Here is a 72,089-nt window from a genome sequence, read left to right as displayed (position 1 = left end):
ATAATCCTTTGGTGGTCCCCATGCTCGTATATATGCTTGGGAATCTAAATTTAGATCGATGTTCCCTCCTGTTTCAGTGATAAGGAATATTGCAAACTGCTAGCGATGAGAATTCTTGAATTTAGACCATCACTATTTGTTGAGTAATTACCCACGCCAACGTGCTTATGCAACCAGACCACTTATCTATCAATATGACCAGGAACAGACTTAGACTTGTAAGCTCTGAAACGTTTATCAAGCTGATGCAGAAGGAATTCGAGATTGTGGTGGTCTTGACAGCAGGAGACATAAAATATGGTCAGGTCCGCACCATATTAGCTTTCAGACACAGCTACTCTTTCTCTATCACTTAATTTTCTCTTATTCAGTCTAAATGTTTTCTCCAGGGCATTCTTAACGAATGCATCGATAAGAAATTGATTAACACGTGCATCTGAAAAGAGATTGATTAGTAAATGCACTATTATTATATGTGCAACTAGTCAGATAATATTGCATACTATTAGTAGTTTTCTGAAAGCAATTGTCATTGGCATGGCTGGATCTAAGTGCTCATTGGATGTTTTCGTGGGCTAAAGTTTATTGGAGAGGATCGAATTCCCATTATTGTCCTGAAGCACACTGTGGGGATCCATCTTTTTTGCAGAAAAGTTTCCATGATCATGCTGAGGAGTGATGATCTCATAAGCTTGAGCTAAAAGTTGTTGATACCAGATATTCAGAACTGGAGTTTGACTCCATCTGCTTAGAGTATGGCCAAGCATTTGTGAAACCTGCAAGAGTTAAAAAGGAAAAGAAGAAACTGAACCCTTATGATTATAATGGACAAATGGAATAGCTTTGTGAGAGATTACAGACAGTAGTAAAGGCTATTTTTTTTTTTTTTTAATAAGAGATGAGGATGCTGGTGTGGAGCACCTGGCTGCAGATGGAAGAGAGAGAAGAATCTGAGCCATTTAGATCACAAGGCCTGTTCAAACACGAAGGTGGTGCCAACTATTGTGAGCACTGAGCTCTGGTTTCAGACAGAAGGGAAGGGCCCCCACTCAAGGGACCTTTCATTCTAGTAAAGCATTTTCCAGAACTGATTGAACATGGCAGCTTTTCTATCAACTTGACATTGAATTATTCGAAGACCATTCTGCTCTAATCCAGAGGATATGTCCCATTTTAAGAACCATCTTTCTCTAGTCCCCCCCTCCTTTACTTAGTTGTATTTATATCTCTCTAATGGTGGAAAATAACTTGGTACAAGGATTGAAGGTTGTCTTTAGCTACATGTCACCATATCCTTTAAGAGGCTAAGAAAATCATATGGCTCTGCTTCAATCAAAATCATTGAAGCTCAGTAAATAATGAAACTTTATTTGTAATCAAAACTCAGGCAACTAAGGACTTTGTGCTTGTGTTAACATGATGAAGAGAAAGAGAAAGTAAAATCTCTTACAGTTCTTTGGCTTGGCCCGCAAATGTCTAGGAAAAGGTATGAGAGTGGTGAAGATGTTAAAGGATGGGGAGGGAGAAAAGTAAGTGCAAGCCATGACATAGACGTTGTTCTCTAGAAAATCCAGGTGTAGCGGTATGGAGAATCCAAAGTCATCCAAGCACTACCACGCATTTCAGTTTCAGAAAAGGAAAAGAACCTTTGCTTTATGATCCTAAGAAAAAAAAAGGGGGGGAAATTGCCAATTGCCAACCTCGTGTATTTCTCTTTCTATCTCCTTAAATCTTCTATGATACACTTTTAGGCTCACACGCATATCTCTGTAGCCTTCACCATATTACAGACAAAATATTGAAAGAAAGAGCCTTTCAGGTTAAGTGTTTCTCTGTAGTTTGTTTTTTGCATGCCAAAAATCCTGCTCAAAAGCTAGTTGGTTTTAAACAACGAAGAAAGGGAGGTATGGTGCGAACAATCCCTTAGAAACCAACTATATTGTCCCAGGATCTATTTATCCATGCTTTCCTCTTGCGATGCTCTTGCTCCTTGTGTTATGGTGCTTCCAAACAGCAGACACTTTCATGCCTCAGTATTTCGAGGTGGTGAACAATATTTATGAAATTTAACATATCTTTTCTGGTTTGAACTTTTGAAGTTGCAGCATATAATGCTCAGATATATTAATACAAATGCACTGTTTTTCTTGTCTAACAGAGACTAATTGAGCTCCGTTTGATCTCCAAGAAGCTTCATGTATCAATTCAGACTAAAATATGTGCCTGTGTGAGATCCCTGTGTGCCTGGCTCCCTGCATGCCATTTGCATAGCTCATCAGAACGTCGGTGGCCTTGGTGGATGGCGTGCAAGGATTCATGCATGCTGTGAGTTATTTACCAGAGAAGGGAACACTGTTACATTAATTGTACGTAGGAGTTCATGTCTGGTAAGATATGTATACATACGGTCGACCATATGTCGCTAGGATTTTTTTACCATCCCATAACGAAGTTTTTCTGTCTCAGTGAAGTGGTCTATGATTGAAGCCTCGTTAGGATGTCATGTTTAGAAAGCTTAACTGTGCCGTGCATTGAGGGAAACTAGGAAGCTGTAGACTTTTGGGTATGGTGTGCATCCTTTTTGACGGACAGAAACAAGAACTCATGTTCATGATGGAAAAGAGTCCAGCCTAAACTTAATAGTTTCACTTTCATACTGCCAGGTCACCAGCTTGATTTTGACACAACCCTAATCATCCACAGCAAGATAAATTTCCCTCTGTTCAACAGATTCAAATAATGGTCATCCACAATTCAATCATTAATTTAAAAGCTTTCATTAATTTGCAGTTCATGACATGTTGGGGGGTTTGACCTACCATGAAGCTTGCTCTTGTCTGCTATCTAGTAGTTTTTGTTTTTCAGGCAGATCTTGATGCTCTGACCAGACCCTCTCTATTTTGTCCCTCCTCCAAAGCATGAGGAGACAACAAAAAAAACATCTTCGCATGAAGAAAGCTGTTGGATTTGATAGAATTCAACAGAATACTGCCGTGCTTTTTTTACATTTATGCTGCAGCACACGAGATAAAGCGGTTTAAGGAAGCTCTTAGTATTCGTAGTTTCCTGCTGATTCATGCCCATTTCATACTCCTCTCTTTTATTTTACGATGGATCAATCAACCAATCTACACTAAACCTAAACCGCAATACACATGTATTTCACACAATAACAAGCTCAAACAAATATAAACCAACGACTACTCTACAGCATCTTTCAGTAAATTCAACATCGTGTTGAAGGGATTGTTCCTGTGGAACCACAAAAACCTTTCGTTTGACCACACAACACCCGCGTGATCCAATCAATTAATTAGAAATGAAAATTTTCTTTTCCTTTTTTTCCGGGGTTTATAGAACAAGAATTACCAAATAAAAAATACTGGAAATTTTGGTCTGTGTCCTCTGGTATGAGTGCTTCTGTCGTAGTCTAATATCCATCAGATGAGAAAGAAGCCCTGGTTGTGAAATTTGAATATCTTTGATATCATTTTCGTTGGTCAACATTTTAACTGTGGTAGACATTCGTGGGCGGAGCTTGGCAGTTTCTTGCAGCAAAGGTTTCCTGGCGATCATTGTTCCATATCCTCGGATTTTTTATTTAGAGTAAATGGTAAACTGCCTTGCATATTACTGTTAGCTGAGATATGAACTGAGTTACGTAATTCAAATGCCCAAGAATTTTTTTTACTTCTTTCCCTGTTCTAGGCTATTCTTATCCAGAACAACTTGCTCAGTAGAGTCCCGGTCTTTCAAAGTATTTGCTCAATTTTAGTATTCCCTCATATCGGACTCAACTGCCCTTCCTACTTCTCTTTATGAATCATCTCGGGCTTTGTATTGAGCTCTTAAGCTTCTTTTTTCTTTAATAATATGATTAGTCAATTTATTTTTCTCCTTTTCAACTTCAAGTCTTATTTTGTTGTGATCTTTCTCTTTTTTTTAAAGAAGCTATTAATTTCTTGTCAGTACGTTTTCTACCTTCAAAGGTCTTTTTCAAAGTCACAAACTTTTTTTCCAGCATCGCGTGTTTGTTCATCAGGTCATCATACTTGATCATTCTTTCTTTCTACTATTCCTGGATTCCATGCACAATTTCCTTAGTTTGCTTATCCATCTTTTGGTGGTTCTTTCCTTACTCCAAATCCTGTATTAATTCAGCTATCCGCTCAACCTTTTCTCTCAACTATTGGTTTAGAAAGGCCTTCATCTTTTTCTCTTTTAAAAGTTGGTTTTCTAAGAAATTTTGTTGACTCTTCCTGTTACTAAATTTTAAGCTTATCTAACTCATCTTACAAATCTTCTTTGTTATTTACCCTTTTTCTCTTGGGTTATGTGATGAAGGATCTTTTTGACTGATATTTGACTTTGCATTCTAATGTTTCTGAGCACCCTAGATAATTCATCATTTCTCCACACTAAGTAATTAGGGCTGGTTGAGGATTCTTTTTGTTGTTCCTCTCTTTAGAATAAAACAAGTTGCCCCCAATCACATATGATAGTGTGATTGGCATCTTTGAACAAATTGTTATACTTGGCTAATCCCTAGCTATCAACGAGGGTGAGTAACTGATGTAACTAGTCAAACCAATTAGTGAGACCCATGCTTTATCACCACAACTCATAAGATAAGATGAATTGCTTACCCAAAGGGCTTTCCACCTGAAATTACTCTAATAAAGTGCTTGATAATTTTTTACCCATCATTTCTAATTTAAGTTGTTTCATTCCTCACTCAAAATCATCATGAGGGGTTTCAAGTTGAACCACCAAAAAATTATTGAAAACTTTTCTTAATGTCTCTAAATGACTGACTATCCATATATAATATAGAACACAACATCACGTTGCTCCCTTTCCATGCAATTTACAATGGTTTAGGGATAAAAGAGTTTCAACCAATAAAGCCGAGGTGGGGTTATTCTTTGTCATTCATATTCAACTAAGACGTTGACAGCTTCAATACTGATGACCCCAACAACTTCTGAAGGAAACAAAACTAACTCGAAGATGGAAAAAGCAACTACTTAGTATATCTCTTCTCCTAGCTTTCCCTTATCTTTATCTGCCTTTATTTTATTCTCCATTAACTTCCACTTAAATTCTCCATTAAACATCTTGTACTGATCAACTTGGTCTAGATGCAATAATTTTACAACAATGGTAGTTGTGTTCTCGATTCTTTGTCTGAAATATACTTGGTGAGGGTCATTTAGGAAGTTAAGAATCTGGGCACACTTTTTGATGGTAGAGGTCATGTCAATATCTCTAAAAGTGACATATCTATAACTCGGATTCCAGAAATGCATTAAGGCCTTACTTGTAGAAATCTAAACTGAGATCCTTATTAGGTGGGCAATTCTCCTATACTTTCTCTTAAACAAAGTCTCATCTACATATCCTAAGACTGCCATAAGCTTCTTTATATTATCCATGTAGTAATGTATTTTGGTCATGTATAGTAATTCCCCGACCTTGATCCTTAGGCAAAATCCCCTTCAACTAGATGCATCATCTTAAATCTTTCCCCATACTCGAAAAAAGTCATGGAAGTCATGGTCTTAGCTAACAAATAACCCTGTAAAGTGTAGGATTTTAATCAAGTTTGACCAATTACAAAACGGATTATTAAGGAGTCCATACCTTAAAGGTAGGTTCTAGGTTATTACATGAGGGGTAAGCTCACTACCTGGTCTTAAAAAAGTCTATGATATGCCCAATGATCACCTTTCATGAAGGCGGTGTAGGGGTTTACAAGGAATAGTTAAGGCATAGTGTAACCATTATTATTGAGTAAATGCTCGGCTCATAATTAGATTTCTTATGAATCTGAACTCCGACTGAAAGTTATGAAACAGATCGCTACTCTCCACTTAACCTAGAATTGAGTTTATTCAAAAAATAAAAATGCATGAAGGCATTAATTCATACCCGATGTACTTATGCATGAGTAGTATATAAACATGCATGCTAAAGCAATAAAAATAAATATGAAAAAATTAAATTAAACAAACCAACAAAAATAAATAGACAAACAATCAAAGCTCAGTCTAACTAATTTTTTCTTTACTATGTGAGATTCATGAAATACTTTGTTTAAATTCACTGTCATTGGGTTGTATCTCTTTTTTTATTGCTACGTTATAAAATCCTTCATGTTGTTTATTCTTTATTGTTCACTATCATTAGTAAGTTTATGAATGTTCTCTAATATTGTGTTTGTAATGTTTGTATGAGGTCTTAAAAAATTGCATTCTATGTTTCAGGGTAGGTCTCTTTGAGTTAGTTAAGTTTAAACCTCAACCATAACATCTAGTTTTAGACATACATGTGCCAATGTTCACACTTATAAGTTATACTATAAATGTTAGGACTTTCTACCAATTAAAGTATTGAACTTTAAATATCTTAAACCTCTTATAGTTGGAATTGCTATATATCTAGTTTGAGCATGTTATCATTTGACATTTCCCCTCTATATGTTGTTTTCTTACAATATCCATACTATTACCCCATTCATATTGTTTAGACTTATGATGAATTATAAATGGATTCTTATGTGTGTTTGTAACTATTATGTTTTGTATATATTTGAAAGTTGCAATATAGGTTTTAGGTTAGCTTCTCTTTAAGTTAATTAATTCTAAAACCCAGTTAAAACGAGTATTTTAAAAGACCTATCTATTCCTTAAGTTGTCTATTTTTTAATATTTTTTTACATTGTGGTTGAAACGTTGTAATCTTGCATCTTGGTTTTGTTATATTCTTGACCATTTTAACACAATCATTGTCAACTGTAATTTGATATTTTCTTTTATATGGATGCGAATCTTTTCAAACAATATGTGTTTTGGCATTCCTTTTTGTTTTCTAGTGAAAAATCAAGACTCATTCATATATATATATAATATTCATATTGGCTTTGTAGCTTGTTTACAAAGCCTATTAAGGGTTTAACCCATTTTAAAAGATCATAATTCCAAGCTTTTCACTTACACTTTCTTTATTAAATCATGCTTGCTTAACTTTTAAAGAAAGTTTTTACATTCTAAACTTGTCACTAACATTTCCTTTTTAAATCATGTTTTTTTTTAACTCTTTTTCATTTTTTGTTTGATATTTACCTTCAATGTTCAATGTAAATAAACTTAGAGCAAGTTGTCATCTTGAATGTTGATGGGGAATAACACCTTTCTCTTGTATCTCAGTTTTCAAAGACCAAACATCTTCTTTAAAATGCATAAAGCCTTTAAGAGTGTGTTTGGTATTGCGGTAGCTATTGTGGTTGTGGTTTGAAAAAAGTTATTTTATAAAAAGTACTTTTAATTGAGGTTGGTTTGAAAAAATAGGTGTTTGGTTAAAACTGTGGTTAAAATTTAGGTTGAACAAAAAGTAGTTTAATGTATTTGGTTAAGAATGCTTTTGAAATTAAGGTTATAAAATAATTTTTAAAAATATATATTAATATTGATGGTTTTTAATTTAAATGTTGTAGATTTAACTATTGCTATTAGTTCATGAAATAAATAATAGTTTATATAAAATATTTTTTTTTATTATTCCATTAAACCATCTACAATTCCATTACGTACAAAATTCATCTGACAAGAACTACAATTTTCATAATTTTTTGAGCGTGCAATAAAATTAGATAAAATATTATCAGGAATAAAATTGATTTGATATTACAATGCGAGTGAATTTAATTCACTCTACACTAGTTTTTCAGGAGAAAAAATATTGTTTACATGACAATGTGAGTAAATTTAATTCATTCTAAACTAGTTTTTTTTTTTAAAAAAAATATATACAAAAAATAAACACACTAAAAAAAAACATGTTCACGTGAACAGTGCAACCAATGCAAGTGAATTGCATTGTGCATGTGAACAGTGCAATTCACTTGTATTGTGCACGTAAATGCTAAAATTCAAAAAGCAGCCAAGAGCTGCTTCGCCAAAATCGCGTGCAAAACGTGAATTATCATGGGCCCCTCCAAAATTAAATTGTGTTTTTTACGTAACCAAACATAATGTTTGCTATGGTTGCTTCAAACGTAGAAGCAACCACGCAAACAAACGGCCTCTAAGTCAAGTGTCCATTAATGGTTTTTTGGTGTAAATAAACTTTCATCGGTCATTTCATTTTTTTTAACCAATTGAGAGAATTAAGTAAGTATATCCAATTCTATTAATATCAATAAATGGCTTCTAAGTGTTCATTTATCATTATTAGTCGTTACACTTTAGTGTCAATTGATAATATTAAGTTAGTCTTTCCTAAGTGAGTTGCATTCTCATGCAAATTAATGATCATGTGATAATAGTATAGAATCTTGGATTCTAAACTAGTTGTCCACTAACATTGATTATGCATAGAAGAATCTTCTCTAATTAGTATGTATGGCTATTGATTGGGGGTAATACTATAAAAAAATGAATAATAAAGTGTGATTGTTAAATCAATAACACATTTCGAGATAAATGAATTCTCATAGGTTGGTATCCTTAACTTTGAGTTTAGTAAAGGACATTTAATACATCTAGATCTTGTGTTCCAAGTAAATGAATTGGTAATAATCACTACTTTGGCATCCGAGTCTGGAGTATAAAATATCATTCAACAAAAAATGAGTGATATTCTATTATAGGATAAATGAGCTTTATATGTCATTGTACATGGACTTTGAGTGGATAAATATATGTTTAGCACCATACTTTCTAGGTTTTGGGCTGGGTCGATTAAGCCCTATATAGACCGATTTTGTTATTCAATGATGTTACATGAAAAGAACGTATCTGGTTACATGTTTTGATCTAAAGTAACTAGTGTCTTAGAGATGTCAATTCACTAATTATTGTTAGATTGAATGAACCTTCACCGATCATCATTATAGTAGTAATCGGGAGTGGTAAATGACCTAGACTTTAGAAATGATAGGTTTTGTCCCAATCAACTACCTTTTAGTCTAATCCCTTATATAATATCCATTTTTAATCATAGGTGATAATATATTTTCTTTAGCATAACTAGCCATTTGCCCAAAATTATAAAAGATTAGTTAGGGTTCCTAGTACTATAATACTAGGTGGTGACTCTTTTACATCTTATTCCCTCTTCAAACCTCCCCCCCTCTCTTTGTACAGAAGCTTAGAAAAAAAAATGTTTGTCATGATGTCGGGTGTAACAATAAGAATTTCAAGCCTCTATAAAATAGTTTCTATAATGTATTGAATAGTTTTAAGACTATACCTAAACGTCAATAAAGGTTTTAATGATTAGAAATTTGTTATGATATGTATCCAAGGCATATATAAAGAATGCAAGACACATTTTAAAATTTAGGTATAATTTTTATATCGCATTTGTAAAACTAATAACTCCATTATAATTTTTAAGAGGAATGTTTGTACCTTTGTTTCTAGTGATGCCAAGAGAGGTTCTTTAGTGAATGTCATCCAACTAGATGAGCGACACAGTAGAAGAATAAATGGGTGATTAAAAAGCCAACACTTTAGGAAGTGAATCCACCATCATATTTTTTTTCATCATAGCTAAAGTCTACACTTTATTGGATCGATGTGGTGGTTAACCAAGTTATTAAAGTCTAATGAGTGAGGATGCTACCGCTCTAAGAGGACAAGATAAATTTCAAGTACAATTACTACCATAGATATATGGGGCACTCGATGAAAGATTGTTATCACCTACAATTTTTATTTTATGACAAGCTCAATAATAGTAAGGGAATCCCTTATCATACCAAATAAACATTGTAATGGCTAAGTGAATGTTATAATTTTTTATGACCTAGTTGAGTCGGGAAAGAAGAGTTTGGCATGTAATTCTACTAGGTTGCTCTTAGTCACACCATACTTTATAGGAAAAAGAAAAAAAGATATTAATACCCATATTGCTTTGTCTTTGTTATAAACTTTAAATTTTCACAACTTTGTCAATGCTTTAGGCTTTAACCAAAAAACAAACAATTATAACAAGCATTTTCAAGATATATAAAGGAAAATATAGCAAGTGTTTTGCTAGTAACTATCTATTGGAATAAGTGGCAAGGAACTGTGAGAATGGCATGCTTTTTACCAATATGATTAATGTGTCAATAATATGGTGGATAGTAAGGTAAATGATTTTCCCATTTATAGGATCTTTATTGATAATGATTTATTTTTTAATCTTATATCACCATATCACATTATGAGATACATGATTATAGGTGTACAAATCAGGTTATATAACAAATAGATATATTCTAATGGTCACAAACAAATGATGAACAAAGAGGGGTATGTATGTTAGAATAACCTATCATTATTATTGACATTCTACTCGTTAATTAGGAAACATATATAATTGTAAGGGGATCAATCCACACAATATTGGCATCCTACTTGCTAGTTAGGAATCAGAATATTATATGCACATAGGTTAACTACTCTCTGTTAGCATGGAGTAACTAACTACCATTTGTCAGTTTGAAGTTTCTAACATCTAAATGGGGTAACAAGAATCATGAGCTCAAATGAATAAATAACAGGAATATAATGTTCATGGTTTATAATCAACATTCACAATGCAAGCATGGTCACATTTGAACAAATATAAAGGATATATAGACCATGTTTGAATCAAACAAGCATATGATGAATATTTAAGAAGAAAACATAATAATAATAATAACAACAACTAATCAAGCTTATATAATCAACAATAGCAATAATAGTCATCATTTCATACCAATATATAATGCATAATAGAAATTATCCCATTTATTTAGAAAAACATAAGCAAATCGAACAAAAAACTCGAAACCGAGACAAACAAATCATTGGGGTTTGACCATAGCAATATCAGCAGAACCTAAATGAATAAATAGGAGATACTCAAAACAAAAACAAAAAAAATTAAAGAAGAAGTCTAACATTAAAGATACTAAAATAGAAATGAAAATGCTACAACCCTTTGAACTGGTTGACCAAACTAAACCAACCAATTGATAGTTACAACACAGACCAATCGGTTGATCATCTTCTTAATAGGTTAACCACCATAAGTCAACCCAATCGGTCGACCATCTTTGCTTCTGATCAATCGTCTAAAACAAAATATACTTACCTCATTAGTGTTTATCTAACTGGTTGACCAACCATAACCTAAATGGTTGACTACATCTTCTATCCAATAACCAGTTGGCCAGTTCACTTATATCAGTCGATTGTTTAAACAAGAATCCTAGAAAATCCTAACCTATAGTCTGTTTCGATTCTGCCTAATCTCAAAAACACATTCATCAACATCAAAATAGTTATATCCCAACCCCAAATAATCCAAATACATATTATAAAACATTTTAACAAGTTTTTCCATAATTGATTCCATTAAAAACATCAAAATCATTCTTACCTCAAATTCATTCATTGAACCTTATCATGGCAAAATTACTATTCATAATATGAAAATTGAAAAGTTAGGAATGATCTTACCTTGCTACCAGTCCTATAAACAATCCCAAATAAAAAAGGCTCCACACCCAAGCTTAAGAAATTGCCTAGAGAAAACTCCAAAAATCACACTACTTGTTTAAATATTGTTTCTCTTTTACTATACTAGATAACTTTTAATATTCTTTTATTATTTCAGAAAACAATTTCCTTTAAATACTTGGGTTATGGGTTGTTTTGGCCTCACTAATGGTCTTGAGGCCTTTTAGGCCCCTAGGCCACAACCTTATAATAATGGCTATGTTGGTTACCAACCTATACGAAAGAATATTGTACGATAATACAAATGCGATGTGAATATAAGATGTCGTGGTGGACAAACTGTGTTTTGTTTATAGATTGCTGAGAAAGCCCAAATTGTAGTCAGAAAGGGGTTGTCATGGATAATCCAAAAGTAGTAAAAAAGATAGCTATTATGAAAGCTCACATGTAAGAATTTTTAGTCTATAATTACAACACCTAGTGTGCATGTTTAGAAGAATTGAAAAAAAAATGGAATATTGGAAGGATTTTGAATTACTAAGATCTCATAAACATATAGAGACAATGGTGGATATGACATCCCAAAGAATATAGGGTAATTGGCTATTAAGGCAACCTAATATGTGGGAAGGAAAAATGATGTGTTAGCAACCAATTTAGCTAGAGGATGGATTTTAGAATCGTATAAGAGTATATGTGTAGAGCATTTAGTAACCTTAGAAAAGGAGTAAACATATAAAGATACAATTAGTCTTGCGTGTATACAATGTGGTTGAAGAAGGAATGGTTAGCGTAGTTTTTGTATGGACCAAAACGGTGTAAATGCATGCTATGTGATCAATATGTACGGTTGAATGCTAAACTTGTGGCCAATGTTGTTTAGGAATAATATAAAGATACACTTTATGGCATCAATTGATGCTTTAAGACTAGATAATGTGATAAAGAAATCTCTAAATGAGTTTTAAGGAAATAAACCTTTTTTGTGATCTTGTGTATATATAGTCCTTATACAGGGATAAATATATAGTAGTCAAATTGTATTATAAATGGGAAAAAAGGATAGAAGACTTGTATAAAGAGTAAGGAATGATTGAAGACTTGGAATAAGGTGATAAAGAAAGACTATTTGGCTTGATCTAGAAATCTAAGGCTAGTATAAGTTTTGATACTTCATGTGTGCATATCATGAAATGAATGTAATCCTTCAATATTGTTTGTAAAAAATTTATAAATCACTATCTTATGAGTTTTACTATAGAGATTTTATATGAATGTTATATTTTTGCATAGGTTTTAATATATTCTTATCAATTGATTCTCGAGTCTATTATATTCCAAATACTACAACAAGATATTATATATGATAATAGTAATAGTTAGAGATGTATTTTGGTATATTGTAATTAAATGAATTTGGAATGTATGTAAAATATGCATATGTTAGATTTTTAACTAGGTAAATTGGTTTTAAAAGTATGATGATGTGTAATTGCTGAGTATGGTTATGGACAGGAACAGGAACATGTATGTGATATGCTTTAAGTAACGGTGGTTTGACTGTATGGCTTGAGACCTAACCTTTGAGAATAATTGCTACGTTGTGAGATATGAAAATTATATAAATTGCTATGCATATATCTTAAGAAAATAATAATTGTTTAATGATAGAATTTGAATATATTAAATTAAATGAAATAAATCTTGAAATAATATAAATGGTTACTAAACATAGGAATGTATGTTCATGGAAAAAAAAAAGAGAGTAAGAAGAAGAGTTTTTCTTGTTTTTTCTTTGAGTACAAGGTATCATTTGATGTTGCAAAGTATCAAGATATTATATAAAAATTTATGGGTTTTATCTAAAAGCCTTTATGATGTTTGATTATTATAGAATTTTAATTCTATAAAAAACAAATCCTTTAATATTTTTTAATAAAATTTTAACTAAATTCAATAATTGAATTGAAAGCTATATATACTTAAGTTCTTGTACATGTCAAGTAGCTCTTATTTCTTGTCTAGATTATATTAATTAAAAATTAACTTTTTTTTACACTCGACTTCGTAATTGATGCCACCATATAAAAAATTCTCAAAACTTAAATCATCCCATTAAATGTTTTTTTTTTATCCTTTTAGTTTTGTCAACATATACAATAGATTTTTTTTTTTTTTAATTTTAATTTAAAAAACGTGCTCGGAAATGTTTAAAGGTTTGTTTGCCCGCTTACCTGAAAGGTCCAAAGCCCGAAAGCAGTCTCAAGTCAAGATGTTAGCTCAGTAAGCCGGACGGGGTCTCGCCAGAACTGAACAGAAACTGCCGTGCTAGACATTGCCCGGTACATTATTTGAAGTGGCCCACCCACGCACTCAATATTAGGAATGCAATCATGAGCACATGTATGTGCAAACAAAAATTCAAGTATTGCCTTTTTCTTTTTAATGCTCCACATTTTCGTGAATGTTCTTGCAGGAATTGAGATTAACACCTTGAATACGAAAAAGGGCCCGTTTTATCTCTGCCGCCGAGCACTGATGGAAGTTGTCCTCGAAAAACAGGAGAACCGTTAAATAATTATTTTTTATTTAATAAATAATAACAAAATCGAACAAAAGAAGTGGAAAAATAATCCACTATTCTTCCCTCCCTCCGTCAATCATAAGGAAATGGTGGAGCTTTACGCGATCGCATTACACCACCCATTTCCTACCCACACACCCACAGATTCTTCCTCCATTCATCGCCTCTTGCAAAATCATCCCCTCTACTCTTCCTCCTCCTCCTCCTCCTCCTCCTCCTCCTCGTTCTAGTATAAACACGCAACAAAGCCCAAATAAATATCTCCCAGCTTTTCTCTCTCCCATTTCCTTCCTCCGCTCTTCATAAAGGACCTTCCCTTCTGTTACCATCAGACAAGAAAAGAAAGAAAGGAACAAGACAAAAAGAAAAACTGAACCGTTCAAGGTTCCAGATACGCTTTTGTCAGTTACAGCTAAACAAAATTACTGGATATTTCTCTTACCCGTTTTTTCTTCTTTATTTTTTAACTAACTGACCCAAAAAAAAATTAAAAGATAAAAGCTTAACAGAAACGGTCAAGCCCAAAACCCCATCATGGGAAACATCAGCAGCAACAACGTTAACGGCCGAAGGAGACACGGAAGCCAACGGAGCCACCCTCCACCGCCCCCACCAGCACCCCCGCAGCCGGAAATCACGCCCAGCCGTTACGTTTTCACGGCGGCAACGCCTTACCCTTCGCAATACCCTAACCCTAACCCCCCACCATATTATCAGTACCCTGGGTACTATCCAACCGCGATGCCCGTGCAGACGCCAGCTCCGTACGATCACCGCAACCTGGTGGACCAACCGGCGGCTCTTTGGGTAGGAGGGAGGTACCCAATGATGCCCCAACCGGCTCCTTATGTAGAGCACCAGATGACGGTCACTATAAGGAACGATGTTAATTTGAAGAAGGAGAGTTTGAGGCTTGAACCGGACGAGGAGAATCCAGGGAGCTATCTTGTTACTTTCACATTTGATGCTACTGTTGCTGGAAGGTAAAGGGTAAGCTTTATTTTTTAAATTGTTTTTGTTCTGTTTTGATGTAGTGCTTTTGGTATTGAATGTGAAGAAAGCTTTTTCAAGAGGTTTTGTTGGTCTTTGTTTGATAGGATTACTGGTTTTGTTTATGGAAGGAACATCTTTTAAAAAGTAATTTGACTCTTGCAAGACTTTGACTTGAGAGGATTTTGAATGAGTACTTGATTTGGCTTTGGTAATTTCTATCAGAGGATGGTGAAGTTAAAATAAAGTATTGGTCGTTGATTTTTTGGTTTAACTTTCTACTTTCCATCATTGTTGAGGATTGTTCTTGGAGTGACTTCCCTCTAATAAATGTTCAATTGTTATTGTTATTACATGGATGGAAAGGTAGCAATTAAGTGCTAGCTTGACGATAGGAATGAACTTATTATGGATTGCATTACATGCAAGGATTTTGTTTTCAGCATAGCTGGAGATCGGAGATTTGTACGGTGATGTGACTGCTTGAAGGAAATGGTTTAACAAACTGAAGTTGAAACTTACCGTTTAGAGCAGTAGAGGGCTTTTGCTGGAATTTAATTGTTTTTGGGCAAGTTACGGATTCATGGGTAATTCAGAGGATTTTCTTAATCAATGTCCCTGGGGCTGCTTAGGACATTAACTTGTCTTAAATTGGGATTGGTTAGAAAATTGGTGAGATGATGAATTTGGGGTTACTACCAAATGACTGTAGTGAACCATTGCAACAGATATCTTGTGCTAAATGGGATTTAATCATGGCCGATGAATAGATTTGGTTTTTACTCTTCTAATCCACCTAAATAGGTGCAGTCTTGGTGTGTTAAAATAGATTTGCATCCATGAAATTTGGGTTTTGAATTTTGAGAGCATCCATTTTGTGCAATAATGTTCAAGGGTTGGAAAGCTTGTAAACACTTTTTTTTTACACCTCTTTGATGATATGATGTTATTGGATGATGAACCATTTACTTTGAGTGGCATCCACACAAAGAAAAACAAAGTTGCATCCCTTTAATGTTCATTGTGGCATATCAAGCTCAGTACCAAAAAATGTAATATTTATTGATTGGATGTTGTTTGTAAGGGTTTCAATAGTTTAGTTGAAGTCGAGTTACAAAGTACCATTTTCCATATATGTCACTCTTTTAGCTGGATATTGTGTGCTATAAAAGGAGAATGTTCTGTGAAAAAGTCTGTGTAACATTCTCATAATAATCATGTAGCGTCTAGCTTAGCAACTCATAAACAAAGGGAAATGGCAAATAATTATCTCTTTGCTCAGAATCATTTCCTTATTACTGGTTGGCATCGTCATGTGATCTTATTTATTTATCATGGGTGCTTTCTTTTAAAAGACATGGGGATAAATGCTGATCCAAATAAGCTGTGAATTTTGGCTTGTGTTCATTTTATCAGGAATGTCTGAATGTCTTTTTCCTCTTTGGCACTTCTTGTTATTAAACATCAGGTATTAATTTCTTACAAAAATCGTATTCCTTTGATCTGCATACAGCATCACTATTATTTTCTTTGCGAAAGAAGGTAAAGATTGTGTCCTGACACCATCAAAGGCAGACCTTCCACCAGTGACAGTAAATTTCCCACAAGGTCTGGGCCAGAAGTTCAGACAGCCCTCTGGAACAGGGATTGATTTCACCTTGTTTGAGGGGAAAGAGTTGTTACAAAAGGGTGAGATGGATGCCTATCCTCTAGCAGTAAAGGCAGAGGCATCCCCTGCAAATCATAATGGAACAGAAGGAAACCAAATGTCTGGAGCTATGAACTCTCAGGTAACCCAAGCAGTATTTGAGAAGGAGAAAGGAGAGTACCAAGTGAGGGTAATGAAGCAGATCCTCTGGGTTAGTGGGATGAGATATGAGCTTCAGGAGATATATGGGATTGGAAATTCAGTTGAGGGTGATGTTGATGCAAATGACCCCAGTAAAGAATGTGTCATTTGCCTGTCAGAACCACGGGACACTACTATTCTTCCTTGCCGACACATGGTAAGCCTCTCCCTCCCTCTATGTGTGTGTGTGTGTGTGTGCACGCGAAGGGGAAATACAAGGAAGTGATGCTCTTCACCCGCAGTTCATATTTTAGGGAATTGCTTTTCAACCAAGGTTTTGGAATTTTGTTCTTTTAAGTTGTGAAAGCTACAGAAAACTGTTTCCATAAACATTATATAGCCACGGGCATGAACTTGATCCTTTTCCTACTGTTTGTGTCTATATCCAACAGCAGGCATTTGCAAAAAATGCTGCATTAAAAGTCATGTGAGTTCCATGTGATGGTTCAAGACTGAACTGTCTGGAATGTGTGTATTATTGCTGGTGCATTTAGAATATCTCCAAGGTGAATTTCATCTGATAGGCCAAAATTCTTCTAGATGAATTTCCATTTCAGTGGTTATCTAAGTAATCTGGATTCAGAAATCTAGTAGATATCTTGTTGGTGACACATTGGCTGAGTCTTTCTTTCTTTTCTTTTTTTTCACCATTCTTTTCTCCCACCTTGCAGTGTATGTGCAATGGCTGTGCAAAGGTTTTGAGGCTCCAAACAAATAGGTGCCCCATTTGCCGGCAACCAGTTGACAGGCTTCTAGAAATAAAGGTCAACAACGCTCCTAATGAATGACTAAAGAGTTGCTGCTGCCACATGTATATGTATAGTAGTTTGTTGATCTTTCTCCGATTCTGTTATTTCTTTTAGCTCCAGCATCTTATTTTCCTTAGAGATTTCCTGCTTCTCCCATAATCAAACAGGAAAATATGCAATGTGGGATGGTTAAAATACTGGCATTGTGCCAAATATGCAAGCCAATGCCTCCAGCCTGCATTTGGAAGTCCTTAGTGGCAGCTTCTCAGAATTTTTAAGAAATATAGTATATGTTTGGTTTCTCAACACTGTTGTTTTAGACTGTCTTCACGGAGCTCTACTTTGGGAATGGGTTGGATAAAAAGAAGTTTGTTGACCGAGTACGTGCTCGGTTGTGTTCACAGGAAGTATTTTCCAAGCGTATTGCTAAGATGATGTCATTATGGTCATTTGATGATGGTCAACCACAAAAAACATGCGATCAACGCAAGATGCAGGTTGTCTTCTGACCGCAATACTTAATTTTCGGGAAAGGTGTGGGATTCCTTGTAAATCCTACGATGTTACAAGGTTGTCTTAGCGCCTTGCTTAGTTTTGCCTGTGGCTATAACAGTTAAGAGGGGGCGAGTTTTAGCACTTTACACCGTAGAGCTGTGATAGGAAAGTATAATTCTGTCAAGAGTTCATACCGTCATTTTAGATTGACGTGCCATGTTTTATTGCCTTTAGAGAACCCTAGTTAAGTCAAATATTGAATAAGTTGGATTTCACTATTAAATAAATGTGCAATATGAAAGATACAGAGGCCATCAAATATCCCCTGCAGGAGAAGAACAGCCTCCATTAAAATTATTGATTACGGTTTGATTATTTATTGACGAAGTATGGAACTAATAGTCAATATAAATGCATGTAATTTGACGTTTGAATGGTGGTTCTGCCTTCTGAGTATGGTAATAAAAAATGTTTTGTTTAATCATAAATTAAAATTATGATTATAACTTTAGAAGTTACCATTTACTATTATGATCACCAAAAAATCTAGTCTATGAGTTTGAGTAAAGAACTAGTCTTTTAAGAAAATATATATTATTTGTAGTCCTTTCGATCTATCTAAAATAAATTATATTGTTGTTTGATTATTATTTTAAATTATGATTTTGTTTGTTGATCTTGTCTAAGGTACAAGGCATAGTTTTTTTTGTGAAGAATTTTTTATCTTATTAGATTAAATTATAATTGTTATAAGACCCAAACTTATTTATTTCTTAGATATAGTTAAGTCCTAACATTTCTAATATTAAATAAACAAAATAATTATTGAAGTATTTTTTATATTTTGATGAAATAAATTCTAACAAATAATTATAAACTCGCTATGATATTTTTTTATATATTTTTTTTAATTTTTATGAGATTAATTTTTATGTAGATTTGTTTATTAATTATTAATTTGATATTAAATCCTTTTTTATCTCTCTAATCTTATATATAAAAGGATATGATGAGGCTATGATTTTGTTGTCAGCACCTACAACCGCTATTGCACAACTTTTTGTGTTTCGTTTTATAAAAACGGTAGAAAAGTTAATCCTGAAAACAGCAAAATATTAAATACTGGTGTTTAATTATCGGCAAGACAAGAGGCGAAGCCAAGGCTTTGAAGATGCAGGTGATCTGTCGCTGAAGATACGGGTGATCTGTCGCAATCATAGATATAATTAATTAATAGCTTTTCGGAGCATCATATTCTGAGAAACGCCACCGCAAGACTTCACGAATAGCATCTTAAAAGCACTCAACAATTTATTCAACAACATGAAAGACAATGGTTGATTATTTAGCTTAAGCGCCCAAGCATAAAGCAACCCTGGGTGCCTCCACGGAATCGTAACAAGTAACTTGAGTTGAAATAACGCCGATGACTGTAGAAAAGCAAAGCTAACACACAGTACAAACAAGGCTCCATCGTAAACGGTTGAACAAATATCAACTGGTGGTTAGTCTCCCCACCACTGATGGACAAACACACCGCTGCTTCTAAGGCTCTTGAAGAGGTCCATGCAGTCTCCACCAACTTGATCGGAGCAACTGAGGAACAGCTCATCAATAAAGCATACAGCTCCGCTCTGGAACAGACCAGACAGAAATCTCAGTTCCACCTTCCCTGCTTTCATTTTTAGCACCACAAAGTCAGCATGCTGCACTGTTTGCTTAAACCAATCAAGAAAATCAAACCCTTCATCTTCCACAGATTGATCAAACTCTTCCACATCAGGATTAAGAGTAGCCTCAACTCCAGCAAGGCCAGGATAATAAATGAAGGCAACACCAGAAAGCAGGACCGAAGAGTTATGGTCGACAAAATAAACATTGAAAGTGTTGCGATCCACAGGATAAGACGGCAAGAACCAACTTGAAACACTAGAATTCAGATGCTCACCTCCCCCAATCTCAACATACACTAATCGCTTCCTAGAGGGCATATCAACAAACTTGGGCAAATAAGCTATGTTTTTCTCATGATCCACTTGCTTATTCTCTGTGAGAGGTTCTAAATTCTCCAAATGAGGTCTATTATTCATGATAGATGGGCACTCAGCTGGTAGCTGGTATTGCTGGAAGTAGCCGACACTGTAAATTCTTTTCTTGAAAACAACCAGTGTATACTCGTTGAGATAACCAACATGGACAATGTTGGAATTCCTTAATAATGATGTCACAGGCATGGAAGACCTAATCAGGTTATTGGTGTTAAAACTGTCAACACCAACAAGCATAGCCCCAATTCCACCAGGCTTAAGCACACGCTCGCTCTCGAGCACAACAATGGCTGGGACGGAAATCTTTTCTAGGTCCCCAGACAACACAAAATCAAAGGAATCGTCTGCATATTCAAGCTCATAAGCCATCCTCTTATGCTTAAGAGAGAAAAAGGGGTGTCTGTGAACCCCACAAGCATTGAGAAATCCTAATTCTCGTAATGCAAGAACTGCAGGAGCAGATCCTTCACCGACACAGAGAACTTTTGCTCTAGGATCTATGATCTGCATGCCCAGAAGCTCTCTAACAACATTAGGAGTCACATTCACACCTTCCTCACCATCAATTGAGCCCCAGATTGGCTTCAAAAATCGATTCTTTAACAAATGTGAATCCATAAACATAAAGGGTGCATCACATTCATTATACCTCACAGAATCAAACAATAATCCAGGATCAGACCCATATAAGAACAGTATCAAAGGAATGATGGACATTGCCGTGACAAGCATAGATGCGCGTAGAAGCACACGCCGGGCTATTGATCCACTAAGGATCTGGTATCTCAAGGCCTTCGAATTCATGTCGTGTTCCACTCTTAACCACGATATTGGCATCAGAGATCAAATTTTTAATCAAATTACAGGATTTCAGAGACTTGACAGAGAGATATAAGCCAACTGATAAAAAGCTAGAGACTTAACGAGTACAAAACCTGGAGGAGGTATGATTCCCACCCACAAGGACACCCATTGATTTTTGAAACATTAACCAGACCCTTTTATGAACTCTTGGCTTTCCCTCAAATACCATCTTTACTTGATTGAAAAAAAAAAAAAAAACCATTCCTTTTGAGAACTCTACATGTTACAATATTAAATCCTTTTATATCCCACACTTTCGCTATACAATGACAAATTTATCAAAACAAAACATGCAAGATAGCAAAAGATATGAGGAAACGAAACAGGGTAAGGGATTAGGTTTTGTTTGAGAGAGGAATGAAATTGAGTAAACTAGAGATGGGCAGAGAGTTGAACTCTGGCGACAGTGATATAAAAATGGAGTTGATCTAACTATTAGTGTTGATAGTACAGTAGTAACGTGCGAGAGGACGAGGAACCTTCTGCTTAAAGAAGGTTCGTACGCGTGTAGGGATTCAATAAGTGGGGATGCATTATTTTATTTTTTATTAATTTAAGTGTTCGCTTACGCATACTAAAAATAATTTAATATATTTTAAAGTTAATAATTATATAAATCATCATCAATCTTAAAAATTTATAAAATTTAAATTATTAATTTTTTAAAAATAAATTTAAAAGCTGAACAATTAAAATAAATAACTCGAATTGGAGGAGATGCATTTTTACTTGTATGAAACCTAATTATATATCTTTTTACATTAAATAATTATATAAATCATCATCAATCTTAAAATTTATAAAATTTAAATTATTAATTTTTTAAAAATAAATTTAAAAGCTGAACAATTAAAATAAATAGCTCGAATTGGAGGAGATGCATTTTTACTTATATGAAACCTAATTATATATCTTTTTACATTAAATAATTCAAGTTTAGTAGTGTGGTTTAAATTATTTTTTAATTTTTTATTAATATATTAAAAAAATTAATTTAAAAATTAATATATTAAAATTATTTAAAAAATACTAAAAATATATAAATTTAATATTTTTCAAGATAAATATATTTTTAAAAAAACTTAATGCTTTCCTATACAAGACGCTGACTATGGGACCGATATGAGGTCTATTTCCATCGCATGGTGACATTAACAAAAACTTAAAGATACAACTATGAATTAAGGTGATCCATGTGAGTTGCAACAACTAGCTCATTATCTCGTATAGACGTATACTAGATCAGAGTAAAAATAAATTTATAATAAAAAAATATCTAATTATTGCTAATAAATCTTCTAAAAAATATATTTTAAACTTGAATTTAATGGTATTTTTATTTAATATTAAAATAGAAATATATTAGGTTCACCTAGATTAACACATGCTAACCTGTAAAACTTACAAGAATAATTTTAAAAAAATAAATTGGGAAGTTCATCATCGATTAACTTAATCTTAAAGGAGGATAAGACTGATATAAAACAACAATCAATTAAAAATAAAATTTAAGTGAACTCGAGTTAATTAAGTAAATTCGCGACACAAATCACACACGCTATCAAATTCAATAATAAAAAAATATCTCAGAGATTATATTTCATTTAATTATATAAGAATGAAGGGTATGAAAATTGTTTTAAAAAAAGCATGATAGGCATGTGGGATCAAGTTAGCTAACTAGATCATTAATAATAAATGGTGAAATTTTATTTTTTTAGTTTTGAGTTAAATAAAAAAAAAATTAGATCATCAATAACAAATAGTAAAATTATATTTAAAAAAAAAATTAAAGGACAAAAAATACATTAAATAAAAATAAAAAGAAAAAAGAAACATAAATAATAGGCTAGATGTTATGAATTAACCTATCAAACATGCGCCTTGGTTTATCGACTCATCTTGGTTCAATGATAATTTTTATCAATATTTTTTTATGTAAATATAAAATAAAAGAACTAAAAAACAAAAAGGAGCCTAGGTACTTAGGACTTCCAACCTAGCCTGCGTGTCTGGGTCAAACTTTTTATTTTTATTTTTTAAAGAGGCGTACCACTATATTTTAAGAAATAAACAAACCACATGTTATTTATTTTTCTATAGAATCCAGCAATAAGAGGTTGTTGAAAACTAGGGCTCAATTGTTTTAACAAAAAACTCATTTCAACCCATTTTTATCTAAAAATCCTAAAAATAACACCTTAATAAATCTATCAATGGCCTACAACATCAAAAAAACAAAAAGCTTAAAAATCTAAAATCAACTCAAACTTGGAATTATTCCCTTGATCATATGTACCTCCACAAGCAAGGAGAATGGATAAAACCCAGGTAAAACTTCACTCATCAAATAAAACTCATTGACACCGAGATTAACTATTTTTATGTCTAGAATCATTGTCAATGGTGATTTTCTCTTTCTATGTCATAAACCAGCAAGTCTCTCTCTCCTCTCAAAAAATAGGATTGAAAAATAAGGTAAATAAAGTTTGGTACCACATTGGATTTCTAAAAATTAAAGTGATTAATCACCTATTAACTAAAAAAAGATTGGAGACTAAAATAAAATTTTTAGATGAATTTCAAAATCTCCACCGATTTTTCTTATCTTTTTGTCTTTCAATCCAACCCTTTCTTTAAAAAACAATAAGCAACTAGGTGCAGGTGATAATTTGTGCTCAAAATGGTTTAATTGTGCAAAAAAAAAAAAAGTTTGGGGATCAAATTGAAAAAAGTTTTAAAACAATTATAATTACAACCCACATGATTTATGAGAGAATGTACAATGCGAAGTCTATAGTAACAACTCCTCTTGATTTAATGTTTTTATAATGTTTCAACTTTTATTTTTCTCTTTTTACTATTCTCATTTTTTGTTAATTTCATTCTTTGATTTTGCTTTTATTGGGATTTAGGATTGATAAGTTGTTTTCTTTGCATTTTATATTGTTATAGCCATTTTTTTTAAAAAAAAAAAACATCTCAGGTTGTGCATGATTTTACAAAAAAATATGATTTTGTTGTTTGCAAGAAAATGAAAATGAAAGAGCCAAAATTGAAACAAAGAAAAATGGTAGACCTTTTGTTTTTAAAAACAAACATCAAATTTGATTCTTTTTCTTTTATATTTTCAATCATCAAATTCTTTTCTTCTTAATTTAATCTTTTAATGTTGTGTTGATAGAGATTTGAAATTTATAATTTATTTCGATTTAGTTTTTATGTAGTGAGTTGAATCTAAAAAATATATTTTGCCATTGGGTTTATGTTTGATTTTATGAGAAAAAATATGAATTTATTGTTCAAGAAATATTTAAAATAAGGGTACTAAAATTGAGCAAAAGAAAAAACAAGAGGCCATTTAAAAAAAAAAAAAAAGTGCCGACACCTTTTGGGTTATCTTTCCTTTGAGATTTTGTCAAAAAATCACTTTTTATCCTTTTAGTTTGTTAATTAAATAATTTGGTCCAGAACTTTATTTGTCCTGTATTTTAGTCTTTGAGTTTGAGAAGAGAGAGTCATTGTAAATATTATAGAGGGAGAAAATTATAGAATGACTCATTTTTGGCGATAAAACTCATCGTTCTTAGTGTCAATAAGCTTGATTTGACAAAAAAAATTTCATTTTGGTCTTTTTTTTCTCTATCTTATCAAAAAAGATAGATCAGGACTTGATAATCTTTTTTATTGTAGTTTATTTTTCATTTTTAAATCAACTAATCCTAATTTATGACCATAAATGAGTTTATTGAGATCTCTAAAATGTTTCTTAAATGTTTTCAGTAAAAAAAATTGGTGAAAGTAAGATTTTTTAGCCTTTGAAGTTGGCTGACCAACTTTAGGTCGTTAAAATATAAAAAAGTAATCATGTTAAATATAAATTAGATTTTATAATTTATTTTAATTTATTTTATATAAAATTATTAAATAAATGTATCATTATTGAGTTGGAGCATGATTTTATAAGCAATTATATTTTCATTAATTATTCAAGATTTTTAAACTTATCAATTAAAATGAATGATATTAAAATAACTTTCAAATAAATTAATTTGAAACTCAAACTCATTAAAAAGGTGATCTGATTGCTATAAAATCCATAGGACTTGCATTTGTTTTGCAAAAAATTATTAGTTCAAACCGCGGCATGATACCCTTATGATCTAACAGAAATTACGGTTTTTTGGAAGAGTTTTTGGCTCTTTGACAAAACTGAATAAAACTCTCCAATCTACAAGAGAGTCTCCATTAGGTTATCAATAGATTGGGTTAGTGCCTCGTCCCTCAGCCTGTCCTCTAGTTCCCCATAATTGATGCCCCCATCAACAGCCCCATCAGCCGGCGAACATCAGCCAACTCAGCTCCTTTATGACTAGCCATAGCCTTCACCCCCGTCATCCCTCGTTAGTCACGGTGGCAGCCTCATTAGAAAGGAGAAGACAAAGAAATAAAAGGGGAAACCGAAAGGCAGTAAGGAAAGGGCATAAAAAAGTAAGCTGAAACTTTATGGGTGACGATCTCCCAGCCAGGCAGCGGTGGATGACACAGCTAGTGTAGAAACGAAGGAGGTGGACAAACATCATCGATCTAGCTATTCCGAATATAAATGATATATAAGTTATTCTAAAAATAAAACAACATTAAAATCATCAATTCTTTATATTATATATATATATATATATATATATATATATATAGCTTTTCTAATTATAAAATAAGAAAGAAACCGAACATGTATAATATATACACTATTCTAAGAATAAAACAACATTAAAATCATTAATCCTCGATCATTCTCTAGTTTATGCTATTAAATCTTTATATTTTAGTATAAAAGGTATTTAATCTCATTGATTTTACACTTAAACACCTTCACATATTATAAGTGTTATCTAGTGAGTGAGGTATAGAAATATTAGAACTTCAAATTATAATATTCACTATATTGAGAGAGTTTATTATAAAAATTAAATTATCATTCTAAATATTTAAGAGTTATGTAAAAACTCTTGATATTGACAATAGAATTTCACCAAAGTATATATATATATATAAAATCTCGAAGATGGTTTATTTTCAAGAGGAAAAAAATCTTGAACAATGGTATATTTTTAAATGGTGTAAGAAGTTTGTTGTGGATTTATCAAGTGGAATTATACATTTAAGCTTGGACTAGTGAAGAAATAAAATACTCAAGTATGATTTGTACTTCAGGTGTGGGTGTAGACTTGCCAAGCCATTTTAAAACGAGTTTGTAAATTCTTTTCTCTAATTTGGTTGACAAAAGAAAGGAAATTGAAAAGAGAAAGGAAAAGAAAAGAAAACATATATGTTATAAAATAATAAGTTTTTTTTCCATCTAAATGCAGTTCATATTTTGAATATTTCAGAATCAAAATTTATTGTTCCGATAAGAAAAATAAAACATGAACCGAAATAAAATTAGCAATCTTAATTAAGAACTTTATCTCATTATTCTTTTTATCAACATAAAAGAAATATATCGATATTATTTTGAATAAAAAAAAATTATATTTTACAAAAAATAACAAGACTCGACAATTCTTAGTTCATTAAGTTGGGCAACCTAATTTAAACTACGCTTAAGTCACTTGAGATATATGGCAACAAATTAATTCTTATCCATGATAAACTACTAGAGTTGTGAGGAGATATAGTTGATGATCGAGTTCTTTCCAAATCCACGTCACAAGTTACATGTGTATAGTCAAAGAAGAAAAAAGTATAACTTAATTCTTCATTATTTGATGAAAAGATTAATCACATCTAAGAACACATACAAGTCTATTTTATAAAACTTTCATTTAATTTTGTAATTGAAAATTATTTTATTCTATTTTAGACTTCATTTTATTATTTGTTTTAAACTATTTAACTATATTTTTATGAGATTAACGCTTTCAATAATTAATTAAAAAAACAACGCTTTTGCAAGATGCATGCCTTTTTCCTCTCCTATATTCGGTCTTTTTTTATCTTTTTGTATTCTCTTTTTCCTCTTCAATTCATTAATTACACGCATCAACAGCAGCAATTTGTCCTTAAGTGATAGTAGTTTGTGTTTGGTATCAATTTGACCATCACATAAGTGGCTATATCAAGGTTATCAAAAATGCTTTTTAAACATAATATAGAATATATAATATAAACTTGAATTGTAAAATCATAAAATTACAAGCAAAATTTTTTAACTAAAAATCATAAGTAATTTTTTTTAACTAAAATCATGTATTGAATAGAATTCAAGTTTAAACACATTTATTTTCTTTCTATAACTATGCAGATAATGTCCTAGAATGTTCTTTCCTTGCTCAGTTACTCACCGATAGCACTTCAGCTTCTCAAAGTTGGTGGAAGAATTCAAAATAAGCTCATCCAATAGTTGGCATAATACATTCGCAGACAAGGCAACATTATAACATGCAGAAAACATATTGGCCTCCTACGGCAACTCTTTCTATTCTTCAGAAGTTCCAACACGACAATATTTACTAGATGCCTGCCAGCAGCTATTCTTTGCTGATCTGTAATGCTACATTCAAGGCTGTTATTGGATGTTTCAATTTATGAGAAGCCAATCACGGCAATGCGGTGTTGTTTTTTATTTGGATGACTTTGTAATTCTGACATTTAACAGCAGAAAATCATGGGGGCAATGCTGATTATGGCAGATTAAATACATAAAGATCTGTCATCAATACGTTAAAGATGATTACTAATAAGTAATACTAAATGCACTTGCTTTTCAAGAGCTTTTTTTGGATAAGAATTACAGGACAATTTAACATTCAGGGTAATGTAAAAAAAGTAGAGAGCATGAGTGATTGTATTGAAGGAATCTATGCACATCTGATTACATGAACATTGAAAGAATGACATGCTCTGTATTTTGGATGTTTGAATATGAGATTTCTACAAGAAAAAAAGGGATCAACAAAGAAAATAGAGCCATAACATCTATTCTAGCTGAGCATAGAAACAAAAGGGACCTCAAAGTTCAGTTCTACCAATAAGATCCCATACTATTAATATTTCTTGAGGTGGTTGTTAAGAGATGTTGGCTCGGGCTTGTAGTTTGATTCCTCTGTTGTATTTGTTGGTTTTTTGCAGGCAAGGTTACCTGACTTCGCTTTGTACACAGTTTGCTGCCTTTTTCAAGGTTTTATAGTTCAGTTCCTCTTTGGATGCTACATTTTATGATCTAAAATGGATGAAGGGAAACCAAAATCTTTTAACAGAAATCACAGAACTTTACGAAAACTGAAGACTTCATGGGAATCTAAATGCAGATTGCACCTAAACTCTGAATGCTGGAGTACACAGAAGTCAGAAGGTCCATGATGCTTCACTCAATCAACTCTATGTTTGTCATACCCATCATAAATTCTTCCAGTTCATTCCTTTTACATGAATCAAAGCATTGAGAAAAAAACGTCATATTCAACTCTTTCTGAACCAAACACCACCATCCGATAGGATCACTTGAGAAATGCAATAAATGATGACTAACAACGAGGCTTGAATTTCTCAGTAAGCATGCTCAATACACCTGAAAGAATCTATATCTCAAAAAGGTTATCCTCTAATACCCATGCCTTCTGAATCAACACCAAATTAGGACATAATTTTAGAATACATATTTTAAATTAATAAAGAAAAACACCATGGAGTAACAAAACTCCACAAATCTCTAACAGCTCAGCATCCCTTGAAAGCCTCACAATTTCTCAAGAACTGCAAATTTCACTAACATAAAATTTCCTCGCTCTCTTTCATCTGGTTCTTTAAAACCCACAAAGATAGCATGCTGCAATTATTTGGGAGAGGAAAATAACAGACAATGTCTAGAACATTTCCACCAGTCTAGCCACATCATAAAATATATGCAACAATTCTTACCTTCTCATGCAAGAACACGGAACAGCAAGAAAACAATTCTCATGCAACAACAGCATCCTAAATGCTCAAATGCCATATTCCATTTCAAATAAATCACCATTAAATAAAACACAGAACAGGGTAAAATAAAAAGCCCATAACTAATGAAAAACTCGTGACCTGATAGCAAGCAATTATTAAAAACTAGAAGGAAAAACAAAAGCTTGGTAATAAATTTTTACCTTCTTGGTGAGTGGAGAGTCGAAACGCGTAAAATCAAAAGCATTGCTGGTAAATAGAAAGTGGAATCGATTTCTCAGTCTGATTCTTAATCTGCTTAGCCGCTGGTGATTTTAGAGTTCTTGCATATTTGGATTGGGGAAAAGAGAAAAGGATAAAGCAGAAAAGAGAAATGGAAATATTGACAGGGGAAAGGCTGAAAGGGTAAAGCAAAAATGACAGTTCACAATTGTTTACTTGTTTTTCATTTAAGCAGAAATAGTAAAATCAAACCGATATTCATGTTTTTTACGAGTTGACCTGATTTTATGAAAATTTGATTGGGTTTGATCGATTTTACTGATTTCAAGTTTTAAACCTGCTTTTACATGTTTTATGCCTTTTGACTAATAAAACCAGGCGATTTTACGAGTCAAAACTTGTTTTTAACAACTATGGGCTATATTATCACCTTAAAATATGGGGTCTTGGCAGGCCAAGCCATCCACAAGGAGATTCGAACAGGGAAACCTCCCAGGTGGATTGGTGGCAAAACAGATAAGGGAAATACAGGAAACAAGATCATGAAAAAATCACAAGGAAAAATCTTGCTAACACGGTATAGTGTAGTCCACCTTGTTTGCCAGAATAAAACTAAATGAATACAAATACAGCACTAGTCTCCCGTAATTCAGTGTTCCTCAGCATAACTTCAGTGTCAAAACCCATATCTAGTACTAACCAAAAGAATATTTTTTCTTCCAAATCAAGGATACATCCAAGAGAAATAAATACCTCATAGCCATAACATGAAAAGCTTATTACATGTGAGAGAGCTTCATGATATACGGCAAAAATTATATAGCTATTGTGAAATTTCATTACCAGCAGAATCAAATGAACTCCTATGCACCTCTGAAATGTAAATCTCAAGGAGTAACTTCCAATTATTTCTGTCAGAAATTAAATATTATATAATATATATATCCTAGCAACAACTGTTTTGTACTTACATAGGGGGTTCTCTCCCTCCTGAGCTCTTAGTGCCATAAATGGCATTTTATCTCTCAATGCACAAATGGACCCAGTTGATGAATCCCCCAGCAATCAGAACATTCATCCAGCTCTAACTCTGAGAAAATCAACTGTGGAAATGGGATGAGCAGCCACACCAGCAATTTCAAATCAAATCAATGAAAAAGAGATCCATTTTGCCTTGGAATCTCATGACAATTTCGTCATTGCTTATATGTAGAACTGCCAATCTTGCTTGACAATAATGGCTTCTCCTTCAAACTGGTACTTGGGATGGTTTCCGAGTTGCCTGACTGGCTATCTGAGGCTCCAGGTCTCATCCAGATTTTTACATGGCCCTCTCTACAAACAGTAAGAACACATTCCTGCGTAAATACTAAACCAGAAAGAGGTTCCGTGTGAACACGGTGAGCCACTACAGGAGAAAGCTTTGGAACATCACGCATGCTAGGAGCAGGTTGCAGAGTTCCAACTGGGATAACACTGTCCCAGTGGGAAGACTGACTTCCAGTACTGAAAGTAGGAGATCCACCAGGAGGGGGGCACCTACGTATTGGCACTACAATCTCATCCATTTCCAGATCCCATAAAAGTAACTGTGTGTCCTGTTGACAGAACAAACAAGTTGCAACATGGTTACTTATGAAGCCTTTAAAGGAGTCAAAAAACTGGGGTAAACTAGAGAAGGAAAGTTATAGAAGACCATACATATCACACCTCAATCTCATCAAGTCACTTGCCATAGTCTCAGTTTTAACTCATACCACATGTTATTAACTGCTGCAGGCATTGGTTTTCACTCTACCAAAAGTACCTCAACCAGCTTCTAATACTGGTGTTTGAAAAATAAACACAAAGACAGAGGTCCAATACATTGCAAATATACAAAAGCCATTTATGAATGTCTAAGCGGTGGACTTGGTTTTACCAAAGATGATGAGAACGTGAGTTCCCCAGTTGTTGCTTCATTGATAGGCTTATAGATCCATTGATCAATTAAGACTTGAACTGAGCTCACCCATCATGCAAAGGGTTTGGTTAAGATATGCCAGATTGCACCATTTGGGGCTTCTACCAATAAGTGATTTATATGAATCATTAATATTCTTGGTGAGCGAGTTGTGTTCCTCTTCTTGTTATGAAAGGAAGGGACTAATAAATCTATCGCCATGTTAGTATGTATTTTGATTGGAGTTCCTAAGAAGGTTCTGGAAAAAGAGTTAGGGCATACTTTGATTTTTTTATCTCAAGTGCTCATCTTTTTCACTTCTCCTAGGAACTGTTGATCCCTTCGAGCTAAAATATACAATTAGAACAGTTTTAAGCTGCGCTAGCAGTTAAAATTACACTTAAATTATTTTTTTGTTTGCAAGCAAGAATAATCACAATAACTCAACCTTGTAATCTGATCAAGTAGTCTTTAAACAACTCCATACACTCTTCTATTAACCAGGTTCTATGCATGTGTGCTGTACAAGTGGCACAAAAATATTACAATTAAATGTATCATGCATGCTAATGTGTATTTTGCAAAACTAAATATAATCATAAAAAAAGTCATCAAAGATTAAAATACATATTTTTGTTTATTTGTCTTCTTTTTAGAGAAAAGTGAAGGCCCACTGCCCAACTACACAACATGGAAAATATCATCTTATTGAAACTCTAATGCTCCATTTCTTGTAAAAAAAACTTGTTTTTTCAAAATATTCTACATAATAGATGTTTTCCTAGAATATACATTATTTTTCATTGTATGGCTATGTAGATAAAAACTACTTGAAAATAATTGTTTAGTGTTTGGTCTGTATGAAAATATATAAATATATATACACACCATTGTTGATGTTTTGGCATTGGTGTACCACCACCCAGAATCACCACTACCAAATATGAGCCTCTTGTACAAAAAAAATTTAATAATAATGTGCCTCTCAGGACTCAACAGCAATTTGACTAAACTTGGAATCGAATTTCTGTCTCCCCCTTCGAGTAAAATGTTATATGGAAATGAGATTAACATACATGATGGCATAGAGTTTATGCAAGATTTACACATCTTCTAGAATTTTTTATTGAGGTAGAATGCCTAAAAGAAGTAATTAAAAGTTAATAAAAGCAATAGTAGTTATTAAAAGACAATAAGCGAGGTATGCTCATCGAATTAATGTTTTGACATAGTTTGTGCTTTTATTTATAGCAATCGAATTAATGTTTTGACATAGTTTGTGCTTTTATTTAAAGCAATCGATATGTTTTTTCCATCAATATGAATGCTCCCTATTTCTGCAGTTTTCCTAGAGATAAAATACAAAATATTCATCATATGGCTTATTTAGAACCATGACTGTTGGAAAGCACCCTCCCAGGATTTAAAAATCTTGGGCACCTCCACTACAATATTAACTTAAACCAAAGTGATATATTAGGATTTTGGATATCATATTCAATTCCTATGAGTTCCATCTGCCCAGGAACTTAAAACTGCTTTCAGCTAGCAATGGAACAAGTCAACCATGAATTGCAACAAAAATGTGTACCATACCTGACCAACAGAACCAAACCGGTACACAACATTCTCCCCTGTGCCATCCGAGTTTGGTGATGACCAATATGAATCAAAAGCCACTCCACTTACCTGCCAGCAACATCAGATAAGAACTGTATAAGATGACCAGAATCATGTAATTGACAATCAACCATGATGATTTGAGAATCTTACCCATGAATTGTGTCCTTCACCCCACGCAACAACCTTCCGATCTTCCATACTCCAAACTTGAACTAGGTCATCTTCTCCTCCAGTCAAAATATATTTTGCATCCATGCTGAGCGGGTGACACTTTTCATCATCAGTTTTCTTGAAGACAATATAAATATTTCAAATGCAAAAGACCAACAGAAAAGAAAGAATTGAAGGTTAAATGTAAAAGGGTCTTAAGCTATATCAGCTCAGAGTAATGGCCCTTTTCCTGTGTGTACAACTAGTTCAAAATATTGGAAGAAAATTTTCAAAAGATAGCAATAAATTATGACTTGAAAACTGATGAAGCTAGTCACCTCCAAGCACAACATAGTAGAGCACCATAATAACTTTTCCCACCACATATAAGTTGTTCCTTTGAATAGTCAAAGACTCGCAAGTAACCTGCACTAGCAAAACACTAAGATCAATTACACTACCTACCAACACAGAAAAAAACAAGAAAAATACTAGATGCAACGATAGGTACAGTGTTATACCATCTCTTCCAACAGTTGCTAAATAGGCCCCTTCATTTGAGAAAGCAATGCCATTGATTGAACCTTGGCAAATATGCCATCTGGCAATCGGGTTACTCTGCATGCAGTTTGTAGGAGTCATGGAAAGAACTGCATATTTAGTTGGATAAGTATATAAATCAAGATATAAGAAGGAGAAAACTAATCTATCACTAGAGCAGGATGAAAGCCTTTGGATGGGAGATTTGAAGATAGGAAATGAGGAATGGACATACAAATCTAACAAAAGCAGTTAACCACATATGTATACCATCCAAATAATAAACCAAGATAAACACAAGTAGGCATGGGAAATTGGAAAAACTACAAATGAGGTTGAGCGACAGAGCCCTGCTTCACTGATCTCTCCATTGGCACAATATAATTGCTGCAACCATGTAAACGTCAGTTGGGTTAAGTCCCGAGATGTTAGGAACCTATCCTGCACGCTTCTTACATTTAGAGTAACCAAATAGGCATGTTCCATAAGCAATTAACAAACTTAAAATCTTGAATTATTTAATTCACAGTGTTTCAACTATACTTTATACAACGGTAAACTTAACTTTAAGACTCCAATGTTTCCCTTGTAGTATCCAAAAAGTTTCAATATTAACCCTGACCATTAAATAGCTATCAGAATTTAATGGAAGGCTCAATTTTACAATCTTCTCTTTCTTATTTCGCTTGTCTCTCATCCTTTCATCTCAAATCCCAATATTTGTGATACTATCTCACAAAAATACTTAAAAGAAACCTTTAAAAAGTCAAATATAACTTGAAAGGAGGGTTTTACCACAGGGCACTTCATGAAAACCAGAGGGGTGATATTGAGAAATTTTTAACTATATGGACAGAGAACATTGATGAATCTATATTGGCATAAGTATAGTTTACTCTTTATATTAGTTTATACTACAACTGCATCCATGAATCCAATTTGTTTAACACCTGAACAAAGCAACAACGGCAGGCATAAGTTAATAATACCCACAAAAACATGAGCACATGCAAATTTACACACAAACATGCACAAATACATGTATTCCAAGATACATATGATGAAAGTTAACCAATCAACACTAATTGTTAAGCAGCAGGCTTTACTGTGAAGAATTGTCCCAGCAGTCAAGGACATGACCCTCCATGTACACGAAGAAAACAACAGCATTCACTATATTGATTATAGTTGTAGAGTGAGATGATCAGTGTCTAGTGAAGCCACTGCTTTCCGCACAACAGTTAGAATAATACAAGAGTGAAAACTGAGTTGCCAGATAAAGTCTCCAACAATCATGGAAGAGGGTAATTATTGACTAAAAGAATGAACCTAAACAAGCAAAACATAATGTTGCAGAAAGATTTAAAATCTCAATCATGGTGTTAGTTGCACATCTCTACACTTCTATGTATTACATCGAACTTACCTTGGTAACAAAATGAAAAATGGTTTCATGTCACATGGACATTTGAACAATACTTGGCTATGGTATTTATTGAGGAGCTACCTAATAAAGGGTGAAGTAATAGATACATGGTGTCAATTACCATACACGTAAATTACAACAAAGAAAAATTGCTTGCTGATTTTAAAAATAATTACTAGTTAAAAATTGCTTGCACCATTAGAAACTTAGTTTATGAAGCATCAATCAAAGTAAGACTATTACATAGTACTTTAATTCCAACAAACAAACTCTTCTACCTTACTGTAGCGGGCATGTGAAACAGAGAATTGAGTTTGATCTTTGATAACAGGGAATGAAGAATCACCCGCACCATCCTTGCTCTAGAGGAAAAGAAAAGTAATAGAAAGATATTAAGATCTCTTGATACATCTTGAACTAAGAGATTTTGGGAACACAGGACAATGTAATCCTTTTCATGTTGGAGGCTTACCTTTTCATAGACATACAAATTACCATCAGCATGTGCAACAACAAAAGCACCGTCTCCTCCAGGAACCCATGCAATACTCATACAACGACTGTTGAAAATAAGCAGCATTAATTAAATTGGTTTTGTACATAATACTCAATTATCATAAGTGCAATGTGTATATATACATATTTATACATATGTTAACTAAATGATTTTTGTATCCAACATCTCCACTCGGGGGATTTTTGTTCTTTTAATTCCTAAAACGGGAACCAAGATTTCAGAGTTTCTAGAAGATATCAAGCAAGATCAACAAACCATTTTGAGTTTATATGGCGTGGATTGCTCAAAAGCTTTTCTATTTGTAGCCCAAAGAAAGTTCTGCACTGTTAGGAAAAGGTTACCCACACAATACAATTACTTGGACATTTCAAGGTCCATTTTATAATTGATTTCACAGGGAATAGCATTGGCAGCACCCGGTCATGCAGGCAACAAAAAGAATAACTTTTGATGCATTTTAGTTCGACTCTACAATGCAAGGGTATCTTGTGCTTTGAAGATTTACAGGGATGATTTCGAGAAATCCCACCAATGTGATGCTAGCTGCCCTTCCCATTCATCCCCAACTCCATTTACAAACCATATAAACTGTTATCCTTGAACCTAAACCCTTGAATCTCTAATTTCCCAATCCATAAACCATTGAAAAAGACTTGTAGGCTACAAATTCAAATATGTGCTATGTCACTCAGTGGTGCATTCTGATAACAGCCCGGAATCCATCCACTGGAAGCTTTCCCAATTTCCTAAGTAATCATAATCACACTTGAAAGATGAAAGAACTGATAAACATGGCTAATTAAAAAACCTCACTTCATTTTCTTACTTTGCAATCAAATCATCCACACCAGTATGACCTTGATCCAAAATATATCTAGGATGTTGAGAATAATCATGCCTATACCTCATAATGAAAACAAAAGAGAGTATCTTTGCCCAAACTATTTTCCTTTGTGTGCAACCTATCTTTGATATTTTGATGATTCATGAGTCATAAATATTCAAAAGTAAATTAAGAAATCAAAATTATAAAACTGTTCCTTAAGCAACCTTACTTTGTAACTTGCATTATGATCAAGTCACACTGATTCTCACAGCTCGTTGAAGTTATGTATGTGCATATGTGATATTTTAACAAGAAGATCATCAGTTAAATAAGACAGCCTGGAAGTACAAGCATGCATGATAAAGAAATGGTCGAACTATGAAGGCACTATAGATATTCTTGCCTATTATTAACAGAACCATCTTTGTTATAATGATGGGCCCCAACTAGCTTTTTTCCAACATCCTGTAATTGCTGTCTCAGTGACACTGAGTAGACTGCAATAAGAAAAATATAGCCACTAAAATCAGAAAGCTTAAATTTTCAATAAAGAAAAAGAAATGCAATCCAACCTTGAGTTAAGATTTTACCATCCCCAGAACTCAAGCCAATAAGCAAATCATGTCCATCCTTAGCATCTTGATCAAAGGCATGGCACACAGGATTTGAATTACTAAAATGGATCGATTTTATTGGGTCCTCCTATATTCAAACAAAGAACCTCTTAAATGCCTCCCGTTGTTTCCATTAAAAAATACCAACAAAAAATACAAAGTTACCTTATCTTGAGAATTTAAATCAGTTATAAAGATGGCATCCCCTACATTGAAGATCAAGTAAGTCCCTTTCCCATCAAAATTTGAATTGATCATGGAATTACTTGAGCATGATGTCCCCAATGATCCAATCCTACCACTACTACTACTACTACTACTAATACTTTTACTCCCACCATTCCCTCCAACAAAGCTAAGCGCACGGCTTCCATTGCTAGCACCCAACAACCTAGCAGCAGCTGATCGTACACCACTGCCTGTACTGAAACCTGAAGGTGGGGCCGTCGGTGTTGATGGGGCAGGCTTGTCCTTGATAATAGCTAGGGTTACCTGTTAATCAAATTTCTTTTCAAAAACTGAAATTGAGATATCTATAAAACATACAGCTAGGCATTATCAAATTAACTAAAAGATGCCTCTAACACTGACGATAGAATATCAAATTTAGCAGATAAACATGTACATGTTGATTCTAACAAACATATTACGCTGTTGATAAAAAACCTAGAATTTAATGAATTATTAATGATAAAACAAGATAAGAAAAACCATTCAACAAATGTAATGACAAAAAATTATTAAATTAGTGAGCCAAAAACCAGAAAACAAATATTCTTAAAATATTCGGCTTTTAACGAAATGGGCAATCCCTAAACGCTTTGAGACAAAAATTAACCCCCCAAAAAAAGTCGAAGGAATCGGATTAACAAAATGGGTATTGATATAAGAACTCAAAAATGAAATGGAGTAGATAGAAAAGAGAAAACCTGAGTAACAGTTTTGCCATGGGCATAGTGAAGGAGACCAGAAGGATGTGTCTTTTCATAGTGAAGCTTATAACGTCCTTCTGGGGTTTTAAAATAAGTCTTTAATCCCGGTGATTGCGTGTTCGCCGACGTCGATGACGTTGAAATCATGCCGTTGCTGGAGTTGATCATGCTGGTCTTGCCTTCGATTACTGTAAACCTTAAAGCATCTGATCATGACACTAGGGTTTGGTCACTCTTTTCTTTCTCCAAAAAAAAAATACAACGAATTAAAACAAATTTCTTGTAGTTTTTTTATTATTGACGAGAAAACGGTGTTTTTTTCACTTTTTTATGCTATCTATGGGTCTCCTTGGAGATCCCCGGGGGGGGGGGGGGGGGGGGTGGATCCTCTGTTTTGTTGTTACCGCGTGTTTATTTTTTAAAGGCCGTTTGACTTCGGAGTTTTGAAAGTCAGTTGAATAGACGGTGGAGATGATAGAGAAAAAGTTTGCTGGGTTTTGAAGTTTTGGACAGTTACAATCGTGTTTTTAAAATGTTTTTTAAACTTTAAATTATTATTTTTTATTTTAATATACTAATATAAAAATAAAATTTAAAATAAAAAAATAAATTATTTTAATATATTTTTAAATAAAAATTATTTTATTAAACTCCCAAACATTTCTATTTAAAAAACTAGGACCTCAAAGAGAAAGATAATGTTTATATTAGATAATAACTTGAAAGTTTCCAACATAGTTTTATGCAGAACTTCTTAATAATAGTAGTGATTAGGAACAAGATTGAAATCATATTTTTTAAAAAAAATTTAATTTTTTTTAAATTAATTTTTTATATTTTTATTATTTTAATATCTTAATTTCAAAATTAATTTTTAAAAAATATAAAATATATTTTTAAATATAAAACTTTTTGAAAAGCAATTATTACAAAACTAACAAACACCGTAATATATATTGTGATATTAAATAATAAATTAAAGGGTGTGGAGAATTCACTATTTATCCACACCCAATACACTGTGAATTAATATAGTAATCCACAATTCATTACTTTTTTTATCACTTTTTTATAGTTTTTCTCTTCTTTTTTTCACTTTTTTTAATTATTTTTTCACTTTATTTTACTTTTTTTATAATTTTTAATATTGATGTAATTAAAAATTAAGTTTTGTAATTTATTTCCTTTCATTTTGTCCTTTTTCAGGGTTAAAATGGTTTATTTATTTGTTAGGGTAACCCAAGTTATTCCAATTTACAAGTTTGGTGGGATTTTTTTCTTTTTAATTGAACTTGACTTTGTTATCATTTATCCCATATAATTAAAAATAATAGTTTTAGAAAAAAAAAACCATTATACATAAAGTTAAAACAAGTGAGGTTGTCAATTTTAATTTTTTTAATATTGAGCTGATTAAAAATTTAAATTTGTAATTTTTTTTCTTTAAAATATTATAGATTGCTACGATGTGTTCTCACATGATTTTTCTATTTATTATATATAAAGCTAAAACATGTGGGGAAAGTATTGTAGCTTTCTTCAAATGTTATTGTGAATTGCTACAGTACTTTCTTTTGTTTTTTCTTTTTTTTTCCCTAAAATTATCTTTGTCAATTTTATTTTTTGTAATATTAAGCTGATTAAAAATTTAACTTTGTAATTTTTTTCCTTTAAAATATTATGGATTGTTATGGTGTTTTCCTACATGGGTTTTTTTTTTCAAAATTATATTTGACGATTTTTTTTTTTTAATTTTGAGTTGATTGAGAATTTAGTTTTGTAATTTTTTTTTTCTTTAAATCATTATTCATTGCTATAATGTTTCTCCACAAGGTTTTTTTTTTTTTTTTTCAAAATTATCTTTGTCGATTTTATTTTTTAATATTGAACTGGTTAAAAATTACAGTTACAATATGTGAGGAAAACATTGTAGCTTTCTTCGCAAATTAATGTGAATTGCTATAATGTTTTTCCCCACATGGTTTTTTTATGTTTTTTTCTAAAATTATCTTTGTCAATTTTATTTTTTAAATATTGAGTTGATTAAGAATTACAATTACAAGTAAGGCTAAATCATGTGGGGAAAACGTTGTAACTTTTTTCACAAAACACTATGGAGATAAAGTTTTTTCCTCATGTGGTTTTTTTTTTTCCAGTTTCTTTTGTGTGTTTTTTTTTTTTGCAATATTTTTTTAAAATTATCTTTATCGATTTATTTTTTTTAATATTAAACTGGTTAGAATTTAACTTTATAATAAAGCTTAATCATGTGAGGAAAGCGTTGTAACTTTCCTCACAAAACATTGTGGATTACTATAGTGTCTCTCCATATAGTTTTTTTTTCCTTATGATTTTTTTTCAAATTATCTTTGTCAATTTTATTTTTTAAATATTGAACTAATTGAGAATTAGAATTACAAGTAATTACAAATAAAGCTAAATCATGTGGGAAAGCACTGTAGCTTTCATCACAAAACACTGTAAATTGCTACAGTGTTCGCAACATAGATTTTTTTCCCTATTTTTTTGTTATATTTTTTTCTAAAATTATTTTATCGATTTTATTTTTTTTAATATTGAGTTGATTGAGAATTTAACTTTGTAATTTTTTTTTCCTACACTGTGAATTGCTGTAATGTTTTCCCACATAATTTTTTTATATTTTCCCACGTGTATATAAATAAAAACACCCAAAAAAACTTGAAATAGAAAGGGGTCAAATCCAAACACTTAGAGACCATTTAGGAACACGGTTGAAACCGCGTTTCCTTAATTTAAAAAAAAAACTGCTAATTTTTTTTTAATATGTTTTCAGATTATTTTAATATGTTAATCTCACAAATTATTTTTTAAAAAAATAAAAAAATATCATTTTGATGTCATTCTAAGTGAAATGCACTTTGAATCGCAATCAATATCACAATCTCAAACAGGGCCTTAGCCCAATTGAAAGAAGGCTCGATACGAGTGGACTTGCAAGGATAGTCCCACGTGCCTAACCTCTTTTTAAGGGTAGACAACATGTGGTTCACCTTTTATTTTTTAAAGAATAAATATACAATTCCAAGAAGACGACAAGTCATTTGCGAGCTAGTTTTCAATCATTGGAGAGATTGAAAAATTGAGCTAGGGTTTTTTTTCACCCAAAAATCATTTTTCAATCTATTTCTCCTAAAAAATCTAATAAACACCCTTATGACCTTAATAAGCTAATTTCTCAACTTAAAATACTTCTAGATTGGTTCAAAACACAAAATCAAACAAAAAAAACTTTATCAACCTCTATTTACCCTTTACAACAATATGGAAGTTCAAAAACATCTCAATAACACTCTTATTGTTAAGAGGAACACTTTAACACCAGGTTTGGTCATTCTTATCAATAAAATCAGCCATGTAACTACTTTCTCTCTTCTCATCCATTTTTCAACGACTCTCACTTTCCTCTTTTAAAATCAGGGACTAATAATGAAGAAAATTAAATGTTGAACCAAAACGTAAAAGTTTTAAACTAAAGGGACTAAAAACAAAAGCGAAAGAATTGTGAAGGAAAAAAAATTCTTTTAAAGAAGCATAATGAATAGTAAGTAAAAAGAAACCCCTATTTTTTTCCTACTGTCAATTTGGGTTTTCAATCCTTTTCAATCCATAAAGCCAAAAAGCTTTTTACAAAATCAAGCATCAACCCAATATTAAGATATTTTTTCATATCCTAATAACTAAATAGAAAACAAATCAAAATAAACAATCAACTTAAATCATGGTAAATACAATGTGTAAGGATAAAATTGAAAAACAAAACTCATTGATCAAAAGAGAAAATTCATCAATGATAAAAAAAAAAGGGGGGGAGAAAACATTGTTCTACTGAATAGTTTCCTCTATCACATTATATAGCGAAATCACAAGCTGCTTTAATTTTTTTTTTTTTTTAACTTTTAATGGGTAAACTTAAATTAGTCTTCGGATTGTTGAGATTGAGATTAATTCAACTAGAAAATTTTGAGTTTTAGTTTGTTTATTACTTTTGATTTCATAAGGAAATATGGTCTGTATCAAGATATGTCTTAAGCAGATCGTGATTCTTTAATTGGATGAATGAAAGTGATCGTAGTATATTCCTAAGGCCTAACAATATTAGCCCATATTGTGTTGGGGCTTGTTAAGATTAATATTATAATCATGTTACGTGCTCAAGAACTATCTCTTTGTGAATTAGTTGTCAAATTGTTTGGAAGCTAAGACAAAGGCAAGGAGAACTTAAATTAATTGGTAAAACTTTATATTACATTATTTTGAAAAAAAATATTTTTATCTTTATGTTTACATATATTGAAATTGAGTTTCTTTATAATTAGATTTAAGTAAGTTCTACATGAAAATATTAGTTCATTCATTACATATTTTTTCACAAACTTTTTTAACATTTGAATTCTAAATAGTAAAAAGAAGAGTGTATCCTTTATTAAGTATAAAACTAAAAGGCATGGGTTTTTTTTCCATGTAAAATTTCACTGTTCATCCTCTCATATATTATTATGGATAGACAGTGCAATTTTTTTTCAGTTTAGTCCTCAAACTTTTTTTCTCGTCGATTTAGTCATAACTAAAGGCCAATTGATTTTGATTTCTTATGAAAGGGTAGGATTGAAAGAAAAGGGATCAAAATGAAAAGGGCGCTAAACATGGGTGGTGTGCCAGGAGTTTCGCAAAAGATACACTTTGGTCCTTGAATTTCAAAAATTACATAGATTATACAATTACGGTGCCTCAATATTCTTCAAATTCAATTTTGATACAAAAGTTTATTTTTGTTATTCTTTAGTCCCTAGTTGAGATATGAGATAAAGAGGTCGCCAAATTACAATAGTAAAAAGAGAATCATGTTGTTGATATTGATTTAGACCACCAAACTGGTTGATATTTTTTTCAAATGATTTTATTTTATAAAGAGAGTTCATATTAGGTGTTTTTTTAACTTTAAATTTCATGAAAAAAATATTTGAGCTTTTGGTTGATTTTTGGTTTTAGGTTGATTTTGGTTTTTGGAATGATTTTTTATTTTTTTTATGACTATAAATAGGTTTATCACGGTTTCTAAGGTATTTTATAGGTGTTTTGGAAAAAAAAAAAGGGGGTTTAAAATTAGGTTTATGGGTCAAAAACACTTACGTCTTGATTTTCTGACCATCACAATGGCTAAAATTAGATGACGTGTTATTTAAATTTTTTTTAGAAAATAAAATATGTTGTCCACCCTCAGGTGTAGCAAAATAAAATGGTTCATTCGATAGGCCTACTAGGGCAAGCCCTTGTGTAGGCCCTAACAAAATAGGCCAAGCAGGCTAGCCTAGCTTGCTAGGCCTAATAGTGCCTAGCCCTATCATTTTTTTTAATCTATTTTTTAAATTAATGATTACTATGTTTTTTTTTCAAAAAACAATTCATTGATATTTAGATTAAAACTCATTCTCTCTTTTATTTTGTTTAAAGAATATCTTTTAAATGATAATTTTTTTTTATTATGCATTTAATTTTCAAAGAGGTTTTTTTTATTCATCTATACTTTTTTTTTTGTATCTTTTGTGCAGATGAAATATATTTTTGAAAATAAAAAAACTATTTTTAGATAATATTTCTAATATGTACTGCCTTGCATAATTTTTTTTTCCTTTTATTATATTTAATCAATTTTTTCTATTCTTGTTTGATTGAATAAAAAATTATTTTAATGAACAAATTTAGTAAACACCAGATAAATATCTTATTTTGTAAGATTAAATATTTTGATCTACACTTGTCTCTTGATTTTTCCAGTTTTATTTTTAGTTATCGTTTATGATTTGTTTTAATTTATTAACACAGAAAGTCCTGGATTTATTTGATTGTATGTATGCATACTTTTTTTTTCACTTAGAATTTTTTAACTACAAAAACATTTCAAAAAAACTATGTATAAAATTTTATTTTGAAAACAAATATCTAACCTGTAGGAACCGTGGGTCAATTATCTTTTGGGCGATTTAATCATGATTAAAGGTCAATTGCTTTTGATTTCCTAGGCAATGGTAGATTTGGAAAAAAGAGGGACATAAATGAAAAGGGTGCCAAACATGGGTGGTGCATCAAAGATTTTTAAAAAAAATACATTTAGGTCCTTAAACTTTAAAAATAACAGAGATTATACAATTTAAGTCCCTTTATTTTTTTAAAAAATATTATTTTTGGTACAAATATTTATTTGAATTATTTTTTGTTACACAAAATGAATTTTTTTGTGTGTCAACAGGTTCCATAAGATGAAAAGGATTAATAGTGTGTTTTTAGAGCATAAATGTTGTCTAAAAAATAGATCTAAATCAAGAAAAATCTAACCCGGTTTGATTTCAGATATTTTGACCCTTTGTTAGGTATTTTGAGTTGATAAATTGGTTTGTGAGTGTTCTAAGAGTGTTATTGAGGTGTTTTTGGGTTGAAATGGCTTAAAAATTGGGTTGTGAATAAAAAAAATCTTGCCCTGATTTTCTAACCACCACTGTGCTGGCTGGAATCTGGGTTCACCGGCGACACATCATCTTCATTGGCATGCAACATGTTGCTAGGTATTTTTTTAAAAAATAATGATAGATAACACGTTGTTCGTCCCTTTAAAAAATTAAAAATTAAAAAATAAAACCAAGCTAAGATGCACGGGCCTAGCTTAAAGGCTTATCCACGTGCCTAAGCTTTTTTTCCTTACAATGGCCTAGGCACGCTGGCCCATAGACTTGTGCACGTGGCCTTTTTTTTTTGAAAAAAAAAAAACACACTTCAAACTTCAACAAAATAATCTTGAACCCACTTATTATACATATATTATCCAAACAATCATTCACCTTTCTAATTGGAAACAAGCTCTCCACAAACAAATTCTTTTTCTAGACAGTTTCCAAGTCACACTACATAAGCATTCACACTACTACACATATTAGGATTACCAACATGCATGGTTTAATATATATTTTTGTCCAAAACTCTAAGGGTAATCATTCTTGGCTATTTTACTTCAACATCATTACAAAACCCTAACCTTATTATATAAGAATCCTTGAAATAACATGATCAACCAAAACTAAACACTCCTGTTATTTCAAGGATTTTCATATAATAATACTCGAGTTTTGTAGAATCCCATGGGGGTTTTGGTTTTGTAGGCATTGGTAGTCATAGTTATTTTTTGTAAGGTATTTAAGATGTTGTATTCTGTCATTCTATCAATGTTCCATCCATAGATGGAAAAGGTGTTGAACTTATGTTGGTTAGTAATGCTTAGCTCATTTTGGATTCCTATGTCTAGTGCAACATGAGTAGTTCCGGGTGTAGGGTTCCTCTAATAAAATTTGTTTATTTCAAGAATTTCTTCCTAAAAGGCTTCTTCTTTAGTAGAAGTTTGGTTTTTGTCATGTTGTATGGTGTTTACATGGCCTGTAGATGTTTAAGGGTGGTTTAATAATTTAGAGTGTGTCAGGAGCAATTAAGGTGAAAGAGGAAGTTTCAAGTGATTGAGATAGTCCTTGATAGCTTTAAGAAAATGTTTTTTGTTATTTTGAAGTTGAGTTTGACTAGCTTAATGACTTGGTATGGTTAGAAAACTAGTTTTTTTTTTACTTTTATTCAACAGGCTTTGTACTTTCAATATGAGAAAATAAATACTTCTGAATATGTTTTTCTATTCTAGTTAGTTGTTTTCCTATATAATGTGTTTGGTATTGGTGGTAACATTTTTATTTGGGGATTTGAAAGGAGTGGCTTCAACTGTTTGGTCTTTATGAGAGATTTTGAGGTTTTTCAAAGAAGGACATTCAGATTCAATAAGAGAACCATTTTCTAGTTCCGAAACAGGGGTTTTATTCCTAGTTGTAATGGGGCATGCATATTTTATAAAATGGTATGCAGTAAACAAACTTAATTGGAGGAATCTTATACTCAAAACTACTCTTGTTGCACTAGATATAAGACTTCAAAATGAGCCAGGTATTACTAAACAATATAAGTTAAATGCCTCTTCCCTCAATGAATGAAACATTGATGGAATGATTGAATACAAAATCCTAAATAGCTTATAACAAATAACTATGACTACCTATATCTACAAAACCCATACTGAAACTCCAAACAAAGCCATTGCTTAACATTTACTTGCAGGATTTTTTAGCTAATTAAAAGGATGGTGGGATTACCATCTCATTGATACCCAAAGATTAGAGATTCTACAATCCATTCAAATATATGAAGACCAAATACCATTTCTTGACCCATCCGGCAACCTTATCCAAAATGTAGTATCAACCATGATACTAAATATTTCTCTCCATTTCATAGGAGATCCATCCCATCTAAAAGATAAAAATGTCAAATTACTTTCAAACTTTAGGTGCAACAAACTCAGTGATTTTCAATTGTATAAAAACACCTTTCTCACTCGTGTTATGCTTAGGAAGACTCGAACCAGCTTTTCTGGAAAGATAAATTTCTTGTTGGATTACCTACACTTCTAGGAGAAAGAGTTAGAAACAAAATCAAAGACACCTCTAGCACCAAAACTATCCCCTATAACCAACTAACATATGGTGAACATTTTAGCTTCACCTAAAAAGAAGGTCTTAAGATATATCAAGATCTTAAACTCTAAAAATACCTTAAGTAGGAAATGAAACAAACTAGACAAGAGTTAAAAAGTTTTTGTCAACAATTTTACTTATCCATTTAAAAGCCAACTTGGGGTAGTGCCTGTTTTAAGTCTCCCTCGAAACCGTCTAAACCATTTCGCAAACAACTAGCCTATAAATATAATAAAACATTTTCATACCAAATTAAAACCTAACTACAAAGTATAACACAAAAAACCAACAAAAAATTTCCCAGTCCAAACAGTGTCACGACAATCATCATTCTAGATCAGGATTATTATAATAATATGAGTGGAATAAAAAGTAAAAGATTTGTAAACAAAAGTATGTAAACATTTTAAAATTACCAAGCTAGTTTTGCCAATGGTTGGACTATTTTGATCCTTTATATGACCTTCTTCAACCTATCTTATAGTTGAAAATGGTTACACTTTCTTCAAACAAAATTACAAAGCCACAGAAAGTGAAAAAAGATTTCCATCACTTTTTATTTTCTATTCAATTTTTTTTCCTTAGGTCTATTCATGATACTTTGATTACAATACTCAAAATGGATCTCTCATTCTCATTAGAAGATTCAAAGTCAAATGGAAAGACTTCTTTGCAGCATAATCCAAGATTTCCAAACTTGCAGTCTTACAATGGTTAAAAGAAAGTTAAAAGGCTGAGATTAAGGACTTAAACTCTTAATCTAAGTTATTAGCCCAAAAATATCATGCTTCAGCCCTTCTTGCTGTAACAAAATCTAAAAAAGAATATTTTAAAATCATGAAGCAGTTCTTACAAAATGACTCCAAATCCAATGACTCTTTTTTTTTTTTTTTATCTCTTAATCTTTAGAATCCACAATTAGCTTAAGAGATGAAAATAAAGATGATTGTTTTGGCATTCTTTCTTCTATATATAAGAAAAACCTTAAGCATTTCTGCCCATGTAAATATGTATGTATGTTATTAAAAAAGAAAAGAGTTTTTAGAGGCCAAAAATATTTATGGCCAATTTTTTATTTTGTTCTCCTTTTATCAAGTTTATCTTCCCAGGCCTTTATGGCAAGTAAGGGTGGAGGAGTGTAGGGGCTAGGGTGGGCTATAGCCTAGGTAAAATAATAAATATTTTTTAAAAACTCAATATTCTGTCTGCATTTGCTGAAATAAAAAGTAAGAGTTTGTTTATTTTTTAGGTATCTTTTATGGTTGTGATTTTAAAACAATAAGTTTTTAAAAAAGTGTGGTTAATTGGATTTAGATACATGTTTGGTAAAAATTATGGTTTAGTTTATGTGCAACAAAAAACATGTATAAAATGTGTGGTAGTTTTGTGATCACGATTACTTTTCAAAGTGTTTTTTACTTGAAAATATATTAAAATAATATTTTTCATTTTTAAAAATTAATTTTGATATCAGTGTATCAAAATAATTTGAAAACACAAAAAAAAAAAATATTAATTTTAAGCAAAGAAAAAATATATAAAATATAAAAATTTTTTAGAAACGTTTTTGAAACGCAAAAACAAACAGGGTTTTACGAAATTCAGTTATAAAAGTATGTAAAACTACTTCATAAAAACTGCATTTCAAACTCAATTTTTTAGTGGGCCTTGCAGTATAAAACATAATTTGGTATATTACCAAACACTTTACTATGTTTTTTGCACCATAAACATAAAAACTAAACAAACATATCCTTAGAGACTTTCCTTTTTGTGGTTTATAAAAACTCACTCTTTACAAAGACTTTCTCTTCTGTTATTTATTAAAACTCACTTTTTTACTTTTATCAATGCTCGAGAGTTGAGAAACACCATAGGATTTTAACTTTCTTGTTCTCAAGTCTCAACAACATCGGGTTTTAGCTTGGGCTTTGAAGAAGAATTTAAACATAGAGCTACAATAATAATTTATATTGAACAAGAGTTTGTTGAAGATATTGATTTGTATTCGATTATAAATGAATTTTATTTTATTTTATATTTTTTGTTATGTAGTTAGATTGAAAATTTATTATTAACTTGACAAATTTATATATATAAGTTAATGATTGATCTTAAAAAATAATTTATGTATATTTACTTTGTAGCCCTAAGACAAAAAATTTCTGGTTCCATCCCTAATGACAGGTCTATCTAGGCCTATTTTCTCCTGGCCTTTTTTACTCCCATTCCAAAGATTTTTATCGGCATAAGAAGACAAGTTTTCTTCACTCGAAAATACAACAAATCACTACCAGTAGTGGGAGACAAGGCATACAACTTCATCAAATAAATTTTCAAAAGACCAATAATTACAAGCTTTGTAAAATTTTAAATTTGCTATATTTTTCACTATAAATAAGTGACTTTTTTTTTAAGACAAATAATCTACCTTAATACAAATTGTTTTATATTCTTACATTTATAAGTATGTTATGTATTTGTTAGAGGATCTACTTTCATATCAGAAATTATTTGTGTTTTCATTCCCATGATTTCATTCCCGTGTTTTCATATTAAATGTCAATAAATAATGAATCTTTTCAGACTTAAAATATCAAATTGAAATCACATTCTTCACAAATCAAGTAATGTAATCCCTCTTCCAAAACGAGGGAAAAGTCATTTCCAAGTGTGATAGGATATGAATTTTTTACAACTAAAATGCCAATATTTTTAATATTAAATGGGCTAACCCAATCTTGTTTTGCTAATATTAACAAAATTCCTTTATACTTAATAAAAAAGGTGATAAAATATAGTATTACATATTACATAATTTGTTATTAGTAGATATGTTATTCTAATACTTAATGACTGTACTAATATTAGGGCATAATAATCTAGAAAAGGAAAAAAGACATCATCTTTTCAAAGTAAATATTCAAGTTTTACGATTAAAATATATAGTGGAAACTTGTTTAAAAACCAATAGGTAAACCAAATACAATTAAAACTTCTAATTAAAGTCTTTTCATTTTACAATAATCACATTTCCAACAATCACGAAATACCAAAAGTCCACTTAATTTATCAAATCTATTTCAGTCTCGGCTCTACAAACTACAATGTGTGCATGCCTGTTCCTTTTTTAGATGTTACTGTTATAATTATAATTATTATAAAAAAAAAAACCTAAAACAGATCAAGTTTTCCTATGAATTGCATTGTGGATGCGGCATAATCCTAGTTTTACCTTTATCCCACTAAATTGTTTTTATCATTGGGATAAAATAATATTTTTCGTGAGATATATTTGTTATTATTATATTAATAAAAGGCAAATAGATCTTATAATATTTTTATGTACAATAAAATAATTTAAATACTTTTAAATAATTCTTTTAAAGACCAGGTCCAAGGGATTTCTTTTGTTTTTTTACTTTTATGTAACGTATTAAAATGACTATATTTTTTTTAAAAAAAAAATTAAAACTTGCATCAAAGGGTATTTTCAACATTGTTTTTTTTTTTTTTGCTACAATCAATTTGGATAAAAGGTAAATCAGTCTTTAAAAAAATAAAAATATCAATAAAAAAAATTAATGACACATGCAATACATGTGCTAGTGGGTGGACACTAATTGTGCCCTCTGAAAGGCATGTGCAGCGGCCAAAAAATCCAAACACTATGCATGCCGAATTATTCGATGGCTACATAGCTAATGAGGTGGTGTGTCTAGGAAGATTTATTGTAGTTTGGTGACGAATGTATCATAGGTGTCAGGTTAATCAAGTTAATCTTGGTTTATCCAGTTTTTATCTTTAATTTTTTTTTTATTCTTTAATATTAGGTTATTGGATTTTGAACTTTGTAGTCTTTTTTTGTTTTTTTTTATATAGGGTTATACTGATTTTATATTCTAGATCATGTGTTAGTTTTTTTTATTTTACAAGATTATCCTAATTTTATATTTCAGATCATATATAAGTCAAATTAACTAAATTGACTCGAGTTATTATCATTGAATATTTTTTTTTTAATGTTAAAACGGCTCGTAATGAAGTGGCGACCATTATTATATATAGTTTTCATTTTGAACATCGATTTGTTGACCTCCCACTGAGTCAAATATGATTTTTCCAACTGAAAACTAGCTGTCATCTTCATCCAAATGATAATGTCAAGAGCAACTGCAAGAAAAAGGGATAGTAAATCATTAAAAAGTTATAAAACAGGCATGTTCGGAGCTTCTAATAATGGCCTTCAACTGGCAAGCCAGGTAAATGGAGCAGTGATTCTCTCGACAATTTGATTGAAACACCTATCTTTTGGCTTCCAGCCAATCCAATTGCATCCCTGCAACAACACACAGTACCGTTATTAATTATCCATCTAGTATGATTATAACGTCAAGTAACACCTACCAACTTTTTACTTATTTCTGTTTTGTTAAAGTATTTCTGGATTAGCTCTTGCATAGTAAAGCTATGGTTCTTGCTTATTGAATTTTAAAGAGACAATGCACTGATAAATTTAGAATAATAAAAAAAAAACCTATGTCCAAAATCTCCCATCACATGTTGTAAATCACGTCTTCTCCGACTAGCAGTGAATCGCTTAAATTTCATGGACAAACGCCCTGTGAATCTCAAGGCTGCATAAAAGATATCCATAGTGGAGGCGACCATGCACTGGCCCCTCGTAATCATTAAGAACCCTAATTGATGCTATTATTGAATGCTGAAAACTTGAGCTTGAAGGTTCCTTCTTGTAGCTGTCTCTGAGCACAAGCAACAACCAATGCATCATTTCTCACTGGTACCCACGCATTCTTAAATTTACGTATTGCCTACTGGATTTCCTGTCTTGCCAAGCAATATCTCTGGATTTCCCTTTCACCGTACCAATAAAGATCAGCGTTGAGGTTCTCTTCTCACCTTCAAATTTGTAGCCTTTCACCTAACAATAACAGCAACTAAACTTATCTCCCCCAACAATATATACATCCCACGCCTCTCCCTACAGCTCAAACTCTTCCTCTTCACAATTAGCAAACAGTAAGTTTGAACATATTCAAGATCTTAAATATCCTACAACGATGAGAAAGCAACTCCTGATCTCCCCATTCGTTCCTTTCTTGATGCTCTTCCTCTACAGCTCCACCGCTTTTGCTCAAACCCCATCTCCAGCACCTTCAGGTCCAACCAACATAACGGCGATCCTTGCGAAAGCTGGTCAGTTCACAACCTTAATTCGGTTGTTGAAAAGCACCCAAGAGGCTGACCAAATCAACACCCAACTCAACAATTCAAACCAAGGACTAACAGTCTTCGCACCAACTGATAATTCCTTTGCTAACCTCAAAGCAGGCACACTGAATTCGCTCAGCGACCAACAAAAGGTCCAGTTGGTGCAATTTCACATCCTCCCAAATTTCCTTTCCATGTCAAACTTCCAAACTGTCAGCAATCCCTTGCGCACTCAAGCCGGAAATAGTGCTGATGGCGAGTTCCCGCTCAATGTGACAACATCGGGGAATCAAGTGAACATAACAACAGGGGTTGATACTGCAACCGTGGCAAACACCATATACACCGATGGCCAATTAGTTGTGTATCAGGTGGATCAGGTCCTTCTGCCGTTGGATCTTTTTGGTACAGCACCAGCTCCTGCACCTTCAAAGCCCGAGAAAGATGTTCCAGCAAAAGCTCCTGCAGGGTCCAAGGAAGATGCATCTGTTGATGCTTCAGGTGCATCCATTGCAACAGTATCCTTCGGTGTTGTGCTGATCGCAGCAATTTCGTTGAAGCTATGAGTTTTTGTTTTTGGAGATTGTTGAGGAGTTATTGTTTTATCGTTCTGTTGTGATTTGAACTGAGTCGGATTATTCTTTGGTTACTCTGCCTCTCCTCTTAATGTAATGTACCATGATTGACTGGGTTCTTCTTCCTCTCCGCTCATTTTTTTGATTCTTATGTTCAAGTATCAAGCTAAATTGCAAATAAGATTTCTTTTACAGGTGAATTGATAAGTGCTAGCTAGCAACGGGATCCGCTAAAATAAAAGCGCACAAATTTCAAATAAAATAAAAGGCCTTTATAAATTGGACCAAAAAACTGGACAGTGGATGCAACTCAGAACAGTGGATAGAAAACAGAAACAGAAAATAATACCAGATGCCTTTAATCTTGGAAGCTAATGCCGTCGACAAGCATAATACAGCTAGAAAAAAATAGCCAGAGATGGAGTTAATCCAAGCAGCCTAAACCATCTTCAATTGAAATTTAAGACCCGGCGACAATTAAATAATAATAAAAAACTCTAAAACACGTGGAAAATCACTTCAGCAGTACACACCAAAAATAAAAATATAATTTTGCTTTTCTCAGAACAAACTAAATAACTAGTCATTAGGGTGATATGGTATTTTCACCATGATACATTTATTCATTTTAAAATTCATTAGTCATACAATCTTTTTTATTTTATTTAGTAAAATAACTAAAATAACCATTTAAGTAAAAAAAACAAAAAACTTGCATCCAAGGGCTCTATGGAGATTTTTTATTTTTTTATTCACAATGAAATTTCTTAGCTGTTATTAAGATAATAATAATTAAAAAACTTAAAACTTCCTTGCAAGGGCCTTTTCATCTCTTACTCTTCATTTTTTTTTTAATTTTTTTTTTCATACACTTAGGTGGAATAAGAGGCACTTTGATTTCTTAGTAAATATAAAATATTAATAAAAAAAATGGTTGGCAAAGTGCAAAAGCTTTTAGTGGTCAAACACTGTCTTTTGCAATAGCGTTGAAAGCGTGTTAACATCCTTTTTCTGGTGGTACAATCTGCGCGCGCGGTAATGTGGTTGTTGGGCTTCAAAGAACTTTTCTCTTCTCATCCCTCTTTTCTCTCTTTTCTCTTTACCAAAGTATGAAGGTTGTCCTATCATTTGTTTATTATATCTAATTTGATCCTCAATTTCTTGATTTTTATTTATTTTATTTTTCTTTGATTGATTATTTTCTTCAATTACATCCTTATTATTTGGTTTAGTTTGATTTTTATATTAAATTTGATCATCTTTGTAATAATACTTTACAAATTAACATATTCAAAGTCATATATAACGTGAAATTAAGGAATTTCTTTTATGTGTGTGTTTGTGTGTATCTATTGAAATTTCAGTAGAATTTCCCTTAAATTTTAATATTTCCAAGTGTTGAAATCATTATTCATTTATATAAATCCTAATTTTACATAAGATCCAACATTTGGGATCATTTCAATATCCAATAAAATCAAAATAGACTATGTCCATTCTTTATGCTTTTGCTTATTACATTTCACATAATGATTTCTACACAATCATCTTGTAAACACAACATAAACAAATTGTAAAAGATTAATGAAGTAAGTTCCATACATTTCTAGCTAAGATATAAAAGAGTAAAATTATACAAAATACTACAATGATTTAGAAAATTTAAGTTAATACATGCATGTTTAATAATAGATTTAATTACATCTCAAAAGACAGTACCAAAATTAAATTACATAATAATTGTATAATATTCCTAAATTCAACATTAAAGTCTACCATCACGAGTAATAATAAAAGAGGTTTACTAATCAGCTCGAACTTTAGAGGATCATGTAGTCAAAATAATTACAATATAAAAAATACTATTTAACAATTTACATGTCTATTTGGAATAATAATTACCAAATTACAAATGTCGCCAACTAACATTTAAGAAATTTTATATCATTAATTATCAAATAGTATTTTAATTGATAGTACCATTAATTTTTTTATATCACTCAAATCAATTACCCTAATCACATCATTAGGTTATCTATCACTCTGATGACTCTAATCCCCAAAAGATACATTAGTTATTTTTTTTTTTATCAAATATCGATTTATCTAATTAGATGAGTGTATAAGTATTTTAGTTTAAGATTGAGAATTTCTTTATATAAAAAAACATGTTAGAAAAGCTTGTATATTTATTTTTTTACTAAAAGAAATTATTTGACCCATGGTGAAGCGCAAATCAAATAGCTAATAGCCTCTAATGTTGGTGAATCTTGGATATAATGTAATATAATATAATCAAATATTTATTATTAATTAAAAAAAACTAAAGCACTTGCCTAATTTACTATTGCACCACTACAACAATATTCGTTATCAAATATTAGTTTTTTTTTGTTTTTTTTCTTGAAATATATTTTTTTAATTTGATCCTTGCATATTTTTATTTATTTATTTAGGATTGACTTTGATAGTTTGTTTCAATGAGCTCATTGTGCATTTCTCATAGGAAAAAAAAGTCTTTTGCCTCAATCTTGGTCTTGTAAAAGATTATTCAAGTTTTTTTTTTTGTTTTTCAAGGCATTTAAACTCAAGGGATTGTAATTGGAAAATAGGGAAAAATAAAACTCTTTAGGGAAGGAAAAAAAGATAAGGAATTCATAGGGAGGAGAAAAAAAAAAGAAAAAAAAATAGTTGTTAGTGCCATGTCGATCAAAAACAACCACCACACACCACTTCTAATGGAAGTCCTTGTCGAGATGCTTCTAGAGATACCAAGGAAGACCTCATTTGGAGGATGGAGGAAACAGTATGCGCCACCACATTATGGCTGGTCTTTTAACATAATGATGCATGTTCCTCGCATGCCTGATAATTTTTGCTCACTTTATTTATTTTAGTCTCTACTTTTTTAATAATCTTTTAATTGAGCCTTGAATTTATTCCACTCGATCCCAAGCCTCTTTCTTTCAATATAGTTTCTAATTATCTAATGACTCTTCAATTTAAGTCCAAATTCCATCCAATCCAAACCCATTAAAGGTCCAGTTGAGAAGAGATTAATGAAAAGGGAAATGAGAAGAAAAAACAATCGACTAACCGGGTTAGCAAATTGTAATAATGCTTATGACTCGAGTCATAAATTTTATGTTTAACCTGAGTTGAACAAAGGTGATCTAATATGTTTCTACCTCAATATTAAAACAAGAAAAGATATCATTCTATTTTTTTTTTTTAAAAAAAAATCTACCTATATTTTCATTGATGGTCCAGTTTGCTTTTAACCCTGCTAAATCTATTTGGTCATGTTATGGTTACTCTCATATGATTGATTTGAATCTCGAGCTATGCAAGCAATTAGATAAGGAGGTTTCAAGGTTACTTATGGTCTGCCCATTTTTTTCCAATCAAGAGAACAACATCGCTTAGAATCATTTTAGAAAAAAGGCTGCGACAACATTGTTTTTTAGACTTGTTTTTACTCTATCGAGTTTTGATTGGGTTAGCTTTGTACATTACAAGATTACACCGATTGTTTACAAATAAATGCTTACAAGGACGTTGCTGGCACTTCGAATCCGTACCTATAACGGAACATGGGCAACGAAACTAGTATAATATAAAAACCAAGTGCAATGTAATGTAAGAAAATTCACTTCGAAAGATGTCTTTATTTGTGATCCTATAAGAAACAAAAGCCTCATGTGTTTTTTTAATCAGTTAATAAAACGTCTAACACTTTTCTTTCTTTAGATTTTTTTCCTTTTCTCTTTACATCTACCTTTTCTATTCTGAAAAAAAAAAAAATTAGTGTTGGTTCAATTCTAGCTATCAGTTCTTCAATCTATTTCTACTACATTGAATTTAATATCTAATCTTAAAGCTCTTTGTTTAGTTTTTTTTTTTTTTTTCCTTTTTGGAGATTTTTTTTTAGTTTCAATTATATTAATGCTACTGCTTTTGTTCTTTGTATTTTTATTGATGTATCTTGATATGGTTGCAAAACAAACTTCTAATTTAGTACGAAAATACTGTGAAAAAACTTAATAACTATTAGCTTGTCAATGTACTAATAGAAATTAGCCTTAGCCCAATTTGATTTTTATGTATGAACACCATAACATGACTTTTTTTTTTGAATCATGAATGGTGTGAATCCTTGGCTATTAACAATAAAATCAAGTATTAACTTTATGTTAATTTAAAGGGTATAATTTAACTGATTAGGTACTAGCTTTGCTTTCTAGAGGTCACCAATTCGAGTCTCACAAATCTTAAGGCCACTGGAAACTTACATGATCCTTAACTTTAGGGCCTATAAGATTAGTCGAGGTATACGCCATATAACCCGGATATCTATATTAATAATAATAAAAAAAGTAATCACTTCATGCATAAACGCTAAGGTTTTTGACTGTCCATAGAAACCCATTCGAGATATTTGCTTAGATAGGTCCCTTGGCAATGGGTTTGGTTATGGCTTATTTTAATAGTTAATACTAGATTGAAAAAAGATGAGAGTGGTAGATGTGTTAACAAAAAATAAAAATTAACCCCTTAATCATTTAAGTAATTAATTAAAAATTACATTACTGATGATACCATAATATTTTAATATAAATTCTTCTCACTTGAATGGATCTAGTACTTGTTGTTAAGTACTAAAAATTTATAATGTTTTGATTTTACGTTGAATCATGATAAAGACAATAAGAATTGATTTTTTTTTTTGAGAAAAAAAAGATCGAAAAGTATTGATTATTCACATTTTAATGAACCCACCTTTAATGTGTAATGTTGAATTACTAGTTGAACAACTCCAACCTGCTTTAGTTTATGAAAAACTTGCAATGATTATTTAGTAATCTTTTACTAAAATTGTAATAATTGAACAAGAAAATATTAATGTTGCTAATTTAATTCAAGATCAAAGTAAACATTCACAAATATTGAAATATCCAATTAATCAACAAGATGAAATTCAAATGCATATATTAATATGGGGCCATATCAACATTTGATTTCTGAATATTTGCTTATTGGTACAAAAAACATCCTCGTTGATTTTAGTTTTATTAGTTCAAAAGTTTTCCCTAACGTGAGTATTCAAAGAAAATGTTACATTCTTATTTTCCTTTTTTATCTATTTGTAAATAAACCAACTAGAAAGCTAGTATCAAACACATTTAATGTTAAATGATTCAGTTATTGGAATAAAGTTATTGAGCGGAACAAAGGTTTTTTTTTTATTTATATGGAAAAAGATCTAAATTCAGCTCAAAGATTTATTGTCAAATGCTTGAAGAATTTGAAAAATAAATCATTTCATATTAAGAAGATGGTTGAGAGGCAAGCTTCTATAGAAATTATAAATAATTGATTACATATTATATCCTCAATAGATATTGTTCGTTGGCTCATATTTCAAGCATGTGCTTTTAGAGCGTATGAAGACAGGTAAAAAAAAAAAACAAAAAAAAAAAACCCGATGTAATTTTATTGAAATGATTAAACTTTTAGCATCATACAATGAAAAAGTAGGTCCTTTTTTGTTTTGAGTAATGCTCCTCAAAATGCTAAATATACATTACATCAAATTTAAAAATAAATTCGCATGTCTTTGCTAGAAATGCTTAGTCTTCAATTTGTTGTGAGATTGGTGATGCAAAATTTTATTTAATTATTGACGAAGCTCAAGATGAATTCAAAAGAGAGCAAATTGTCTTTTTTATTAGATTTGTTGATAGAAGTGAATTATACGAGATTGTTGTTTTTTAATATAGTGCATGTCAAAGATACAATTGCTTTAATTCTTAAGGAAGAGATTTTCTCTGTTTTATTTCATCATGATCTTGATATTCAAAATATTAGAGGTCAAAGGTGTGATGACGTTAATAATATGTGCGGAGAGTGGAATGATTTGCAAGCTTTATTAATTAAAGATTGTCCTTATGCACATTATGCATATTATTTAGCCCATCAATTACATTTGGCTTTTTATTATTGCAGCTAGAGAAGTATTTGATGCGCATACTTTCTTTCATAATTTGATTTTTATTGTCAACATTTTTAGTGCTTCTTGCAAATATAATGATGAATTACAAGCTTCTTAAGCAGTTGCAATTGAACATTTAATTGTCATTGATGAGATTAAAACAAGTAAATGAGCTAATCAAACATGTTCTTTGCAGCGACCTGGAAATAGTAGATAGAGTTCGCATCTCAAATCAATTTACAATCTCATAAAAATGCACAGGACAACTTACTTAGTTCTTGAGAACATTGCTTCAAATGAATCAACTTATTCTCAACATGGTGATGTAGCTTTTACAGTTAAGTTGTTAATGTCATTTGTTTTGTAATCATCTTACATATAATAAAGAATGTTATGGGAATTACTATTATGCTTTGCCAACCTTTGCAACAAAAATCTCTAAGACATTTTAAATGCTATGCATTTGGTTTCTAAGACAAAGACTTTTGATGTAGAAGTTAAGAGATGATAATGATGAATGTATTTTAGAAGAAGTGACATCATTTTGTAATCATAAGACATTAAAATTCATAATATGGATGATTGTTTTTCTAATGTGAGATGATTTATCGTAAAAAAAAAAAATCAATAAAAACTAAGCATTATTATCGAGTTGATATATTTACAGCTACCATTAATCATCAATTGCAAAAGCTAAATAATAAATTTTGTGAACAGGCCACAAAGAATGTTGAGCGCAAATTTGAATCCTAAAAATACCTACAAATTAATCAATGTTAAAAATAGTTTTATACTGAAGATTTTTTTAATCAAGAAAAAACTCATTTGAGATTCTAATTGTAGTTTTATGAGCTTGATGTACCCTATCATCTAGAGTTAAGAATTATTTTCAACAAAGTTATCAAAATCGCGATTTGACTTATAAAATCTTATGATTTTACAAATCAACATATATATAATGTGTAAATCATGTTAAAAACTTGAAAATCAGCAAATTCAATTAAACTCGATCAACTCGGACCGAGTTTACCTAATGAATTGAAGAAGCAAGGTTTGAAGCATTTGACAATGATTTCTTCAAATAATCAAGATTGTTAAGCATCTCTTTCAATTCCATCTCCATTGTTGTTGTTAATCTCTCTCTCTCTCTATAGAATGTGTGGTTCAGCTTCGAGATCTACAAATGTAAAAACATAAATTAAAAAGGAAATCTTTCAAAGTTTCCAAAGAAAAAAATCAAAATCACATGCAAATCACCCAGCTCGAATAGCTCTAACTCATCCCACACAGCACCATAACATTTCAGCCACCACCATAGACTGAGCAGCAACCGAAACAGAAACTAGAAGCACAACCCCATCCTCCACTCTTTCCTTCCCACGATCACCTTCTTTCTCGCTACCAACCGAGGAGTGCTACAATACTCACTACATATAACGAGTACTGTTCATAGTGTTAGAATGGGTAGCCAAATAAAGAGTAACAATGCTATTTTTTTTTTTACTCATATTAGCTATTATAGCTCAGGTGAAGTGGAAGTCATCCTTGCTAAAGCACAAGCAACAGCAAAAGGAATTGTCATTGTGTCAGAGTATATTAAAAGGGGGTTATGCGTTTTAAAAATATTTTTGAAAAAAATTAATTAAAATTTTTTTTATTATTAACTTTAAATTAATGTGTTTATAGTATTTTCAAATTATTTTGATGTGCTAATATTAAAAATATTATTTTTAAAAAATAAAAAATATTATTAACATGTATTTTAGCACGAAAAGTTGTTTAAAAAGTAATCACAACCACACTACCAAACAAGTCGCATTGGCATTTAAAATCTCATCTAAAAGAGAGATATTCTTTAAATTAGTTATTTTTATATGTTTGTTAATTTTTAGTTAATGAAATTTTATGGATATAATTGTATTATATTTTAAAGTTATTTAAACTATATATAAATTTTTATCTGAATCATGTATTTTAAGGTGTTTGGACTTTTGTATTGTTTATTTCACTTTTATTTTAATTATGTTAAATAAATTTATATTATATATTTTGTGTCGTGTTAAAAAAAATATTTTTGATAACATTAATCCTCAATTACTTAATTAATGGTAGAAACTTAAAAAAAACAACAATTGATCCATTACTTAACATATTAATTTGACTTGTTTTGACAATAACCATTGATCGAGTTTATTTAGAAATAAAGATTGTTAAAATAAAATTATATAATCAAATAAAAATTAATTTTTTTATTATTTATATATAAAAAAACTAATGAAAAATTAAACAATAATCAATGATTTATATTTATATATAAAAAAAAAACAACTAGCACAATTCGAATCACTATTATTATTTATTTTATTTATTTTATTTCAAAAAAATTACAAAATTACAAAATATAAATAAACGTAATGATGAAAATTTTATAGCTTTAATTCAACTTAATTATTACTCTTAACCTCTTACCCCATAAAATAATTATTCTATGTTGAAGTAAATTTTTACATCACACATCTTGTTTAGGATTTTTCATCTTTCAATTATTCAATAATTATCCTTTGTTTAATACTTTTTACAAATACTTGAGTTGAACTAAAGTTTATTTTTCGTCTTTTTACATTTATAACTCATGTATAGTAGATTCATATATATCTTGTTATATTAGTTCCCCCAGAAAATTATCATAGCCATGCTTAATAATATAATGATGGATGTAACACATGAATGAATCGAGCTCAATAACCTCCTTGAATCAACCAATACAAGTTCCAGAACTTGGAAGATTCTGGAAGCAAAACTTTACCATGAAATACATTGATCGTGCAACAAGCCTCTTTTAATTGCCTAAGATGTACCTGTTAGTATTAGTCAAATTGGTTAGGACTGAGAAAACGAAACCTCCTGTATTTGCAACAGCAGAAAATAATCCCTTCGTTTCACTGACGTCAAAAATGGAATTGAAAACCACCAGGAAAACCTCCGTCAAATCCACCACCAGGAAAGCCTCCATCAAAATGAAATGAAAATTGCTGTCCACCACCGCCAAATGGGTTGCCACCACCACCTCCACCCATCCCCATGTCTTCCATGTCTTCTCCTCTATCATATCTTGCCCGCTTATCATCGTCTCCAAGAACCTGCAGAGAGCAATAGAGGTTTCAGACCAAGAAAAAACACCAAACCTTGAGCTTCATTAAATTGGAAGACTTTGGACCATTTGGAAACAAAAAACTTAGCAGGAATTTTTAATGTTTCCTGTAGTTGCCAGTATTATAGAGACAGGCAAAATGCAACATAAAAGGTTGAAGCCCACGGAGGAAAATGATGGAAGTCATTAAAAAATCAGACCTCATATGCAGCTGCAATATCTCGGAACTTGGCCTCTGCTTCTTCTCGATTATCAACATTCTTATCCGGATGCCACTGCAGAGCAAGCTTTTTATATGCACGTTTGATTTCAGATACAGATGCAGTCTTTGAAACTCCTAATATCTTGTACCAATCCCGGCGCTTGCTCATCTTCAAAGCCTTCTCTGCCTTCATCAATGCTTCCCGGATACTCATATCCTGGATTATATTTAAAGAGATGAGAGGTGAATCTCTAAACAGCCACACACCATGGAAATACCAGGGACATTTACTCCTTTTTGGCACTCCACTAAGAAAGAACTAAATCATCTTCCAGTTAATACAGTTTGCTTCAGTAGAATTCTGGTTCTCGTTAAAAAATATCATTTAAGGGAAACTTGCTTAACCTCAACCATTTCAACATAATAAACAAACAAAAATCAATTATCAGATTGTTTGAGCAACAACACCTAGGGAGATCAAATAATTCAATCCAAAAAAGCAGTACAATCAATCAATGGAGGTACAGTACAAAAGCATATTTGAGAGTGAACTTAATGCAAAGAGAGTAGGAAAGAGAATGGGTGAAGGGCAGGTCAGAGGATATTCGCAAGATGGATGCAATCCAATATAAACAGTGAAAGCATGTTTAAGTTGCAACTTAATTTTACAGCACTTTTCCTTTTTATCGATGTTATGCCAGCAGACATTTGAAAAGTAATACTAGTTGAGATGAAACATTTATAGATGAAACATTTATAGATGTCCCAACACCACCTGCTGAATGTTGACCCTGTAAGCAATACTGGTCTGTTTTGTTGCCACTGAACATGCAGTTTTGAAGCAGACTCTGACACACCTCAGATGGATTCACTATGTAAATTACATATATTTGTGAATTTCCCATTGAAATACATATTATTGACTCACCTGAGGTGATTTTTCAGCTGCTGATTTCAGATCTTCAACAGCTCCTTCCCAGTCCTCTACTATGAGTTTAGCTTCACCTCTCTTGGGGAATGGGAGAAAAAGGGAAACAAGACAAAGAGGAATATCCAAGTTAGGAAAATGTAGCTAGAATTACTGATTAAGACAAAAGGCATGATGAATGGACATAATAGCAAACCTGAACTAAAGCTTCAAGAAGCTCCCCATCAATGTTGAGCGCTTCATTGCAACTAGTTAAAGCATCCTTGCCCCTGCCAAGCTTAACCAAGACCTTACATAAGCCTAGGTGAAGATGTACATTGTGTGCAAGGTGATGAGGGTCCAGTGTGAGTGCTGCTCTGTAATCCTCTACTGAGACACGTAGTTTACCCTTACTTGCATTATCTTCTGCCTGTTAAAGACAACATGTTCAAGAACAAGAACAAGCACCTTCAAATTGTAAGTAACACAAAAGAAAGTCAATCTCTATAATCAGATCAAAGCCCAACCATTAAACTAAAAAGCAGGAAGAAAGATGAAAAAAAACAAAGACATTGATTTAAGAAGTCTAGCCAATTTACATTTTTAGTTTTCTTGAGTAAATTTTTCAGCCCAAAATACGCTTTCTTCAGCTGACTATGCTCTGGATCAAGACGAAGACCCTTTTGGTAATGCCTGGAGAAGATTTAAGTACATAAACATAAAATTCAATTCTAGACAAATTACAAAGAATTTTTTTTTTTTTAAAAAAACTTAAATTTGCTGTGAAACTAACTTTGTAGCAACATCATGATCTGCTAAATAGTAGTACGCACGGCCACGGAGCAGTAGTGCCTCTAGATTATTTTCATCTTCCTTGAGAATATACCCAGTCTCGGAGATGACAGCAGAGTAGTCTTTAACAGCTAACAACAACTTTACTCTGAGGAGTTTGGCCTGCAATAAATAATGCATGTGGAGTCATTGCACTGCAAGAGTACTGAACATATCAAAGCCATACTCCCAACTCCCAGTTAACACGGTGTTGATGAAGCACACAATTCATATGAGAAATATAATGAACAATGCCTCAAAATAGAAAAGAAAAGGTATGGGTGTCACCTCTGAGCATGCTGGAGAAAACACAAGGACAACTTTATCAACATATTCCAGAGATTTTGCATAATCCCCTGAATCCAAAAGAGTCAAAGCAGTATCCAATGCACTCCGAGCTTGATGCAATTGTGAAAGTTCCTTGTCCGCAGTCAAATGCCCAGGTTTTAGCTCCAGAAACTTTTTGTAGCTCTTTTCAGATTCATCGTATCTACATCAGCAGAAGAGAACCCAAGACATTATCAGTCTCCAGTTAGAAACCAAAGGGCCAGGGGAGGAGACAAAGAGAGGTGTTCTACAGGCTTTTACAATATTCAGACAAGACAACATTCCATATGAATTTAATCCTTAATTGCTAAATCAAAACACCAATTCAATAAAAATAATAGTAGTTTTACTCAAATGGGTTGGATGATGAACGAGGGAAGAAGAAAGGATATAATTGAAAGAAAGAATAAGGCATCTTAGGTTGTTTTTCAAAGTGTTTTTTGTTTGACAATACATCAAAATAATATATATTTTTTAAGTTTTAAAATCAACTCATCAAAACAATCTAAAATCATAAAAAAAAAAAAAAATTGAAGTAAAAAAAATTTAAAAGCTCATTTTGAACGCAAAAGCAAACACAAAGACGGATAGTAAATTATACAAGGACAGGAGGGATCCATCCCTCCCTCCCTCCCTCCCTCCCTCCCTCCCATCCTTCCAGTGGTCGGGTCTTAATCATCTAGCAAGGGAACACATCCTATCTCTCTCCACCAATCCATCCTCCCTACTTTCCTTCCTAACAGAGTGTTAAGGACCACGTTACAAATAGCACACGATTTAACAGTAAAAACAGAAATAAAATGATGGAATGAAGGAAGAACCTGCATAACTGACGAAGAATGGAGGCACGACGAATATAAGCTTCAGAGAGGGAGGGATCTGCTTCAATTGCAGCATTGAGGTCATCAAGTGCGTCACTGTAACGCTTAAGTTTTATACTTTGAGAAGCCCTTTCAAACAACTCCGCAGCATTTCCAGCTTCCGTATCTACAAATTCATACAGCACTAATATCAACACAACCAAATCAATGTCAAATAACCAAACCAAACCCCCCACAAAAATGGATGCTTTCATAATTAATTGCATACCCATAAATACAATTTAACTAGCTATAAGGTTCAATAATTTAACCAACCATAAGAAAAGTTTAATTTCACAGAGCAGTACTGACATGACAGATGCATGCATCAAGAACTGAAGAAGAAAACAAAGGAGAAACATACCTGAAGCAGAAACAAGAGGTTGGAGAAGTAAGAAGTGACAAACAAAAACAAAATGGAGTATAAAGATTGTACATCCGAACCCTCTCCATGCCACACCATCCATGCTCATCATCACAACCAGATTCATTTGTTATTGTCTCAATTAAATTACACCAAAATTATCATTAGCCCTCTAATAATTTCTATTTTATTTTCGGGTTTTGGCTTTTGGCTCTTGGGGTTATAAAATTGAAGAAGAATTCGAAGAACTCAAAATTTAAGGAGAGAACAGCGACAGAAGAGAAGGGAACCGTGCTGGGATTCGCTATGTCAATCCACGTAGTTCTACCCTATCATCTCTTTACATGTGGATTATGAAGGTGTCTACTGAGCATTCTTTTCGACACGTATACCCAGTAAGTATCTGCCACGTGATAAATCATAATTGGCCCTGGTAACATTTTGGACTTGGCCCAGATAAATATGTCCTCAAATTTGGTGTTGGATTGTCATAAGAACGTGGGCCATTTAATTATAATGAAATGGGCTTCTTACGAGTGACAGTGTACTGTGGGTCTTGATTAAACGAAGATATCCAAGGTAGCGTTTACTAGAGGTAAGGGGCCCGGGCTTGTGGAAAAAGAGACAAGGGTAGCGTTACCAAGTATTTTTTTCCTCCAAATTTAGAATGGTAAAAAAAAAAAACAAATCTCAAGATTTATTTAGAAAAATAGCCTATTTTAATGAGGTATATATGCCACCCGCTTGAAAAAATTAACAAAGATAGTTTTATTAGATGTTTTTTAAAAATCATTTTAAATTTAATAAATTTTTAAATATTATCTTTATCATAACTCCATAAAGATAATATTTATTTATTTTTAAAAGATAATAGTTTAAAAGTAAAAATTAGTATCAATCTTAAGTTGTGATAAAGATGATATTTATTAAAATTTAAAAAATTATTTGGTGTGTGTATTACAATTACAAAGCATACCCTTTTACTTTTTTTAAATTTATAGGTTTTAACATTTTATTTTTTTAATTATAAATTTTGTTTTATTGATTATTAATAAAACCTTTTCCATTAAAAAAAAATAGATGCTTGTGATTTCATCTTCATTGTTTCGTGGTAAATCTTCCCAGATATAAAATAAAGAGTTTAAATGCTTCAATTTTGTAATGACACATGGAAAATCACCCAACACTTTACTATACACAAACACCTTTTTTTCTAGAGTTTTTTCATGTTAAACTAAACTAATTGAAGTATCATACAAGTACAACCCATCAAGAATAGCCTAATCCATTGCCAATTGTTAAAAAACCTAATGAATCATTTGGAGATTTTTATGACTTCATTAACGACATTGTTTGTAGGAAACTTAATAAAAAAGCTAGTTCATTTCTCATCCTATACATTTGTTGATACAAATTTCATGAATATAAAGATCCATAAACCACCATAAAATCAATCCTTCCCAAGAAAGCTAAATTCAGGCTTTGAGCTTAACAAGACAACCGATGAAAAACTAGGTGTATTGGAGATAAGTCAAAGTAGTTCAATAAAGAACCAAAACAAGAGAATTCCTCTCACACATATATTGCAAGTTATGACAATAATGATGTATTTAATGACTTAAAGAAAATGTCATATAAGATTATTTATACATATAAAAACTAAACCCTAGTTAACTTAATAGGCTAACATCAATCCAAATTACAATAAGGCCCAAAATATCTCAACTAAAGCCTAAAACATGATAAATAATAAAAATAATTATTCTAAAAAATATTCCTTATATTATGTACATGATATTGTAAAAGACACAAATATTGAAATAAATCATTGCTTAAGAATGACCTTTAGTCAAATCATCCATAATGTTGTCCTTAGGAATCCAAAACAAACAAGAAAATAATTCTTCCTTTACTTCCTATATATCCACACATAATATGAAATCCTTTCGTAGTTTGAAATCTATAAAACATATAGGAACAAAATAAGCCTCTAGTTGCTAAAACTAACTAGCCTATAAAATCGATGGATCAAGCCCCTTTTATGCATGTATTAAATTGACTAAGATCTGATCATAATTTGCTAAAGTTGTAGCCTTTTTGAAATTCACCTTGGCTCAAATACTCTTAATAAGCCTATTGAATGCATCATTGAGCTTCTTTCCTTTGATTTTGTAATTGGCTCGTCTAAAACTTCTAATGGATCATTTAGTGTGGTTTAGATTACATTATCTCTTCTCTTGTCAAAAGGATTCGATCTTGAATCATCACCTATATCAAATAAAAAGAGATCAGAAACATTAAAAGTAGCACCAACATAATACTCACTTGATAGATTCACTTTGTATGCATTGTCATTAATTCTTTCAAGGATTTGGAATGGACCATCTTTTTTTGGAATTAACTTAAACTCACTACATTCAAGAAACCTCTCATTGCACATATGCATCCAAACTAAACCACCTAGTTTAAAGACAACCCTCTTTCAACCTTTATTAGCTTTGAATGCATATTGCTTTTTTTTTTTTTCTTTCTTTATTTGTTGTTGTATACTTTCATGAAGAGCCTTCACCACTTGTGTCTTTTTATTGTCATCAAAACTAACCCTTTTATCATCAATATCTATATGAATTAAATCCAAAGGAGTTAAAAGATTAAAGTCATAAATAATCTCAAAAGGCAAGTAATCAATAGTAGAATGTACATTTCTATTATATTTAAATTCAACAAATGATAGACAATTTTCTCAATTCTTTAAATTATTTTGAATGATAGTTCTTAACAATATAGTCAAAGTCCTATTAACAACTTCAGTTTGACCATGTTGATGACAAATAGTAGAAAATAATAATTTTATTCTTTACTTACCCTTTAAAACATTCCAAAAGTAGTTAAAACATTTAACATCATGATAAGAAACAATGCATACAGGAACCCATGAATATATAAAATATGTCATCTTAGAAAACTTATATACAACCATAAAAATATAATCCCTATCCCTTTTTAACCTAGGCAAATCTAAAACAAAATCCATAAATATATTAACTTAAGGTTCCTTTGTTACTGGTAAAGGAGTATACAAACTATGAGGTCAAACTTTAGATTTAGCTTGTATAAATGTCATGGACCTATCACAAATTATTTGCACATATATTTTCATATTAGACCAATAAAAGTGCTTATGCAAACATGTAAAGTCTTAACAACTCTAAAATGTCTCATTAAATCATTTACATGAGCTTCATGAATAAGTAATTTACACGTAGAACAATTAGGCATACATAATCTTTTTTTTTTCTTAAAATAAATAACATAAACCTTATAAAAATTGTCAAATATTTTATTCTCACATGCTTTATATACTTCGCCAAAATCACATCATTAACATATAACTCTTTCATATACTTGAATCCTAATAATCTAACATATAAAGTTGAAAGAAGTATATATCTTCATGATAATACATCAACCACTATATTTTTCTTACATTGCTTGTATTGCTTTCATATATGGAAACGTTTCAATGAACTCAACCCACTTGGCATGTTATCGGTTCAACTTTCCTTAGCCCTTCAGATGTTTCAATGATTCATGATCTGAATGGATCATGAATTTTTTAGTCCACAAGTAGTGTTGTCAAGTCTCAAATGCCCTCATCAAAGTATAAAGCTCCTTCTCATAAGTAGGATAATTCAATGCTGCATCATTAAGCTTCTCGCTAAATAAGTTATGAGTTATTTTTCCTGCATTAAAACAACTTCAAAACCTATTCGTGAGGCGTCATATTTAATCTAATTTTTTTTTTCATAAAATCAAGTAATGATAATAATGGGGTTGAAATCAATTTCTCTTTCAATAAGTTAAATGCAGTTCTTTACGCCTATTTAAATCCTATTAACTTTTCAACAATCTTAGTTAAAGGTGCAGTTATAGTGCTAAAATCTTTAAGAAATCTTTTAAGTCAATTTTTTCTACATTAAAACAACTCTAATATCTATTCTTGAGGCATCATATTCAATCTCAAAAGGTTTCATAAAATTAAGTAATGATAATAATGGGGTCGAAACCAATTTCATTTTCAACAAGTTAAATGCATACTCTTACTCTATACCACATTTAAATCCTACTGACTTTTCAATAATTTCAGTTAAAGGTGCGACTAGAGTACTAAAATCTTTAACAAACATTCTATAAAAACTAGTCAAATCATAAAAACTTCTTACCTTTGTGATTGAATTAGGTGTAGGCTATTCTTGGACATCCTTTACCGCATCCATTTCAAATTTTTTTTCATTCAACAACATATCTAAACTAGACAATTTTCTTCATGCAAAAGATATACTTTTCATATTAGCATATAAATATTCTTTTCACAAAATATCCAATACATTCCTTAACTGTTCAATATGCTCATTAACATTCTTTCTAAAAATTGATATGTCATCAAAATAAAACATAACAAATCTACCAATAAAATTGTGCAACACATGGTTCATTAATCCTATGAACGTACGAGGTGCATTAGTGAGAATCCCGTGGAAATAAAGATCTAAAAATTCACAATCTAATCAATCTTTCACAAGAAAGTTAAATTCAGGCCTTGAACTTGACACAATGATAACATGTACAAAGACACCAAGACTATATTCAATTGAAAAGCCTTCATCCAATGCCTTTGAAGAGACGTAAATGATAAGTATAAAAGATGTCATGAATTTTGACCAATTCTTCCATTAGTTAGAATATTTCAATTTAGAACCAAAAAATATGAGCAAAACCTCACACACAATGATTATTGCTAAAATCAAAGTCTGTAAGAATAAAAAAAAACTAAATACAAGATAAATAACCCTACTTATAATAGGTAAAAAAAGTCCTAAACAATGTAGAGTTCTAAATAAAATAGAAAAAAAATTCTAAATGAATTAGAAAACTAATGCAATTCTCATACATCACAACATGATTTTCGACTATGAAAGTTTTAACCATATATAAAGCAAGACTTTTGAAAAATTCTGGTATAATTTTAGACTAATCTAATGGTTTGACAAAAAAATCATGCTTATTAGTATAAAATTATGCATTAGGAAAAAAAAAAAAAAACCTTGTCAATGAGAAAATCCATGTTGTTATGCATTTTAGGACCTCACATAAATATACAAAATATAAGATGTAATTTTTTTTTTAAAAAAAGTTAGAAAAAAATATACATCATTAAAAAGAACACGAAGAATATCAAGAAAATTTCCAAAGACTGGTTGAAAAGGTTCAAAATATCTAAAGTTAAAAAACAAACAGCTTAATTTTGAGTGATGAAGGCCCTATTAATAAGAAAAATTCAATTGGGGATGAAAAATTTAAAATTAGATGTTCAATAACTCAATTGGGATTTTTCAAGGTTTAATTAAATTTATTAAGGGCTTAAATACAAGGAAAATTTGTTTTTGAGTTCAATTAAGGCTTTAATTAGACAAAATTGAAACATGAGGGTTGAATTGCAATTTTGAAAAGCTAATTTGGTCAAATCAATGGCTTAATTTCATAAATATTAAAGTTTGATAGACAATTAGAGACTTGCTTGAAGAAATTCAAAACCAAGATCAAATCGTAAAAGGCACGAGGCCTTAGAGCCTTAAATTAGCAAATTCAGGGGCCAAACCCAATTGAAATTTAATGGTCAATTAAGGGTCAATTTGCATAAAGTATTTGATCATTTTTTTTTTTAAAAAAAAATCTAAAATACCTTATCATATATTTTTTAAAAAAGATGCTTGGATTTTACAATAAGTTTGTAGAATATCAAAGGATTTTTGCCTATACATCAAAAATATTAAAAACATATTTTTTGGCAAGAAAATATGTTATTCACTTTTAATATAAAGATAAAAAAAAAACCTACAAAAAGGTTAATTTCCAAAATATTATTAAGGATAATGATTTATTATTACTCACCTTTAATATAAGAATAAAAAATATGTATAAGATTAATATTCAAAATAGTATTAGAAATAATACAACTCATTTTCTAATATAAAGATAAAAACCGCAAGGAATTTTTTCTGAAATATTATTTGGAATGACGTGACATAGCAAAAATTCCAATTTTACCTAGAAAGAAGCATAAATGAAATTGAGAACATTTCACCACTCCAAACCAAGTTATTGACCTAGGAAACCAGAGTTTGTTTATTATAGCAAACTTGCCATGATAATTCAATAAAAATAGAAATAATATTAGACCATAGCAAACAAAGAAAAATAACAATGGAATTTACCTCAGGTAAGGCATACTAGGGGTGATAATACATTCCCTTTATGCAACCAATCCCCTGTCTAGAATCTCTAAAAGACTAGTTAGGATTCCTAGTTATCACAGGAGCGACATCAAGGCTAGCGTGCTTTGATAAATTTGATCTCGAAAAGTTGAAAGAGGTTTGATAAGAGTGTGATACATTGGAAATCTGTAAGAAAAGGATTTTGGAACATTAATGAATTCTTACCACACTTTAAAATTATGTTGTAACCATTAAAGATCCTTGTAGAATTAAGAAGTTTTCAAAACAAATCATATCCTTGTAGAAAAATATCCTTGCTAAATATAAAGTCCACGTGTTAAAAGAAAGTAAATAATAAAATTCGTATAGCTTGTTATGATCTATATTGTAAGACTTTTTCGAACTCTAATTGACTTGAAAGATTACTCCAACATATAAAAATACCTATATAATCTTTTGATAAATAGTAGAAAATTTTATGCTAAAATCTGAATCTAACTTTATCAAAATCATATTAACAAATTTCACTAAAAAAAAAAAAACTGAGAAAAAACTGTGTTAGCATCTACCACAAGACCAATATTCTTTTGTCCAAAACTAGCTAGTTCGATGTTTGTGCAACATCCCATAAATAATGAGAGATTTCGTTTTGGAACAGTAATTTCAAAATCCAAAGATATAACCCGCCCAGGTCTCAAAAAGGTGATCGTGGCTAGTACCAATAAAAAGGTAATACTCGTTACAATAAAGTTCCTCTTCCTCAATGCTCTAAAAAATAAACACCTTTCGTGTTTATAAATAGGTAATGGTGAAAAGGTAACTATCTTAGACTCCAACTTTCTAAGATGTCCATTTCATCTGCTTGCAAAGGTTTATTATAAAAGACGTTACTATATGGATTTATCAATAAATAAACAAATAAATAAAAGGTATTTGTGAAAAGTCAAATATACGCCGCTGTCTAGA

At 31.5% G+C, this 72,089-nt stretch overlaps 6 protein-coding genes across 8 annotated transcripts in view; 3 read left to right on the top strand and 3 right to left on the bottom strand.

Moving 5' to 3' along the window:
* LOC118045936 (serine/threonine-protein kinase-like protein CCR1) overlaps positions 1 to 877 on the top strand; it is a 3,782-nt gene extending 2,905 nt beyond the window's left edge. Inside the window, exon 2 of the mRNA XM_035054694.2 lies at positions 650 to 877. The gene's annotated coding sequence lies outside the window, so the exon portion shown is untranslated. The remainder of the gene's footprint in view (positions 1 to 649) is intronic.
* Positions 878 to 14,106: 13,229 nt separating this feature from the next.
* LOC118045905 (probable E3 ubiquitin-protein ligase LOG2) lies at positions 14,107 to 18,000 on the top strand. Its single transcript, XM_035054655.2, has 3 exons — positions 14,107 to 15,065; positions 16,586 to 17,078; positions 17,593 to 18,000. The coding sequence occupies exons 1-3, from the start codon at positions 14,617 to 14,619 to the stop codon at positions 17,707 to 17,709; spliced, it is 1,059 nt and encodes a 352-aa protein (XP_034910546.1). The 5' UTR covers positions 14,107 to 14,616; the 3' UTR covers positions 17,710 to 18,000.
* Positions 18,001 to 19,515: 1,515 nt separating this feature from the next.
* Positions 19,516 to 21,017, bottom strand: LOC118045953 (uncharacterized). The gene is made up of 2 exons (XM_073405419.1): positions 19,703 to 21,017; positions 19,516 to 19,595 (listed from the first exon to the last, which is right to left on the bottom strand). The coding sequence occupies exons 1-2, from the start codon at positions 21,015 to 21,017 to the stop codon at positions 19,516 to 19,518; spliced, it is 1,395 nt and encodes a 464-aa protein (XP_073261520.1).
* Positions 21,018 to 29,979: 8,962 nt separating this feature from the next.
* On the bottom strand, positions 29,980 to 38,172 carry LOC118045872 (probable catabolite repression protein creC). Of its 2 annotated transcripts, none has more exons than XM_035054605.2 (11): positions 37,805 to 38,172; positions 37,041 to 37,367; positions 36,834 to 36,963; positions 36,665 to 36,758; positions 35,391 to 35,478; positions 35,197 to 35,280; positions 33,474 to 33,570; positions 33,291 to 33,378; positions 32,953 to 33,058; positions 32,776 to 32,868; positions 29,980 to 30,835 (listed from the first exon to the last, which is right to left on the bottom strand). In XM_035054605.2, exons 1-11 carry the CDS (start codon positions 37,973 to 37,975, stop codon positions 30,434 to 30,436), a joined length of 1,680 nt encoding a protein of 559 aa, XP_034910496.1. In that variant the 5' UTR covers positions 37,976 to 38,172; the 3' UTR covers positions 29,980 to 30,433. The 2 variants fall into 2 exon arrangements, with proteins under 2 accessions (XP_034910496.1, XP_034910497.1); XM_035054606.2 differs by having other exon boundaries at positions 36,852 to 36,963; positions 37,805 to 38,171.
* A 13,099-nt stretch (positions 38,173 to 51,271) lies between these two features.
* Positions 51,272 to 52,332, top strand: LOC118045939 (fasciclin-like arabinogalactan protein 11). Its single transcript, XM_035054696.2, has one exon. The coding sequence runs from the start codon at positions 51,489 to 51,491 to the stop codon at positions 52,203 to 52,205; it is 717 nt and encodes a 238-aa protein (XP_034910587.1). The 5' UTR covers positions 51,272 to 51,488; the 3' UTR covers positions 52,206 to 52,332.
* An 8,598-nt stretch (positions 52,333 to 60,930) lies between these two features.
* On the bottom strand, positions 60,931 to 65,122 carry LOC118045904 (dnaJ protein P58IPK homolog). 2 transcript variants are annotated; one of them, XM_035054653.2, is made up of 9 exons: positions 64,849 to 65,122; positions 64,446 to 64,629; positions 63,586 to 63,787; positions 63,260 to 63,420; positions 63,066 to 63,159; positions 62,684 to 62,896; positions 62,488 to 62,568; positions 61,558 to 61,776; positions 60,931 to 61,346 (listed from the first exon to the last, which is right to left on the bottom strand). In XM_035054653.2, the coding sequence occupies exons 1-9, from the start codon at positions 64,973 to 64,975 to the stop codon at positions 61,155 to 61,157; spliced, it is 1,473 nt and encodes a 490-aa protein (XP_034910544.1). In that variant the 5' UTR covers positions 64,976 to 65,122; the 3' UTR covers positions 60,931 to 61,154. The 2 variants fall into 2 exon arrangements, with proteins under 2 accessions (XP_034910544.1, XP_034910545.1); XM_035054654.1 differs by having other exon boundaries at positions 64,446 to 64,611; positions 64,849 to 65,118.
* Positions 65,123 to 72,089: the final 6,967 nt, after the last annotated feature.

This window comes from Populus alba, chromosome 16 (assembly GCF_005239225.2).
Source record: "Populus alba chromosome 16, ASM523922v2, whole genome shotgun sequence".
NCBI lineage: Eukaryota > Viridiplantae > Streptophyta > Magnoliopsida > Malpighiales > Salicaceae > Populus > Populus alba.
The sequence above is the reverse complement of the archived record's forward strand: the minus strand, read 5'-3'. Positions and strand labels throughout refer to the sequence as shown.

Bases quoted from the DNA above. Each gene is read 5' to 3' on its own strand.
- LOC118045905 (XM_035054655.2), top strand. From the start codon at position 14,617: ATGGGAAACATCAGCAGCAACAACGTTAACGGCCGAAGGAGACACGGA. The intron at 15,066-16,585 runs GTAAAGGGTAAG...ATCTGCATACAG, and splicing joins GATGCTACTGTTGCTGGAAG to CATCACTATTATTTTCTTTG. The intron at 17,079-17,592 runs GTAAGCCTCTCC...CCCACCTTGCAG, and splicing joins TTCTTCCTTGCCGACACATG to TGTATGTGCAATGGCTGTGC.
- LOC118045953 (XM_073405419.1), bottom strand. From the start codon at position 21,017: ATGAATTCGAAGGCCTTGAGATACCAGATCCTTAGTGGATCAATAGCC. The intron at 19,596-19,702 runs GTGTGTTTGTCC...GCTTTTCTACAG, and splicing joins CAAGAGCCTTAGAAGCAGCG to TCATCGGCGTTATTTCAACT.
- LOC118045872 (XM_035054605.2), bottom strand. From the start codon at position 37,975: ATGATCAACTCCAGCAACGGCATGATTTCAACGTCATCGACGTCGGCG. The intron at 36,759-36,833 runs GTTGGATTGCAT...TTCTTATTGCAG, and splicing joins TGGTAAAATCTTAACTCAAG to TCTACTCAGTGTCACTGAGA. The intron at 35,281-35,390 runs GTAAGCCTCCAA...CTTTTCCTCTAG, and splicing joins ATTTGTATGTCTATGAAAAG to AGCAAGGATGGTGCGGGTGA.
- LOC118045939 (XM_035054696.2), top strand. From the start codon at position 51,489: ATGAGAAAGCAACTCCTGATCTCCCCATTCGTTCCTTTCTTGATGCTC.
- LOC118045904 (XM_035054653.2), bottom strand. From the start codon at position 64,975: ATGAATCTGGTTGTGATGATGAGCATGGATGGTGTGGCATGGAGAGGG. The intron at 64,630-64,848 runs GTATGTTTCTCC...TGTTGATATTAG, and splicing joins ACCTCTTGTTTCTGCTTCAG to TGCTGTATGAATTTGTAGAT. The intron at 62,569-62,683 runs GTTTGCTATTAT...CCATTCCCCAAG, and splicing joins TTCTTGAAGCTTTAGTTCAG to AGAGGTGAAGCTAAACTCAT.